General features: G+C 42.4%; 3 protein-coding genes across 3 annotated transcripts in view; 2 read left to right on the top strand and 1 right to left on the bottom strand.

Annotated features, from left to right (window-relative positions):
* The window catches only part of LOC126155062 (uncharacterized), a 1203-nt gene extending 675 nt beyond the window's left edge, over positions 1–528 (top strand). Inside the window, exon 1 of the mRNA XM_049916205.1 lies at positions 1–528. This exon is cut by the window's left edge and continues 675 nt beyond it. Within this exon, the coding sequence (XP_049772162.1) occupies positions 1–528 (528 nt within the window).
* Positions 529–40541: 40013 nt separating this feature from the next.
* On the top strand, positions 40542–58043 carry LOC126155046 (uncharacterized). Its single transcript, XM_049916204.1, has 3 exons — positions 40542–40583; positions 57673–57823; positions 57868–58043. The coding sequence occupies exons 1-3, from the start codon at positions 40542–40544 to the stop codon at positions 58041–58043; spliced, it is 369 nt and encodes a 122-aa protein (XP_049772161.1).
* Positions 58044–67316: 9273 nt separating this feature from the next.
* Positions 67317–68246, bottom strand: LOC126155030 (putative gustatory receptor 28b). The gene has a single exon (XM_049916203.1). It carries the CDS (start codon positions 68244–68246, stop codon positions 67317–67319), a length of 930 nt encoding a protein of 309 aa, XP_049772160.1.
* Positions 68247–72089: the final 3843 nt, after the last annotated feature.

Raw genomic sequence — 72089 nt, 5'->3', positions numbered from 1 at the left:
GTAAGGGGCAATCCAATTCTGGTGCGCACTTTCCTCGCCGCGGGGATGGACCCGAACGTGAGCGACAGCCACGGCAACACGCCACTGCACGTCGCAGCCGCCAGGCGTCCACCGGCTGTCAGTGCCGCCCTCATCGATGCCGGCGCAGGCATCGACGCCGCAGATTCCACTGGCTCCACGGCGCTGCACTACGCCGTGCGCACCGGAAATGTGGATACCGTTCGGCTGCGGCTGAAGTCCGGGGCTCGCCACGACGTGCGCGACAGTGACGGGAGGACGCCGCTGCACCACGCCGTCTCCAGGGGGTCGCTGGAGGCAGTGAATTCGTTGCTGGAGGCTGGAGTTCGCAGGGACAACAAGGACGCTCGCGAGGAGACGCCCTACGACCTCGCACGGAGGTTTGGCTACACTGACATACTGCGAATGTTACGGCTCACGCCGTCTGCGGGAACTCAAATGCCGGCGACGAGTCACAGCTGCTCGGACACAGCGACGTGCTGCCAGTACTGCGCCTCACATTACGACTGAGTGCAGGAGGAAACATTTTGTGCTGAAAGCATATTAGTTAACGGTCATTGAACAACGAGGACACACACAACCCAATTTGTGTTCTTTAAGAGATATGTGGTCCTGGACTGAAGATGTTGTTATCCAAATATATAAGACAATCAGTCATTTGCCAATTAGTAAGGTTTAAAAAAAGTTATCCATTTTTAATAGCAGCCATAGTGGCTATGCTTCAAACTGAGATAGTATAATAAATGTGGATCCCAATAATAAAATCAGTAACCTTTATATATATATATAGATTACAGCATGTCCAGTGTACATTTAGACGTCACAGCTTCATCATAACGGGTTCACTGCAAAGGTAACACCCTAGAATCTACTTTCTTTTGGCCGGCCGGAGTGGCCGAGCGGTTCTAGGCGCTACAGTCTGGAACCGCGCCACCATGCCTCGGGCATGCATATGTGTGATGTCCTTCGGTTAGTTAGGTTTAAGTATTTCTTAGTTCTAGGGGACTGATGACCTCAGAAGTTGAGTCCCATAGTGCTCAGAGCCATGTGAACCATTTTTTCTACTTGCTTTGGGAATTAGTGCGTGTTCTTAATTACAACTGTGTCACGGAAAAGTTGTCAAAATATTCCTAGCCCTAAAAGTTTTTATACATGGTCCACCACAAGTTTATAAATTACATTTAAAAGTACACTTTAGCTCCCACAAAGACGAGTTTACGGCACAGTGACGTCGCAGTGAAAGGCATTATATACACTACTGGCCATTAAAGTTGTTACACCAATAAGAAATGCGGATGATAAACGGGTATTCATTGGACAAATATATTATACTAGAACTGACATGTGATTACATTTTCACGCAATTTGGGTGCATAGATCCTGAGAAATCAGTACCCAGAACAAAAACCTCTGGCCGTAAGAACGGCCTTGATACGCCTGGGCATTGAGTCAAACAGAGCTTGGATGGCGTGTACAGGTACAGCTGCCCATGCAGCTTCAGCACGATACCACAGTTCATCAAGTGAAGTGACTAGCGTATTGTGACGAACGAGTTGCTCGGCCACCATTGACCAGACATTTTCAATTGGTGAGAGATCTGGACAATGTGCTGACCACCGCAGCAGCCGAACATTTTCTGTATCCAGAAAGGCCTGTACAAGACCTGTAACATGCGGTCGTGCATTATCCTGCTGAAATGTAGGGTTTCGCAGGGATCGAATGAAGGGTAGAGCCAGGGGTCGTAACACATTTGAAATGTAACGTTCACTGTTCATAGTGCCGTCAATGCTAACAAGAGGTGACCGAGACGTGTAACCAATGGCACCCAATACCATCACGCCGGGTGATTCACCAGGATGACAATGACGAATACACGCTTCCAATTTGCGTTCACCGCGATGTCGGCAAGCACGAATGCGACCATCATGATGCTGTAAACAGAACCTGGATTCTTCCCAAAAAATGATGTTCTGCCATTCGTGCACCCAGGTTCGTCATTGTGTACACCATCGCACACGCTCCTGTCTGTGATGCAGCGTCAAGGGTAACCGCAGCCATGGTCTCCGAGCTGATAGTCCATGCTGCTGCAAACGTCGTCGAATTGTTCGTGCAGATGGTTGTTGTCTTGCAAACGTCGCCATCTGTTGACTCAGGGATCGAGACGTGGCAGCACGATCCGTTACAGCCATGCGGATAAGATGCCTGTCATCTCGACTGCTAGCGATACGAGGCCGTCTAGATCCATCACGGCGTTCCGTATTGCCCTTCTGAACCCACCTATTTCATATTCTGCTAGCAGTCATTGGATCTCGACCAACGCGAGCAGCAATGCCACGATACGAAAATCGCAAACGCGATAGGCTACAATCCGGCCTTTATCAAAGTCGGAAACGTTATGGTAGGCATTTCTCCTCCTTACACGAGGCATCACAACAACGTTTCACCAGGCAACGCCGGTCAACTGCTGTTTGCTTATGAGAAATCGGTTGGAAACTTTCCTCATGTCAGCTCGTTGTAGGTGTCGCCACCGGCACCAACCTTGTGTGAATGCTCTGAAAAGCTAATCATTTGCAAATCACAGCATCTTCTTCTTGTCGGTTAAATTTCGCGTCTGTAGCACGTCATCTTCGTGGTGTAGCAATTTTAACGGCCAGTAGTGTACAAACTACATCCCTGATGGAGCAGGTGAGACTGGCATGTACAACGGACATAGTAAAGACGCTATGAAAATGCAATAGATGGATTTTATAGTAAGGTATTCTAGGTTGTCCATGTTTTTTTATGTCTAAATACCGAGTCGCATTCAACACACAGAAGTTAGCAAAAAAATAAAATATGCATATTGAAACAGACCACTTGGAATACTTGATGGTCCTCCAGAATTATTGCGTTCCTTTCTGGCACAAGCCATGACAAAACTATTATATCTGATTAGCAAAATACATAAGACTTTCTTCAAGAAGAAAGTAATAATTCGTTTTTCAAGAAGGCAGGTGCTAACAGTGTGAATATTACTGAACCCTCATGGTTTCAAACTATCATCCTGAATTATTTACAGAAGAATGGAAAAGCTGATAGAGACCAATATCAAGGAAGATCAGTCTGAGTTCTGGAGAAATATAAGAACACCTGAAGCTGTACTGACCCTACGACTTGTCTTAGAAGATAGGTCAAAAAAAGGTAACCCTACTTTTATAGCGTTAGTAGATTCATAGGTAGCTTTTGAAAATGTTGACTGGACTGCACTATTTGATATTCTGGAAGTAAGAGAGATAAAAGAAAGGGTTCGGAATGTTATTCACCTATACCCCAGAAATGAGACTACGATTGTAATAGCCGAAGGGTATGAAACGCAGTAGTAGGTGAGAATAGAGTGACACAGGGTTGTAGCGTACCTCCAATGTTACACAATCATCACAGTCATCAAGTAGTACAGGGAATCTAAAAGGAATTTGTTTGAACGAGAAGTAATATTCAGCGAAAATAAGTGAAAATTTGAGGTTGGCTGATGGTATTGCAGTTATATCAAAGGCGGCAAAGAACTTGCAACGACAGTTGAACGGAACGGACACTATCTTTAAAGGTGTTCATCAGATAAACAAAAGCAACACATAGTTGATGGAAAGTAGTCGACTTAAATCAGGTGATGTTTAGCGAATGAGACACTGAAAGTAGTAGAAGAGTTTTGATAAAAGAGCAGCAAAATAAATGACCATCGCAGAGTTATAGGATGAAAAATGCAGACTGGCAATAGGAAGGAAACCGTATCTAGAAAATTAAATGTGCTGAAATCGAATGTAACTTTAAGTGATAGGAAATCTGAGGGTATTTCTCTGGAAGTAGCTTTGTACAAAAATGAAACGTGAAAGATAAACAAGGAAGGAAGGAAGATTAATGTTTAACGGCCCATCGTCAACGACGATAAACAGGTCAGACGAGAAGGGCATTGAGGTTATTGATGTGCGCTGCTGTGGAAGAATATTGAGTATTAGATGGGTAGATCGGATTGCTAATGAGGAGGAAAAAAGAAATTTCTTGAACAACTTGATTAAAAAAAGTGATCGGTTTTTGGAATACATCTAGAGGAGTTAAGGTATATTTAATATTGAAATTGACGGAAGGGTGAAATGTGTGTTGGTGGGGGAGGAGGAGGATGAGGAGGAGGAAGGTGGGAGGGAAGGGGGTAGAAATTGGTTTGACTGAAGTAAGCAGGTTGAAATGGATGTAGGTTTCAGTATGTATACAGACATGATGAGGCTTCCACAGGATAATATACGATGGACAGCTGTGTCAAATCAGTCTTCGGATTGAGGTCTTCAACAAAAACATTATTCAATTGCTTTGCTAGGTGTAACAGGCAGTGGGTTACCGTCAAGTGAAATTTACGGTTTAACCTTGGTTCATTCAGCAACTATTCTATTATTGGCTCGTAGCGTTTGTTGTGCTTAATGGTGTTGTTCTGGTTTTCGTCAATGGGGAATAGCTGATAGGTGTGATGATGATGTGAATACGCAATCAGTGGTTGTCAGACTATATGAGGCATTTACACTGAAGAGCCCAAGAAACTGGTACACCTTCCTAATATCGTGTAGGGCGCCCGTGAGCACGCAGAAGTGCCGCATCACGACGTGGCATGGACTCTACTAATCTCTCAAGCAGTACTGGAGGGACCTGACGCCATGAATCCTGCAAGACTATCCATAAATCCGTAAGAGTACGACGGGGTGGAGATCCCTTTTGAACAGCACATTGCAAGGCATCCCAGATATACTCAGTAATGTTCAAGTCTCGAGAGTTTGGTGGCCAGCGGAAGTGTTTCAACTCAGAAGAATGTTCCTGGAGAAATTATGGACGTGTGGGGTGTACCATTGTCCTGCTGGAATTGCCAGATCCGTCGGAATGCACAATGGACATGAATGGATGCAGGTGATCACGCAGGACGCTTACGTACGTGCCACCTGTGAGAACCGTATCTAGACGTATCGGGAGTCTCATATCACTCCAACTGCACATACCCCACACCATTACAGTGGCTTCATCAGTTTGAACAGTCCCCTGTTGACATGTAGGGTCCCTGGTATGAGATTGTCTTCACGCCATCCGCTCTGAGCAATTTGAAACGAGACTCATCCGACGAGGCAACATGTTTGCGGTTTTCAACAGTCCAATGTCGGTGTTCACTGGCCCAGGCGAGACGTAAAGCTTTGTGTCGTGCAGTCATGAAGGGTACACAAGTGGCCCTTCGGCTTCCATATCGATGAATGGTTCGCACGCTGACACTTGTTGATGGCCCAGCACTGAAATCTGCAGCAGTTTACGAAAGGGTTGCACTTCTGTCACGTTTAACGATTCTCTTCAGTCGTCGTTGGTCCTGTTCTTGTAGGATCTTCTTCAGCGCGCAGCTATGTCGGAGATTTGATGTTTTACCGGATTCCTGATATTCACGGTACACTAGTCAAATGGTCGTACGGGAAAATCCCCACTTCATCGCTACCTCGGAGATGCTGTGTCCCATCGCTGGTGCACCGACTATAACACCATTTTCAAACTCACTAAAATCTTGATAACCTGCCATTATAGTAGGAGTAAGCGATCTAATAACTGAGCCAGACGCTTGCTGTCTTAACATAGGGGTTGCCATGGCAACACCGTATTCTGCCTGTTTACATAGCTCTGTATTTGAATACGCATGCCTGTACCAGTTTCTTCGGCGCTTCAGTGTATATGAAAGCGCGATTTCTGTTGTTTTGCACATGTCTGAAATAATAGACACCACAGTTTAATGTAACTGACCCGCCTCGATGGGCAGAGAATCCACAATTTTCAGTGAGGAGTAAAATTAAGTGAAACTTCCAGCGAGAAGCTAATATTAGAGAGTATGGAGGATATGGGCGGGGACTGCGGATGGGAGGCACTAAGTGAGAGTGTGGGTCGGCCGGGGAGCCTGCCAAGATAGTCCGCGAATTTCCGATGAACACTGTGTCCAGGTGGTGCAGTGGTTAACGCAGGTGCCTAGTAACCAGGAGATCCTGTGTTCAGATTACAGTCCAACACACATTTTCACTCGGTGCCGCTAATTGTACGTAAAGTCCCGATTCAGCTGATTCATTAGTTCCTTCTCTTTCCTCCACCTTCAGTTTACATAATATGTGAGACATGTTCTGTGATTGAAAATAAGATTCCTCAATACTATACAAGCTCGTATACTGCAGCCTGCAACACGTGTAGTCATAGCAGAAACTGAAGGCTGAAATCATGAGAATTGCATCTAATACGGGTGTGCATCGTATTGTTAAGCATATACCAATACGATCTACAGCTTGTAAAAATATCCACCAGCCCAGGCTAGTAAAGCAGGACATTACACCATGTGCTGTTGCAGCTTGAAGACTTAAGTACCAAGGAAAGGTACCGTCACAAATGAGGCGTCAAGCGTCTGTATTACCTAGATATGGATCACAAAAATTGAAGTGTCCTGGAAGCGTCGATAAGCATAAGCCATTCACAAGTCAAGCTGTTCCCTTTAATTACGGGTCGATGGTTTGTGGGTACGGATGGAGCCCGATACTGCCACATATATGTTCCATCAAAGGAATTTGGTGATCAAGGCATAAATGTGAATTCACTACAATGATCCTCAAACCACCGTTGCTCGATTATGGCCTTGTGACACAGACATTTATCCTTATGGAGTATGCCGTTGTAATACTACACACGTCAAAAAAAGTTTTGCGTCACCTCGGTTCCGAGAGTTCCGGATCCTGTACAGAGAATTGGAATAGAGATCAACATAAACATCATTTCCGCCCCTTTTATTGCTCATGAAAACCACGCATTGCATGTTGTACCACCATACAGTGAAACCTTCAGAGGTGGTGGTCCAGGTTTCTGTACACTCCGGTACCTCTAATATCCAGTAACATGTCTTCTTGCACTGGTGCATGCCTGTATTCGTCGTGGCATACTATCCACAAGTTAATCAAGGCATTGTTGGTCCAGATTGTCCCACTCCTCAACGGCGACTCGGCATAGGTCCCTCAGAGTGGTTGGTGGGTTACCTTGTCCATAAACAGCCGTTTTCAATCTATATGAGGCATGTTCGATAGGGTTCATGTCTGGAGAACATGCTGCCCACTCTAGTCGTGCGATGTCGTTATCCTGAAGGAAGTCATTCACAATATGTGCAGGACCGGTACGCGAATTGTCGTCCATGAAGACGAATGCCTTGCCAATATGCTGCCGATATGGTTGCAGTATCGGTCGGAGGATGGCATTCACATATCGTACAGCCGTTATGGCGCCTTCCATGACCAGCAGCAGGGTACGTCGGCCCCACATAATGCCACCCCAAAACAGCAGGGAACCTCCACCTTGCTGTACTCGCTGGACAGTGTGTCTAAGACGTTCAGCCTGACCGGATTGCCTCCAAACACGTCTCCGATGATTGTCTGATTGAAGGCACATGTGACACTCATCGTTGAAGAGAACGTGATGCCAATCCTGAGCAGTCCATTCGGCATGTTGTTGGGCCCATCTGTACGCTTCATGGTGTCGTAGTTGCAAAGATGGACACGCCATGGACGTCGGGAGTAAAGTTGCGTATCATGCAGCCTATTGCGCACAGTTTGAGTCGTAACATGAAGTCCTGGGGCTGGACGAAAAGCATTATCCAACATGGCAGCGTTGCTGTCAGGGTTCCTCCGAGCCATAATCCATAGGTAGCGGTCATCCACTGCAGTAGTAGCCCTTGAGCGGCCTGGGCGAGGCATGATGTCATAGGCAGTTTCTGTCTCTCTGTATCTCCTCCATGTACGAACAACATTACTTTGGTTCACTCAGAGACGCTTGGACACTTCCCTTCCAGGCCCAAAGTTTACAATGCGGACGCGATCGAACGCCGGTATTAACCGTCTAGGCACGGTTGAACTGCAGACAACACGAGCCGTATACCTCCCCGTCTAGTAGGCGCTGCTCATGCATGGTTGTTTACATCTTTGGGCGGGTTTGGTAACATCTCTGAACAAAGGGACTATGTCTGTGATACAATATCCACAGTCAACGTCTGTCTTCAGGAGTTCTGGGAATCGGGGTGATGCAAAACGTTTTTTGGTGTGTGTAACATCAAAGAAGGATGTAAGTGGTCTGCAGTCTCAACGTTGCATTCGATTACCACCATAGGCCGCGTGAAAGCATCGGTCTGTATCCGTGGTGCAGTGCAATTTTCGAGCAGCCGTTCGCCTGTATTGCCGCGTATGCAAACATGACGATCCGCCGGGTGTATTTAAGGGTCATGTGTTACAGAGACCCATATTCACTAACGTACGCTGAGCTGTATGCTGCGAAATACTTGTGCTTGTACCAGTATATCTGCTACAAATCGCCGTCTTTCCTGCCCTATAGAGTGAACAAAAACCTTCGACCTCTACATTTTGCGAGCAGGTGAGACGTTGGTATCATAAGTGTACAACTCACCACAGCCGGCGGTTCCGCACCCTTTCTTTCGCCTCTGAACTGTAGCACAGCTAATGTGGCCGATAGGCATTGTCTGACAAAACAGTGTGGAGTGTGTAGAATCTGGGGCTCGAGTATGAACGTGGGACGCGTGGTACCATTAAAGGTATTACACTGGAAGTAAAACAGTTGGTTGACAAGGGACACATGAAACGACATCGCAAGTGATTTACACTAGTTATTTTATAATTTTATATATATAGTAAAATTACTGCTCTTAAAGAACTTACATACTCGTATACGAGAAATATAACTGTGATTTCTACAGTGTGGATGCAAGAGTTAGGAATCATAGTGACTGATATTTCATAGTAAATTGCGAAACGGTCTTGAAACTTGTGCTGTTATTACTCAATATTTTCCCAGTCCGTTGAATCGGAAAATATACTACGATGTTGACTTTAATTGTACTCGTGTTGATTGCAGTAGGTAGTCATTGTTAGAAGCGAGCAAAACCAGCAGATATGACCTCTACTACCGATTAATAACAGTTTTACCACAGATTCTCACTTCAGAAGTCGCAGAGCCGACCAGCTTCGCTCATTTCCAGGCGCCGGGCCATAACAGCCTGTCCTTTGTCAAAGTCACTCTTGTCAGTGGATTTCCGTATTTGCAACCACTATTGTCGCTGCAATAGTTCCCCATTCGTCTACACTCAGCTAATACTCTTTCCTTACAGTGTCATGTGTCCCCCACGACACCAGCCGGCGTTCAATCTCGCTGTGGGTAAATTTTTGACTCATCAGTAGGTTGCGTGATGGTGGTCAGTCACAAAAGATAGAAAAAAAATGAACTAACACAAATGATAGTAATAAAGTTCCGCTTCTAAATAAATAATACCGCAAATCAAAAACATGAAGCGACACAACTAATAGTAACAATAATAACTGCTGTGATAAATTACTAAGCTAGTAGTTCAAGTTCACTGAAACACAAAGAGAAGAGAAATCATTAACAAAAGAACGTTAGTGATCTGCCAGAAGCAAAGTCGATATACAATGCAAGAAATTAATATCTGTCTCCAACATTAATACTCGCACAAAGCGTCTAACGTCGAGTTTCTACATTTCTAAAGCAACGTTGGATATGGACAGGAAAAACCGTTGGGATCAATTATTCACTGCATGATTTTAAACTTATACACAGCACCAGTGATTGATATACGTGTCATGTACATTCTGCAGGACCGTGGCTGTTGTCCTCTATAAGTCGACGATGGGGGTTGAAGACGGCAGTAGCAGAGTGAGGGGGGAGGCGATAGATTTCTGGTAATGTTGTCGACAGTCCCTGGCGATTCAGCATACCGGGCGACAGGTTCGTCGGTGGAACCAACACACGATAGCATACATAGACCAATTGTCAACCATGCCTGACCGTGGGGAAAGAGAGCCCTACTGTGGCAGCCATGCGTCGGCGGACGTAGCGATGAGCACTAGACATATGCTGAGAGACAGTACAGTAACTCCAGCACCGCGCAGACAGGTGCAGCGCGAACAGTGAGAACTGAAGACTGCTGTCGTCCTGAACGACGATCTCTCCGGACATGACGGTAACTTCTTTCACTGGTACAATTATCAGGCAGGGATACGTCTGCCATTTCAACGCCTGACGATCGAGATCCCATCAGTGCTACAGTGCCGCATGCGTGGCACCTGTGTGGTCCGGCGAGGCAGCAAGCAGCGGAAACGATGAGGAATCTTGTAAAGCACGGGATGGGATTGCTCGGGGATTCTTTTTTACTTCGTGGTGGGCCATTAGTTTTCCTCGTAAAAGGCTTGGTAACTCAGTCATTAGAACACTGGACTCGCATTCGGGAGGACGACTGTTCAAATTCGTGACCAGCCATCCTGATGTACGTTTCCCATGATTTCCCTAAATCGCTCCAGCAAGTGCCGGGAGCTTTCTATGTAGTGGCACAACTGATTTCTCTCTCCATCCTTGAAACAATCCGAGTTTGTTCTCTGTCTCTAATGTCGTAGACATCGACTGGACGTTAAACACTAATCCTCCTCCTGCTCATCCTCCTCGTGGTGTTCATATTAGTATATACGAAAGTAACTAGTAAGAAGTTTTAAAGCAAAAGGGATATCCTACCTTTCGAAATGTTTTCTCTTCCCATTAAAATCCAGTCACTGTAATACCGTATTGGCTAAATGTCGACTGAATATTTACAAGAACTGTAGACGAAAAGTCAGCAGATGTGATGTGCATTTAGAGTCAAACAAATGATTACAATTTCAGAAAAATTGGATAATTTATTTAAGAGAAAGAGCTTCACAAATTGAGCAAATCAGTATCGCTTTGGTCCAGTTTTGGGCCTTATGCAAGCAGTTATTTGGCTTGGCATTCATTGAGAAAGTTGTTGGATGTCCTCCTGGATGGTTTCATGTCAAATTCTGGCCAATTGGCTCGTTAGACCGTCAAACTCCAGAGCTGCTTGGAGGATCCTGCCCATAACGTTCCACATTTTCTTAATTTGGGAGAGATTCACCTACCTTCCTGGCCAAGGTAGGGACTGGCAAACACAAAGACAAGCATCTCGAAGTGTGCGGGAGGGTTGAAATGTAAACTAAGAATGTTTTGCAATGAAGGGCGACAAAATGGTGCCTAGAACACCATGACGTACCGTCGTGCTGTAAGGGTGTCACCGATAAGAGCCAAAGAGATCCTGTTATGAAAAGAAATGGCAGCCCAGACCATTACTCTTGGATGTTGGGCCATGACGCGGGCGATAGTCACGTTGCCACTCCACCGCTGTCTGGGGGATGTTCAGACACGTTTTTTGCCTGGAATCTCATCGCCAGGATTAGAATTCTCTTCACTGAGAGTCCCGCTTCAAATTAAGCCTCTATGACAAGAGAAGACATGTGTGGAGGAGCCGCAGAAAGCGCTGATACGCCTTACGTTCCGACAGCCAGGACTGATGGTCTGGGGTGCCATTTCTTTTGATAGCTGGACCCCTTTGGTTGTCACCCTCGGCCCCTGTGTAGCACAGCGGTACATAGACGATTGTCTGTGCTCCGTTTTGTTGCCCTTCATTGCAAATCGGCCGTGCCCTTTCAAAGGAACCATCCCGGCATTTGCCTGGAGCGATTTAGGGGACTCACGGAAAACCTAAATCAGGATTGCCGGATGCGGGATTGAACCGTCGTCCTCCCGAATGCGAGCCCAGTGTGCACTGCGCCACCTCACTCGGTGGAACATTATGTGAAGGGCCTTTCAACTATCTCGGGATTTTGCCGATCTAACGGGCGAAGCGGACAGAATTTGGCACGATGTCCCTCGGATGCACATACAACAACTCTATCAATACCAAGCCGAATAACTGCTTGCATAAGGACCAGAGGTGACCCAACGTATAACCGACTTGCTGAATTTGTGAAGCTATTGCTCTTGAATAAGTCATCCATTTTTTCTGAGACTTTAATCATTTGTTTGTCTGTCGATGTACATCACGCGTACCGATTTTCGTCCATTCGGATAGTTCCTTCGTGGTGCACCGCTTTTTTTTAATCTTATTTCTACTTCTCCTTGTCTGCACAAAAGGCCACACCGTGAGGATTATCCGAAATTTTTGATAAAAAAAGACGTAATCACGTTTAAAAACAGTTGCGCATTTACATTGGTGCGAAAAGCGATTGTGGAAGAGGAACTCAGGCAGCTAGAGCCGTGTTTTCAGAATCGATACTGGAGTGTTTTCGTGACCAACTAAAACCAAAACCAATGGGAAAACGGTGTACGAAATGTAATGAAAGTATGGACAAATAGCGCGAAAGTATTTCAGAAGAAATATGTTTCGTTATTTTTCACAGAGTAGCAGTTTAGTTTCACTATATCATCAGGAAATTATCTGGAGCACAAACGGTATGTCAAGAACGGACTGCAGCCCTTGTTGGAACATGCTTGTCATTCTGAGGATTAAGCCTCTTTCGAACAACACTCACAAAGACAGTTAAGAATTTAGCGTCTCGTAGTGGATTTGCTCCATATGGATGGACAACTGGCTCGGGTTTGACAATGTAAACAGCCATGGCCTTGTTTCAGAAATCATCCTGTTACCTGTTCGGAATTATTTTGGTAAATTGTGGGAAACGTAAATGAAGACGCAAAACAGTTATTTAGTACCGCTCCTTCCGAATACGACAGCAGTGACCTACAGAACCACTACGATGAATAACACTCGATTAGTTTCACAACACACCACAGTTCTTATTTGCGTCAATTACAGTAAACATATGCCTTATTAGACTGAACAGTATACAAGAAAATTCCATCTGATCGACAATAAACTATGTTGATAGAGAAACATAACGACATAAAGTCGTGGCAGTACTGTGATATTCAACCTATTGCTCTGATAAGATAGTGGTTTGCCAGATACGAATGTGGTAGACGTATGTAAAACCTGTTATTAGGAGCGATTCCACCATGCAAAATTACCAGTCGTCTCTACTGGATAGACATCAGAGATTCCGAAACTTCTTCGTGTGATTAATAATGTTTCCACAAATATCACCTGTATATCAGTATATAAGGTAAAGGCGGGACAGACGCACATTTTTTCAAATTAATTTTTATCAATATATAAAACACTTAAATCGCAATAAGATTAGGCAAGATTGATGGTTTGAACATTGTATTTCATTATAGATACCATCGCATTACAAAAAACTTTATAACAAAGGGACATTCTTATGATGTACAAAGGCTTGTAAACTTCAATTAATTTTTCAGTGGCTGGCAAAATGCCGCAGAAGGGAGGGACAGATGGACAATGGCAAAATACATTGAAAATGACATTCATTTTGATTTTTCTTTTTCAAGTTTGTTTTTAAGTCTTCCACACAAACGACACATGTTCTCATAGAGAGTGCATGATTCATGGGTCACCCTAGAACATCCTACACATTGAACCCAGTCAGAGGTAGACGATTTTTCTTGATAAAGTTCATGGCGCTCTACACATTCGTTTCCTTCGAAATTTAATTCATCGGAGGAACCACCGTGTGGGGAAATATCATCATCATCTTTTTCTGAAACGGAGTCTTCAAACAGACGCCTCTTTGGCGGGTTTTTCCTTCTGGTTTTGGGGATTTGATTTCTTTTAGCCGCTACATTTTTGTGGGCAAGAGCTTTTCCTTTCTTGTTTCTTTCAGTGATTTTCTTTCTTTCCGTTGCTATAAAACCGTCGGATGTTATATTTGTTGCTGATTGCTTTCTTTTGAATTGATTTCTCTGAGGCAGCATAGGAACAGGTGAAATCTTTTCCAGCAATTTTGATAGAGTCTTTCCATGAGGTGTCACTGAGTTGTCACTTACACAGCAGCTGCCTTGATCAGTTGGTCGATGAGTGGCCAAATTTGTGCAAGGTCTGCAGGTAGGAGGGAGTCCTCTTAACACATTTGTTTGAGACCTTGATGTTGAAGGCTCATCTGGAGTCAGATCATTAGAGACATCTGCAGTAGTTGGGAATTCAGTATTATTAATGCCTGAAACAAAGGCATGGTTTGGAATTACTGCTTTGTCAAGCGGGATCATTCCAGGAGCTCTAAATCCGGATACACCAATCTGGACAGTGGCAGCAGGAGTCCATGTTTTGGAGAGCAACTCTCCAAACTGCTGCCTTGTAATTCTTCTGTCTTTGCGTACATTACCTACAATCCATGAATGACAAGCCTCTTTAAAGTAGGATTTCAGTGGCTTGAAAAATGATCGGTCTGGTGGCTGTATAAAGTGTGTCGTATGGCTAGGCTAACAAATTATCGACACTTCATTTTCAACAGCTATATCCAAAAGGGTGACACAATTCATATGAGAGACACGACCATCTAAGAGAAGAAGAGCAGGGTCAGGCGCCTTTCTAGGAAGGAAATGGTTTTTGAACCAATCCATGAAAATATCACTGTTGACATAAGCGGATTCTCTCCTCATAACAACAACTGATCCTGGAGGCACGTTGTCTTCAGCGTCTTGTTTTTTATTCACTGCTTTGTAAATGCAGTAAGGTGGTAAGAAATTTCCCTCACCATTATAGCATGCAATAACTGTTATTGTCTCTCCTCTTTCAGCAGAAGTAATGACATGGGTATCTCTGCTTCCTTTTGCCGCAACAACCTTCCCATGCTCATCGTTTAACTGTAGATCAGTTTTGTCTACGTTGTAGATACTACCTGGTTTATCCAAAAGCCCATTTTCGGTCAACGTGTGTGTTAACATATCAAAGTAAGAATTGACTTCGTCTCTGTTCATTCCAATCGCTCTGGCCACAGAAAGCCCTGCTGCTTAAGCCCTCATTGCGTTCTAAAAATGAGAGAAACCAATCTTTCCTTCAAGTTTCTTTTCCTTGTTGAATTTGTTTTTCAGTCCCAGCTGATCAGCTAAATTGAAAGCCATCTGACGTCTGACGGTTTTGGAGCAAAGCCACATGATTGCAATTTCTTTACATGGGCAACTAATTTCCTTTCTGCATCTTCACCCAAGTATAATGATGGTCCATACAATGCTTTCTTGAAATTGTGCGTAGGAAGTCTTCTTCTTGATGTTCGTTATGGTATATTTTTCATTCGAGCTGCTTTCCTTTTAGCATAACATTCCTCTTCGACTAGTTTTACTGTCTCTAATAGATCTTCTGCAGTCCATTTTCCCCTGTCTGTAGTCCTAATGCGTTTTCTATTCATTTTTTTGCAAAACAAAAACGTATGAACTCCTGTTAGCATTGCAAGCATTGTGGCATCTGTCCGTTTTCGTAGGGACAGATGCCGCACCCCAATTTTCACCAATGATGTTATCAGAAGAAGCCATTACTCGATCGACATAACATACAATGTTTCCACTGCACAATCTAAATACAAGTTATAAGTTACAAGGCGCTTATCTACTAGTACATACTATTAAAAAGGAATCGTGTAAAATTTCCTTGACTCACCTTGGTCTCGTCATGCTATTTACTGAAATTTCTTCTCTATTTTCCGCTCCTGAAGTACAAAAACTTGGGAGTAAACTGATCTCACCAGCTGTTACAACATCAGTGAGCGCCGCGCGCAAAGCAATGTCTGCTGACGAATTTCTTGGAAGTGCGGTGTCTGTCCTCCCTCGTCATCTGTCCCGCTTTTACCTTAGTACAGTGATGTGTCAAATGAAAATGGAAATTTTAAAATATTGAAACCTGATCATTAATTGACTGTCTGCTGCCCCCAAGATTTACTTGCACATACAGAGTCATGTCAGTCAAATGGTTCAAATGGCTCTGAGCTCTATGGGACTTAACATCTGAGGTCGCGCGGTTCCAGACTGAAGCGCCTAGAACCGCTCGGCCACACTTGCCGGCCCATGTCAGTGAAGCGATAGTGGCCTATCCCAGTGTTGTTCAGTATTTATTTTATGGGCTACGTGACCAGTCACTGAACTGATCTTGAATTCATTGTTCATCGTAAACATTTAAACTAAGAACAACAAAACTCCATATTAACAGGAAGATAATGTAATTGCATATTTACTGAGGCCTCAGGCTATCCTGGAGATTAGTTCATCTTTCAGTATGCCTAACAAATACTACGCTTTTGCTTAGCTTGACAGGCGCGAGCGAGCTACAGCTAAGGATGTGTCAAAATCTTCCTTCTAGTTTTTTCATACGTTGGGCTACCAATTACAACAAACTTTTTACTTTTACCCAAACAAATAGTTAATATTTCCGTTATCGTGGTAATTAGAACAGAAAAAAGAATTTACTGAAGTAATAGGATGAAAGCACATACCAAATCACTCACGTTCAAATATGAAAGACAGATATAGCGTTCCAACTGTACAGATGGGTAAAAGGGCGAAAGGGAACTAAAACACGATTACATAATACGGTACAAAACGAATACTGTTTATGACTCGTTGGTTAACAGTGTTGTGCGACGGCCTGTGCTTTGCATTTCGTAGCGACCATCTACAAAGGTATAATTGAGACTGGAGTATAACTAACGCCGAAATGTGTTGCATGATTCAGAACAAAAGTGGAAATCGTTTTGTCTATTGTCTGATTAAAATTACTTGATAGTTGACACTTAACGCGTTGGTGATGGTTTCCCCTAATCAGAACACTCAACGTCACGACCGATCAATTGGCCAGCTCAATTCCAATTTCTCGTCCGGCACTCTTTCTTGATGTGTATGCATCCCGAATCACCGAATCATGGGAGTGGCACTTTTATTTCGTGTTTAATCACAAATGATAACACACACAGAAACAACGATACAAATACACACGTTTCATACACAACACTAACAAAACATTACTCTGCAATTCCGCACAAGAGGCTATTAACCGTCACATATACAGTTTGTATCATTATCAAGATCGGCTTACATCTGATAAGCCTCGCACGAAAGCCGAGTTTTTGAAGGCTGCATGTCATTGTTGCGAATGGGCCATCGTAGTCATAAATGTAACAACTTCTTTCAGTGTTGTAGGGAACAAATATCCTTTTTTTTATTTCTAAAGACTTTGATTAATTGATTGAAATGTATTCTTTTTATTTCTAATTCTTTTCACGTCATCATCGTACTGAGATTTTTGTTTACTCTTATTTTTTTCCTATCATTCTTTTTTCGTCTAGAATCTGCCTGCGTTGCCTGTAATCTGTAATCAAGTGTGAACGAGGACTGCTCATCGGTTGGTAACGCGGCAGCTCGTCTAGCCAGTGTGTCGATGCTTTTAGGTGACCAACGATAGCGAGAAATTACAGTTTGCTCTTAGTGCTAAAACAGTTTTCTCGTAGAGATTAGCTTTAATCGCCGTGAACAAAGCGATCTTGATTTTAGTTCTGTCTCAGGCAGTTAACGGCCTTTTCCTCGGATACATAGACTGTTACGAGGTTGTGTTCGGCTTAAGACACCAGTTTAAAATCGGGGCTACACAACGCGTCGTCCGCCGCTGCTAAGTCAGTCGTTACTTAAAATCAGCTGTTAACAGAGCATCGCGCATTTCCGACATACCTCCCAGCGGCCACTTCCAGTACTGCTTGGCGTTACACGTTAACAGCATTTGTGAAGTGCCCCGCAGTTTTGAGTATCCCCCATAACTGAGCGGTAGCCGGCAGATGACTTGGCAACACTATAGCGGTAAGTGACAGACATGAACAATCTATTAATTTTAAACGGACTATAGTGAAAAATGTTCCTTTGAGATACTTACTCTTACTGATTACATGTTCTTCTTTTCATGTGGTTTTAACCCTTATCGGAGAAGGGTCGGCATCCTAAGAAACTGATTTAGCATTGTTAATTTAAGGGGTGGTCGGATGACTTTCTTGTCTCCATCACATTACCCTCCAGGATGAAATACGGTATGGGTACCCCATCTGTCTCATGTGAAAGTAGGTGCAACTTTTCAAAATATTTACGAATCGTGTAACTGCACCGGGACTTTGGTACCTGCACAGTATTCACCTAGCGGGATGTGCGAAACCGCCTAACAATCACATCCAGGCTGGCTGGTACAACGACCCTCATCATTAACCCACCGGGCGGATTCGACCCAGGGCGAGCGCTTTAACATGCACAGCTGTTCGGGAGGAAGTTACTGATTACATGTTACTGAAATAAAACAGCATTCAACAGTTGCTACTGGTTTGACAGGTAAGGTTTCTAGTGGACCTAAAACGTTGATAGTCCGATATCTATTCACTTTTACCGAATTAGGTATAGGGGGTCCTAGTGCGAAGATAAAAAGTTTCACTGTAGGACTGGAAAATTTGAATGCGATTTAATAAATGGGACAATTATTTATAAAGGAAAAGTGAAAGAATGGGAATGTTGTACAGCATTAAAACATTTAGCTTAGCATGTTTCGGTTTACAACAAACCATCACCGATTGTTATCACCATTTCACAGAAGTGCACTTACGAAAAAGAAGGTCTTTATTTATTTATTTGTCTTTTTGTTTTTGCTTCAGAGTAGAAATTTTTTTTTTATTGGAAGGCTTATTCTTTCATCCCTACTCTAATTGCATCTAGTGTCATACACGTTCATAGATATACAGATGGGACAAAACATTTCTTCCACTTTCTTTCTTTTTTTCAGTAAATAACTGTTTCGTATCAAAAAGTGATGTTTGGCTATTGCATAATTGAATATTTCGTAGCTCATGATTAAGTAACCAATATTTGTGTTTATGTGAGAAGTGTAAAAAAATTATAGCGTCAATCCTGCTAAGCTTCTTACATCAGTGTATGTACCATTTACCGACGTGTTAAGCATATTTTCATGTATTCTTACTTCACTAATTCACTCCACTCTTCACCTAGCAGTTAAACATTGGTTATGATGGAGTTTTACGCCACACATTGTTGAAGTAATTCGTCTTGATTATATTTATTTTATGAAATAATTCCACTAGAGTCCAGAATGTGGAATTAATATAAAATAAAGAGATTGGTAGTGCAAGGAGCAGATATGTAACTACAAATCATTATAGTTGCTTTATTTTCACAAAAGATGTAGATTTGGGACATGACTGACGCTTTACAGAATACCATTGCACATCTCCATTACAAATGATTAATGTCATTTCCATCACTATGATTCATATACAAAAACAATAATATGCTCATTATTTTAAGGCCAGTCTCAGGGTGGTTATCACTATGTTTAACGCATTACTCTGGGACGGATGGAACATTGACATGCAGACTATTACCGAAGTGCTTCAGAGCATATCATCAGGAGGCACTGCATGACGGTGACTTGACAGGGTGAATTCGTTTAAGAGTTTTTCCCAGATACGGTAGCCAAGACAGTAGCATCTGTTGTGGGTACGGCCAGGTAAAATAGAAATGAGCGTTTGGCGTCATTGGCTGGGAGGCCCCTTAACGGACAGGTCCGGCCGCCTTGGTGCAGGTCTTGTTACATTTGACGCCACATTGGGCGACCTGCGCGCCGGATGGGGATCAAATGATGATGAAGACGACACAACCCCCAGTGCCTGAGCGGAGAAAATCCCCGACCCCGCTGGGAATTGAACCCAGGCCTTCTTGGACGGCGGTCGGTCACGTTGACCATTCATCGATTGGGGCGGACATGGCCAGGTAAATGTCATGTAGTATTGACTGCCAGTCATCACTAATGCACACACGCTAGGTCTTGGTCGATTTCCCAGAAAACAGTGAAATTAGACATTGGAGTGCAGTTCTGGCATGAAATCTAGCAATGAAGCATCAAACACTATGAGCATCGCATCCTAGCATTCCAAATAATTTTGTAGGGCCATGCACATGTTTCCGTGAATTGTTCAGAAACTAAGAAATTCAGCCTTCACTTGCAACTAAAGGCTGAATTTCTTAGTTTCATGCACATGTTTGTTTGGCCAGCTCAGATTCATTGTCTCGTCAGTCGAATTACCTGTTCAAAATTTCTCGTTCTGCAAAGCTTTAGATTCCCATGTTGAAATGCACACACAAGACATGCCCATGTCCCAAACACACACATACACACACACACACACACACACACACACACACACACACACACACACACACACACCAAGACAGAACCTCACTGCAGTCATTCCGACATTATCTTAAGATACGTCCAGTTTTGCCCCATCACCAAAACTTTGTGTCCTATTGAACTGTCAATTTGTAAGGTGCTATTAAGATTTTCAACTGTAATACTGTTGTCGACATGGCAATAACAAGTTATGAGGTCATGAGTGGGGTCACTTGAACCTGCTTCTGCAATGGCCTATCGGGAACTGTCAAATTTATTATTATCATGCTAGGTGCCTCGACCTAGGGCAGTATCTTCCGCATTAATTTTGTGACATGTGAGGCCCCCCTCCAACTGATAAATTACACGCTCGTGAAAAAAATCTTCTCCAGCATTCCAAACAGCTACAGCAGTGGAAAGTGCGGGCCGCGACAGACTTGGGTATTCCTGAACGACAGCCCCTGCTTATCGGCAACGTTCGAAACGGCGTGCAAAGATATCAAGAGGTTCAAAAAGACATTTTTGTTTAGCAGGTGGTCATCCAACGAAAGGGGTTGAGGCAACCGACTTTCAGGGTATATAGTACCATCAAAACTAAGAATCTCGAAAATACCAATTATTTATAGAAATTACAATAAAATGTTTGACACAGCGTACTTTTCAGCAGCTTGTGTGAAAGTCTACCCAAGTGAATGGGCCGCCTACAGAGATCCCAATCAAGAAAATACTCCCATTCACAAGGTCACCTCACTTGCTGCAACAACAAATCTGACATGGTTCATGAGTATTGAGGGACAACAAGCAATCAACAGGAGGCTTAGTAAGGCAAGGCAGCAAACAAAAGAGCCTCAGATAAATAAAACTAACAGAAAGACTGACTTTTTGAATATAAGTGGAAATGACATAGACTTTCCACTTCCAACCATTTACAGGCTTTCAAAGCTATACAATTGTTTTGCAATTGTGGTGAAAAGTGAATGATGATAAAAGTGAGTGCAAACTTCGGTTTTATGTTATGGAGATTGTGAAGTTATCAAAGTTGTGACAGTTTGTTACTAACGCAGTTGTTACAGAAATAGGATGAAACAAGTTGTTCTCAGATTTTCAGATGAATAATGTTCAAAAGTTTTATTTCTCTCGATTTCAGTATCTTGCAAGTTATACCAAAGCAATTAACTAAACACCAATTTGCCATTAATGAAATTATTATACTATATCAAAATACTTTATTGTAATTAAAATTTTAATTTGTGTATTTTGATTTTGTATTATTATGATTAATAATATCATATGCATCTGCAGCATGTTTAAACACGTGGTACAAGGAAGTTACAAGAGACGTTCAATAAGTAACGCAACACTTTTTTTCTCATAGGAGGTTGGTTTTATTCAGGATTCCCGTACACCACGCTATTTACCACTCTATTGGCTACAAAACTCTATTTCTCAACATAATCTCCGTTAAATGCGACGGCGTCACGCCACCTTATGGGGACGCCTGTATGCCCGCATGGTACCACTCTACTGGTCGACACTAGAGCCAACGTCTTGCTGCATCAGTAACCACCCGATGATCCACGTACTGCTTCCTCTGGACTGCATCCTTCATTGGGCCAAATGGATAGAAGTCCAAAGGTGCGAGATCCAGACTGTAGGATGGTACAGAAAGAAAAGTCCATTAAAGCGATGACGTTTTGTGAGCTCGTCTCCGGTGTGGAGTCCTATGTGAGGCCTTGTGTTGCCATGGAAAGGGAGAAGTTCGTTTGCATTTTTGTGACGACGAAGACGATAAAGCCGTTGTTTCAGTTTTCTGAGCGTAGGATAAAATATTTCAGAGTTGGTCATTTAACCATGAGTGAGTACATAAAGCGGAATAACTCCTTCAGAGTCTCAGAAGACTGTCGCCCTGACTTTACTGACTGAGAGAGCGGATTTGAACTTCCTCTTCAGGGGAGAGGTGGTGGGGCACCACTCCATGAACTGCCATTTTGTTTCCTGTTCGAGGTGATGAACCTATGTTTCATTGCCTGTGACGATGCTCGACAAAAATTGTCACGATCAGCCTTGTGACCCGCAGCTAACCCTGTACAGATGGTCCTTCGTTGCTGTTTATGGTCTTCTGTTAGGCAGCGGTGAACGCAGTTGGCCACACCTCCGAGTACCTCAACTGGTGGATGAGTGTGTCAGCAGTACCAACAGAGACGTCCAAATGTGCAGCGAGTTGTTTGATTGTGATTCGTCGATCACCTCGAATGAGCGCTCACACTTTCCAACATCGCAGGAATCACAACCTTTTGCACCCAGTCAGCACGCGGGAGATCAGACAGGTTTCCAGCGACCTTGTTGCGCCTCGCCCAACGACGTACAGTGCTTTCGTTCACCACCAGGTATCCTTAGACACTCTGCAAGCACCTATGAATATCTGCAATGCTCTGGTTTTCTGCCAATAGACACTCAATGTCGCGTGTGGAACACACCACAGTTACAGACACAATTTTGAAGGCTACGTATAGTGCCGCAAACTGTCAGGACTTCATGAGACTACAAGAAATGAAGCGGGAATATTCCATGATGTCGCACAACAAATTCCGCATTTCTTTAACCGAAAGTGACCGAGGAAGAAAGTATACTGTGTTACTTATTGAATGCCTCTCATATATTTAGAGTGTAGGGAATACAGTAACAAACTGTGCCCCTAACCCGCTCTCCCTCAGCAGAGGCAAACCATCTATCCCATACTAACTGTTTACGAAATCCGGGCTGCTTTAGAATGACTCGGTATGTGGCAGAGATGACGCCTAGAAGCAGCCTTCTGTCGAGTGAAAAGAGACCAGAAGCTGTGAACTGCAGTCTGGGTTGTCATTCAAAAAGTTGTCTCAGGAACGCCACAGTTTTGATGATGCCTCATGATGGCCGTGGACCCCTCCATCAGCAGCAGCGTGTGACTAGTGTCGTCAACCAGCGACGAGCACGACAGGGTTAGCGCCAATGGGATGACCAGGTGGCACACCTCACCAGCACAACGAGTAGGTTGTGCTTGTGGCTGTCAGCAGCGGTTGTATATTGTCCTCCGGTGCCTCCAACATGACGAGCATCTAGTACCTACTGTAGTGCAGCCGAGCAGGCTGACGGTGACCGAGAGCGAGACGTGCGTCTGCAACAGCTGCGTGGCGCGGTGCAGCAGCAGCTTGGCGTGTCGCAGATGACGCAGTGCGCCACCACCTTCCACTCGGTCCACCCTGCTGTTCCAGCCAGGCCAGGGTCGCCCAGACCAGACAGCAACTCCACCAGTAGCTTGCAGCAAGGCCGAAACTCTAGAAGCAGCGATACCGACTGGAGCATCACAATGACGTCAAGGAGTAGCAAGTACGATGACAGGAGGCAACGAACTCTGGGGAAGGTCTCTGATCTGTTCTTGTCCATTAGAATATATACAACGACACTGTTTTCAGCCTAGTTAGGAGCAAGGCTTCAAAATCCACTAACTGCTGAATGGGATACAGGGCAAGGAGTTCATTAGCGTACTCCTGTACATTCAAGAAGTCAATTGAATTCTGGAGTTTATTGGCAGAGCAGCAGAGTGCTGATCGCTCTGACACTTATCATTAACTTTTCCAATGAGTATGTGAGAACTGTAATCTTTAGAATTCTTAGATAGATACACTGTAATAAAGCCATTGAAGTTTCTGGGGTCACTTCCACTCCACTGTTCTTCACCAACGTGTGATGGATCAACTGGTGCTGCACCTATCAACTGCCACAACATATAAAGGGGACAACTTGTGACACAAAAATGGAGATTAGAAACATGAAAATTAAGTGGAGTAAGGCAAGGCATTCTCACATATGTACCACACTGAAATTCTAGAATATTATTTGTGAATAATTCAGTGTCTTCAATAAAGAGTCTTTTGACATCAGAGCCTGTGTGCGGTAAAGGCACACCTTGCTAATACAGACGCCAACTAAGCCACTAGCCAGCTGTCTATCTGGTGTGTCCAGTAAAAGCAGTTTTTTAAAATTTCATTAACGTAGTGGATGTAGGAGCATAGTGATATTTCCATACGCTGGTGACTCTTTGGACTGCTAAGTATTTAGTTAATGGTATGGTCTTTCTAACTGATGAACTGTGTGTAGCTGCTAAAGTATAAACATGGTGTGGTGTTTAAATCCAGACAAATTTCAATATGAATTTCCTTCCATATTGTAGTTGCGCTGGAAGTCGCGATTGGCATTCGTGAAAGCCAAAGGCATCTAGTAAACAGTTAAAACCTCAAAATGGCCGAGACGTTACGGACAAGTGCTGAGTATAACCGAAGAGCAGCGATTATCGAAAGTCTTCGCCAACTGAAATAGTTCCAATTCTTCCAGTAGCCGGTATCAACTTTCTACGATATTCTGGCCAAGTATAATCCTTTTGAGAAGTCTGGGGAATGTTACGCTAACCTGGCGAGGAAACCTGATTCGTAGAAACGCATGTCATGAACTGCAGCAGTCATCTAAAAGGCTTAAGCGCTGATTTCGGAGAGGAAATAGGCGTCAGTATTGAATGTCAGTGAGCGAACAAAGCGTCGGATAGCAGCGGTGGACCTTATACGAGCCATTTAATCATAAACTGCCTCTTGGATAATGTTGACATGTTCTGGTCAAAGGAGTTCTGGCCCCGAATAGCGCGGATTTCAACTCCCTCAACTACTACGTTTCGAGCATAGTCGAAAGTGTTACCAGTAACTCGAGGCATCCTAATGTCGCATCTTTACGCACCACTATCGAAGCAGCATTCGAGAATATGGACAGCGCAGGTTTAGAGAGTGCGTGCGATCGCTCCTGGACTAGATTAGAGGCTGTTATTGCGGCAGAAGGAGGTTACATTGAGTAATGTAACTCTTGAAATATTTCATTTGTATTTTGTTTTGATAAACTTGCTTTTAAAAAGTTCATTTTTCCGGATTTAAGCTCTGCACCCTGTAGATAGAATGCTTCTTTTGTTTGAATGCTGTTAGCTGGAATTTTTTTTTTTTGTTCGGAATACTTCACTTACTACGACTATAATTTTTACAGCATCGTTGTCGACATTGCTACTAATTTTAATACTTACACATGGGACATCCATAAATATCTTTTGGTTTGGGTATCAACAAAAAATATGGTGGCAACAGTATTTAATTTGCGTCGCTCTGTGGAGATGTAGAACTTTTACTGCCAGTTGTGGGTGCCATTTATCAGAGAGGAATAACAAATATACTGTAAAGGCACATTTGCAGGATGTATTGCAAAAACGTAGATATAAGTGCAGAATATAAATAAATAATTGATTAAGATATTGATTAGTATAAGCGGTTGTATCAATTGTGGTATGCAACCGCTGAAACATTAGGATAATTACGCAGTGCAGTTATCTTGCCGAGAAGGCACCTATTTCTGTTACTGATGCGGTCCAGATAGGATGCATATCTGCCATCGCTGCAGATAAATATTTGTCACACCGCCATTTTTCTACTTTATTGAGACGCAATCTCACCAGGCGTACTCATAGTTACACACAGCATCAGAATTAATGTGTCTATGTACTTTATTTTAGTATAATATTCTGTGAATACAGTGATGTTATTTAATATTGTGTTTCATCTATGTTCCAATTAGACGGCGTCTTGCCAAGGCTACAGATTCCGTGTTACAAATGGTCCAGCACGAACCAAAACTTTGGAATTATTCAATCTACGAAGTCCGATAAAGAAATATTTCAGAAAAATCACCCACGGTCAAACTTACAATGAATGGACAATACGCAAAAAGCCATTGTCAAGCGCCCAAAGTTTGTATTAACATACTCTGATCACATACTATTATCATTACCTACTGTTATTTGTCTGTCCTCTGATATTGTCAAACCAGACAGGAAAAGCTACGATAAATCTACATACCCTGAACAGTAATAACAATTTCTTTCAAATTGTTGGTTACAAAATTTTATTAATTTTCATAACCCAACCAAATACTGTAATCCCCTTTATCTGTATAGACAGATATGATCACTTTACACTTTTTTCGATGAGACATATGGACGCTTGTCGAATATTGGCAAAAAAAAAAAGCACACTGGCAGTTATAGCAAGACACTGTGGTTCCCGCTGAAGGCTGAAGAATTTTTTTGCGTCATATCTATTACTTTTTACTTGATCTGCCTGTATCTTATTATAGAAAATTGGAAAACTTCGCCTACTACATTCATAGTCCCAAACTCTTCTCCATTAGCAGATTAGATCCTTCAGGCCAATTAAGATCTGAAATTGCAACTATAAGCACAGTTTGGGACAATACGTAATATATTTTTCGTCTGCGATTACTGATCACCAAAGTGAAATACAGAAAGCACCACTGCAAGAATGTGTCTTAGGGACATATAGTATCCACAGTATTAAGACTGTTATTAAAGAGGCGTTTCCTTTATGTTGCAAAGTTTTTTCTTTAATATAGCATGTGTTTCTAGTATCTTAGATCAAAAACCTCTAACAGCGTGTAACGTCTGTAAATTGAGGAAGAAAACAAATTTGGGGAATCTGTAGCTCGACTTTAACAAGACTGGAAATAAGCAACGTTTTGTTAAATTTCATGTCATAAACGAAGCAACGCCTGGCAGTGTATCAAGAAGTGGTAGTAGAACATGTGCAAAAAGTATGATAATGTAAATAGAGCTAGTGAACAATTCTTATATACTTTCTGAACATTTATTGGGTGCCAAATATTACCATTTGGAGCTATTATAGGTTGAATGGTTTGATTATTTAACACGCTTCAGAAATATCCCTTCAGAGTCTAGTATGTGAATAGTTTCTCTCTCCAGTACTTTCCAAACGACGTTAAACATACATTTAACTCAGCTGAAGTATATCTGGAAATTTCTCTCCACGTAATTCTTCTGGCCGAAGTCTATACTTATCAGCAGAGTGTGAGCTACGGATTTCTGAGAAAGAAAAGTCGCCACTCTTGAGAGGGACACTGGAGATGTGAGAGGTACAGGACATGAACCTCATTTTTTACAGTGCTGTCCTGCTGAAATGTCGGCATATGCATGACTGGCCAGTAACATTGCACCAATTAGGAGGACATCAAATATAGAAACTTTACTTATTGTACGTGTAACGTACAGTAGCAGAAATATACGATTAAATTTGTAGGTGATTTGGGGTACATTGCTGGGAATACCACCTTTGACAGCAACAATGGCACTAACCTAGCTGTAAATCTAGTCGAACTAAGCCCAGACGGGTGATGTGAGTATGTCATTCCATACTCTTTCACCTCAGTGCCAGTGCTCATGAATCACAGTGGCTAGCCAGTCACGGTATGCTAGTGTCTCAGCAACCCAAGACTCCATGATTACAGTCGATGGGAGATCTGAAGAAGATGCTGGTACGGCAACAGTCAGACACTCTCTGTAAAGAATTGGTCAGGACTGCATGAGCAACACATGGTCTTGCGTTGTATTGTTGAAAGGTAACGTCACAACCTCTAAGAAGTGACACTCCAACCAGCCTCAAAACCTCAGAGATATAACCAATCGCATCATCACAATGGGTTCTGGGCCGACATACCGATTGCGAATGCAGTCTAGCAACAACTTTCGTCTGCCTCGGAGCTTTCGCTAACAGATATCACCTACATGAAGCAGAAACGAGGCTCTTCTGAAAATGCCATGTAGTAAAAACCCCTGTCAGAGTGTCTTTCTCTTACCCTCTGTAAAGGAGGTGTTAATAATCGAAGGACATTGATTATGATCCTCTTAAACCAATCGATTCCATATTGGCATTGTAAGTAGGCTGTTTAGGTTCTTATATTGGTAACGCCACCGCCACGTAGCGCTCTGTATGAAAATCAGTGGTTGTGCTGTGTGCAGTCTGTGGCTGGTTGGCATTGTTGGAATTTGCTATTGTAGTGTTGGGTTGTTGGCTGTTAACAGCGCGTAGCGTTGCGCAGTTGGAGGTGAGCCGCCAGCAGTGGTGGATTTGGGGAGAGAGATGGCGGAATTTTGAGAGCGGACGATTTGGCCATGTGTCATTAAGAAAGAGTAAATTTGTAAAATTGGATATCATGAACTGATATATATATATATAAAATGACTTTTGAACACTATTACGGTAAATACATTGTTTGTTTTCTATCAAAATCTTTATTTTGCTAACTATGCGCCGGCCGAAGTGGCCGTGCGGTTCTAGGCGCTGCAGACTGGAACCGCGAGACCGCTATGGTCGCAGGATCGAATCCTGCCTCGGGCATGGATGTGTGTGATGTCCTTAGGTTAGTTAGGTTTAACTAGTTCTAAGTTCTACGGGACTAATGACCTCAGAAGTTGTGTTCAGAGCCATTTGTACCATTTTGCTAACTATGCCTATCAGTAGTTAGTGCCTTCAGTAGATGGAATCTTTTATTTAGCGGGCAGTAGTGGCGTTCGCTGTAATTGAGTAGTTCGAGTAACAAAGATTTTTGTAAAGTAAGTGATTTGTGGAACTTATAGGTTAATTTAGTCAGGGCCATTCTCTCGTAGGGATTATTGAAAGTCAGACTGCGTTGCGCTAAAAAATATTGTGTGTCAGTTTAAGCACAGTCATGTTTATTTTTCTAAGGGGACGTTTCATATGTCGACCCTTCGCCGAGGATACCTCACTGGAATCTTCTAATTTTTTCTTATACACCCCTGGAAATGGAAAAAAGAACACATTGACAACGGTGTGTCAGACCCACCATACTTGCTCCGGACACTGCGAGAGGGCTGTACAAGCAATGATCACACGCACGGCACAGCGGACACACCAGGAACCGCGGTGTTGGCCGTCGAATGGCGCTAGCTGCGCAGCATTTGTGCACCGCCGCCGTCAGTGTCAGCCAGTTTGCCGTGGCATACGGAGCTCCATCGCAGTCTTTAACACTGGTAGCATGCCGCGACAGCGTGGACGTGAACCGTATGTGCAGTTGACGGACTTTGAGCGAGGGCGTATAGTGGCCATGCGGGAGGCCGGGTGGACGTACCGCCGAATTGCTCAACACGTGGGGCGTGAGGTCTCCACAGTACATCGATGTTGTCGCCAGTGGTCGGCGGAAGGTGCACGTGCCCGTCGACCTGGGACCGGACCGCAGTGACGCACGGATGCACGCCAAAACCGTAGGATCCTACGCAGTGCCGTAGGGGACCGCACCGCCACTTCCCAGCAAATTAGGGACACTGTTGCTCCTGGGGTATCGGCGAGGACCATTCGCAACCGTCTCCATGAAGCTGGGCTACGGTCCCGCACACCGTTAGGCCGTCTTCCGCTCACACCCCAACATCGTGCAGCCCGCCTCCAGTGGTGTCGCGACAGGCGTGAATGGAGGGACGAATGGAGACGTGTCGTCTTCAGCGATGAGAGTCGCTTCTGCCTTGGTGCCAATGATGGTCGTATGCGTGCAGGTGAGCGCCACAATCAGGACTGCATACGACCGAGGCACACAGGGCCAACACCCGGCATCATGGTGTGGGGAGCGATCTCCTACACTGGCCGTACACCACTGGTGATCGTCGAGGGGACACTGAATAGTGCACGGTACATCCAAACCGTCATCGAACCCATCGTTCTACCATTCCTAGACCGGCAAGGGAACTTGCTGTTCCAACAGGACAATGCACGTCCGCATGTATCCCGTGCCACCCAACGTGCTCTAGAAGGTGTAAGTCAACTACCCTGGCCAGCAAGATCTCCGGATCTGTCCCCCATTGAGCATGTTTGGGACTGGATGAAGCGTCGTCTCACGCGGTCTGCACGTCCAGCACGAACGCTGGTCCAACTGAGGCGCCAGGTGGAAATGGCATGGCAAGCCGTTCCACAGGACTACATCCAGCATCTCTACGATCGTCTCCATGGGAGAACAGCAGCCTGCATTGCTGCGAAAGGTGGATATACACTGTACTAGTGCCGACATTGTGCATGCTGTGTTGCCTGTGTCTATGCGCCTGTGGTTCTGTCAGTGTGATCATGTGATGTATCTGACCCGAGGAATGTGTCAATAAAGTTTCCCCTTCCTGGGTCAATGAATTCACGGTGTTCTAATTTCAATTTCCAGGAGTGTAGTTTGTATAATTAGTGTAGCTATTGTTTATTGCTAGCGCGTAATTGTAGAGAGAATCTTCTTTGCAGTTGTAGAGTTTCATTGTTGTACAGTAAAACAGTTGTGGCATGCACGTAGATTTGCACCAAGTATTTCGCAGCTGCGCTTGCAATTAACTAGATATTATTTTCAGTGCTGTGCTAATGTTTTTTCTTATTTTGCTCTTCAAATTGTGCTTTTCCGTGTTATCGTGTGAAATATTGTGACAATAATGGCGTGTGAAGAACGTAACACTAGGCTCCAAAGTAAACTGAGAAATAATAGTGACGACGAGCGTAGCTTATCAGCACCACTGTGTAATGAATTAACTGACATTAAAAGTAGTAATTTGGTAACTCTGCATAGGGAAATGGAGCGGGAGGCAAATAATAGTGTAAACAGTGAAACAATTAGTGAACAGGGAAGCATTTTCGATCGATCGGTTGGCAACAGTTCGCCTCAGGAATCCGAAATAACAGGACACGATCTTGCAAATACTGTAGATTTAGGTTTTGCGTCCTCACCGTTTTCTCAAATAAGTCAAGACACATTTTCTGCTTTTCAAAATGCGAATATTGCCGGTTCAAATGCACTGCCGAATAGCACTGAGGAACATGTTTCAGACACCAGTGCATTGTTATTACAGTTAATGCAACAAATGGGACAAAGGCTACAAAAGTTAGACACAACACTTGAACCAAATCAGAAACAAATGGGACAAAATCTTCAAAAGTTAGACACGATGGAAGAAAATCAGAGACAATCACAGCAACAGCTTCAAAAGTTAGACTTATTGGAACAAACGCTTGAACAAACACTTGAAGGTTTAACTGCTGACTTACTTAAAATCGAATCGAAATGTCAAAAAGTCTGTAATGACGTAAAAACACAAACTGGTGAGCATTTTCAACCTATTTTTTCACGTCATGAAAATGCATTACAGAATCACGAAGCAGCCATAAAACAACTGCAAACTATTGTTCATGAAAATCACGACACCTTGCAAGCTAAAATTAACTCAGTTGCATCTACCGATTGGGTTACGCAACTTGCAAAAACTCAGGAAAACTTAAAGGACACAGTAGATTCGATTTCAACACAAATGGACACTCTGAAACTTGGTTTAGAAAAACACTGAGGAAATGTGTTCACTATTGGAGAAAGTAGCCGAACTTTCGGATCAGGTCACTAACTTATCTAGAAAGGTAGATGATGATCTGAATGGCACAAGACCCATAGCCTTCAATGATACAGAAGGGTACGAACAAATTAGGAAATTCAAACAAAATCAGTATCAAATTAATACGCAGCACCAAAGAGAAATCCGGGAAGTACAATATCAGTTGACACAGATAATACAAGAATTACGTATTTCACTAGACACTCGCGCTCCAATACGGGAAGAGGGATATAGAAATACGGAACAGCCACAAAATAATAACACGAGGCACTTCGGAAATTATGAAAGAAATTGGCAAGGTACACCGAATTTTGAGATGGAACCGCCGAAACGAAGTAACAATGACCGATATGCGACTTGCCGACATGATGATTTTGACTATAAGCTGTTTATTACTACACGTAAATTCAAAACATTTAAGAATTCTGGCAACGACATTCATCCACAAGCGTGGTTTCATCAATTCTCTCATTGTTTTCCTCCCAACTGGTCATTGGAGCACAGATTAGAATTTATGTGTGGCTACTTAGAGAATGAACCAGCTGTAAGAATGCGATCGGTCATTCACGATTGTCACAGTGAAGGAGAATTATATCATGCCTTCCTCTCAGCATATTGGTCTCAAGCTACACAAGACCGAGTAAAACATAGCATCATAATGATGAAACCTTTCCAACAATCTGCATTTTCCAGTCTTGTGAAATATTTTGAAGACATGTTGCACAAAAATCAGTACCTGTCAAACCCATACAGCCCCTCAGAACTCATCCGCATTTGCTTAATCAAATTGCCTGAACATTTACGACATATTATTTTGGCAGGACGTTGCAAAGACGACATTGAAGCGTTTCAGGGACTCTTAAAGAATTGGAAATTGACATTGACAATCGCGGGACGCGAAAACAGGAACACAACAATTACAGGTCACATCCGTCACAATTCCGCGATGAAAGAAATAATAACTGGACACGACAAGGCTATTCTTACAACGCAAATCGTGACCAAAACAGACACCACCCGAATGACAACCGTTGGTAGAGTAATAGTTACAGGAAAGATCGCATTTCCATGGTAATGAATATGACAGAGACAATCATAGAAACAGACAATATGGAAAACAGAACTATTATTATCACGGGAGACAGAATAACTTAAGACGCAACGGTCCACCGTGCAGTGATAATTCAGGGAGAAATTCTCCATCACTTAACCGACAAGAAAGAAACTACAGGAACTACCGACATGACGACAGACGATATAATCATAACGACAGACCTGAATTTCATCAGAACTGGCGGGATTCAAACAGGGCTGGGCCCTCTCGGCAAGGTGAATTTGTAGAAGTTAGGTCTCTTAATACCAATAACGATGCACGCCAACAAAGAGATAGCAGACAATGACTCGCACCGCAGGCAGCCACGTGCGCCGTCTGAGAAAAAAATAACATAGACGCTAACCTTGAGAAAAATTTTAGCACAGTTTAATGCTACAGTACACGTATTTGAGTGATTAATTTTGTACTTAAAACATTTATTTTTAAAGATTTTTGAATTACAATGATACAAATGTTTTCCATGATACATTTCATTCCATTGCTGTAATCTGTAACACCTGAGGTTATCATTACATTAATCCTCAGGGGGGTAAACGCTTACTTTGTGTACCATGTGTTTGGCAAGCACAAGGAGCCCTAGCTAATATGGTATTTGCTTATACAACTTTACACATCGGTACCATATTTCTCTAACACATAATTACACAGCTATCTGATTATTTAACTGAGAGAGACAAACATTTTTTTTTACTATGTCATTGACACATGTTTATGTAATTACACTATTGGATAATTTCACACTTATGAAATTGTATTTTGTCTGCACTGTGTGAACTGTTCATATTTTTCGGAACCATTGTGATACTATGAGAGCTTTGAATGATGTATTTGGTATGGGATCATGATTTTTAAAGTACATTTAAGGTAGATGACACTATTGAAATGAGCAGAGAAATTTTTTTAGGTTTTGACATTATTGCAGGAAGCTACGACGTTTTTGAGATTTGACTGAGGTGGTATGATGTTATTTTTACGACGACAATATGTATAATGCTGTTGAGGTATGTTTATGGTCAATAAGCTGATGCTATATGAGGAATTTGATTATGCTACATATTTATAATGATGAAATATTGAAGAATGTCGACGAATATGTATATGTGTAATAAGGTAAGGAGCAATGAGTAGTTGTTAGGGATGCCGATTTGTGAAAAAGGATGTTGGAAACCAAGAATAGTACTTTAAGAGTTATGAAATGTGTGTAAATGCGTGAATGTATTACAATGCCGACGAAAGTTTTCTGGACACTGTTATATTTATAGGATTTTGTTTCTACACATTTGTAACGCAAATTCTCGACCTGTGAAATTTTTTATATGAGGCTGTCACTGTAGTGCAAACTGCTGTCGTAAATATTTCGGTAACAAAGCCAAGTGACCTTTACGTAATGCATTGTGAGTGGCCAGCTGTGCCAGCTGCCTGAAAAAAAAGCCATTAGGTGGAGAAAAAAGAGGCCATTAACTTTGCTATTGACATTCCTTTGTAGAAAGCATCGCAAATATGACATGCTATTACTTGGAAACATACGATTATACTGTGGAGTACATACTTTGTGCTACTTGCTGATATGCTTATGAGTTGAAGGGAAATATTCTTACATCTGCACACCTGATTATGACAAGTGTCTTTCTATGAGACTTGAGAGAATTTCTACTGACTTATGAAATGCCAAATGGCTATTGAATGATGTTTTTAAACTTTGCTTTATGTAGTTGCTTATTTCATTTGATATCTGGTTTCCAGCTGTGTTGCAGCATTGGTTATATAAAATAAAATTAAATGCATTTGCTAATGTGAACACTTTCTGTCAACAGATCTATTAAATAATAATTTTATGATCCATGTTCTTCGAAAAAGGAGCACTTGGAAAGGAAAGAACAACAAGAAGGGACTAATAACAGTAACTGCATATATAATTTTCTTTTCAAGTACTTGGTAATTTTTTGTAGAATAAGTTTTTTTGGTGCACCACTTTAATTACATAGACATTAAGATTTGAATAGAGGTTTCCCTTATCTGCATTGTTGTCTTTAGTGTAATATTTTTTCTGCTTGAGATTTGTCATGTTTAGATATAAGTTATAGCATTTGCTGCTGTTGTTTGCCAGGCATAGTTGTACTGAATTTTACATTGTATTAAGCCAGATTTACTACTGATTTATTTTTCTTGTTTGCTGCACAGTGCCGTATATTAGTTGTAATGTTGCAATTGGTTTGCTAATTTAGATATACTGCTGCTTGATTTGCCAATTTCCATTTTTTTTGTCATTGCTGTTTGTGTTAATTGTTTTGGGCTGCTGCATTGCCTCAACCCTTAGTTTAGCATCTGAGCTCAGTAGATTTAAGTTAGCTTAAGACGGGGTAGGCTATATAAGAGAACGAGTTGTGATGAATTGAAAGAAATGCATTGAGAAGCTATAAGAAAATGGTTTGGCCAAAAAAGTATTTTGAAAGAGGATATGAACATAAAAGTAGGGGTTAGGGACAGCAGGTTTAGGTAGGATTTTCTTGGAAATAAATGATGAGGTAAGATAATGGAAAGTAAATAATGAGGTAAGAAATATGTGAACATATAAATACAGAAAGCATGCTTGGATAGGATTTTTTTGGTGGAAACAAATGTTGAAATAAGCTGAAAGGTCTATGGAATGAAGTTTTGGGTTGGACTGCAGTACCATATGTTACACTGAAAACAAACCCTGTCCTTTCCTCCTTGCTATGTGTTTGTGTACTCTTGTGTATTTGTGTTTATCCTGTCTTTATGTGATTAGCTAATACGATTTATGTTGTAGAATTTTTCTAGTACTAAGATACATTCACTATGATGAGGAATATTGTTATCCTCAAATATAATTTGCATTAATAAGATGTTATTTTCTTTGTAAAGATATTTATAGACATTATTAATTCTGTTCTGTTTCAATGCTCATGTGTGAAATTAATGTTTCGAAAACTATTCTCATTATTTTATGTATTTACTTATGTCATAATTTCTGTAACACTTTTGTATATGTTTATTTCTATTCTTTTGTAAAGCCTATATTATTACAAATGTTATCTGTATTATGTTTTTAATGATGTTTTCTATACCTTTGTGATTGCATTCTCATGTTATAAAATTGTAATTGACACCAGTTCTTCAAATTAAGTATCATTTCACTGCACACGTTTCTGTTGGTCATAATATATGCACAATATGTGAGAGGTTGGGACTGTTAGTGATTGCACGTGTGTTAATAATTCAGCAAGGGACTGGTTAACAGCACTGCTGGTTCTAAGGACAATTCCAAAAACTTTGTGAGTGCACAAGTGGTGGTTTATTGGCTTGCGATATTGTCTGCAAGACTCTTCGATGGTGATTATGCACCTGCACAGTCGCAACAGATGGCTGCTGGCCTTCTCTACAAAGACTGCAGTGGGTCTGCATCTTTGATGGCCCACCAATACCGTTATCTCTACAAGGACTACAGTGGGTCCGCACCTCTGGTGGCCCACCAATACCGTAATCTCTACCAGGACTACAGTGGGTCTGCTCTGTGATGACCTACCTACCAATATTCCTCTCAACTTCGACTGACTCTGCTGTGGGTTTGCTCTGTTGTGGCCTATTACCTGTCTGCATGTCAAGAGTCAGCACTGTCTTTCCGTTGGAAGGACAACACTACTTCTTCAAGGCTGCATGGAAATCCACTACTTCCGTGTGCATTTTCTTTTACTGCTCAGACTTTGAGAGAAAAAAAAAAAACACTGCAATTTTACTGTGATGGATGATCAGGACTGTCTTTATGGACTGTGACAAAATTTTTACTTTTGACCAACAATGTATCAATAAGTGTGTGCATTTGATATCTTTGTTATTGTAATTATGACAAAATTTTTCAAATCTGTATTGGCCATGGCCCAAAACTATTTGCAAAATTTTTTGTGGGGAGCATGGGGGCTTTGTAAGTAGGCTGTATAGGTTCTTATATTGGTAATGCCACTGCCACGTAGCGCTCTGTATGAAAATCAGTGGCTGTGCTGTGTGCAGTCTGTGGCTGGGTGGCATTGTTGGAATTTGCTATTGTAGTGTTGGGCTGTTGGCTGTTAACAGCACGTAGCATTGCGCAGTTGGAGGTGATCCGCCAGCAGTGCTGGATGTGGGGTGAGAGATGGCGGAATTTTGAGAGCGGACGATCTGGCCGTGTGTCATTAAGAAAGAGTAAATTTGTAATATTGGATATCATGAACTCATATATATATATATATATATATATATATATATATATATATATATATATATATGTGTGTGTGTGTGTGTGTGTGTGTGTGTGTGTGTGTGTGTGTGTGTTTGTGTGTGTGTGTGTGTGCCTATCAGTAGTTAATACCTTCAGTAGTTTTAATCTTTTATTTAGCTGGCAGTAGTGGCGCTCGCTGTATTGAGTAGTTCGAGTAACGAAGATTTTTGTGAGGTAAGTGATTTGTGAAACGTATAGGTTAATTTAGTCAGGGCCATTCCCTTGTAGGGATTATTGAAAGTCAGATTGCATTGCGCTAAGAATATTGTGTGTCACTTTAGTGAATGTCTGAGTTCGTTCAGTTTTGCTCAGCTGTTTGAAAATCAAATAACGTAAGATGTTTATCAGCACAGTAATTCATTAATTTTTCTAAGGGGACATTGCAGCATGACAGGTATGGAATCCCGACCAATGCTAGCAGCAATATTGCGGAACAGTAAATCGCTTTATCGATACACCATGAACGACGGTGTAGAACAGCCACTCGTGCTGGCTGACATTTCTCCTTCTTACACCTCGAATAATACAATCATCTGACAGCCAACCATCACGCAGAAGCGATATCTGAATAAGACTCCAGCTGTCTAAGGTTTCCTTGTATACAGAATGTAGACTGCGTTACTTCTGTGTTGGCCAGCTGCAGCGAAATTCTAGGAAATGCAAACCACTATCACATCGTTGCAGCTGGCCAAAAGAGAAGTATCGCAGAGTACATTCTGTATATAAGGTGACTTTAGACAGCTTGTGTCTCATTCAGATATCGTGTCTGCATGTTGGTTGGTTGTCAGATCATCGTATTATGCGACGTGTAAGAAGGAGAAATGTCAAGCAGAATTAGTGGCAGTTTGACGTTTTTTGCATGCTGCTTTCATAGAGTTGCAGTTTTAATGATGAGCGGTGTATATCTATCGTTTGCAATTAGGTAGCTAGCAATAAGGTATTAACTACCAATAAACGTGCAAGTTAAACAATGCTCAGAATTTTTAATTTTGCAGTAAATAGTGATGCATTGTAAAAAGTAAATTTGGTTAACTATAGCCAGTACTATGGTAGATGGAGCAACCAGCTTTCTCTCCTACATCTACACTCACATTTACACTGTACTCTCTGTATCCCACCTTAGATTTTACGATGGCCACATTTCAAACCAAACGTAATCAGTGGAATCGAAAAGCTGGGAAAATCTTGCACACTGAATTTAACGCATCATCAAATCAAATATATTTTCTTAAAATGATTAAATATGTTAAAGGTAGATGAAACAGAAACTCAATATGAAAGAGGCAGGCAATAAGTCAAATATGTATAAAATGTTGGGAGATACATTAACTTCGTAGTGAAACCGGTTACTTCATTAATCAAAATCACAAAAATAAACCAACGAGTAGTTTGACAGGACGTCCGTTTGTCAACAGTGGTGTGTGAAAAATCAATATATATTCTCATCTTGTCAACATTGCAATATATTTTGAGGAAAGGACGCGTTATTATTAGAACATCCAACTTATCAGATTTGACACCCTCTGACTTGCCTGTATTCCCAGCCTGAGGAAGGGGCCAATGAAACAATTGTGGCAGCCTTTGCGAAGTTTAGCTAATCAGATCCCGTTTCACAAGATCAAAATTACTCACTGGAAAAACGATGGATTATGTTGAATCGATTGAAAATGCGCCGACATCGATAAACGAGTGTATTTTGACACAAAGACACAGACTTTACCTACCAGTTTGATAACATTCCACTTTGGTTTTCAGTTACCCTTTCCTGTGTGAGTATGATCCTACGAAAGGCAGCTCAAACGCCTTGCTTTTTATCATCATCTTCCTTTCCATTTCGTCTTTATCATGTAGATCTGTACACATTCGCTACCCATATACCTTTCTCCAATCAGTAGAAAGTAATTGTAACAAGCTCCAGTTAGAGCGCAACCACGAATTCAATTCGTATTAATATACTTGTAATATGTTGTCTGTTCTATCTTAATAACTATTACATAAACACTTAAGGCAGTAGTTTAGGTCTCTACTTATAACTACCACTACAGCATAGATTCATGTCTTGAGGCGCCGTGTGTAGTACTCCGGGCAAACAGCGTCCATGGGCTGTGTTTCAGGACGATTGCGTGGTCACCTTAGCAGCCTCCACAAGCGGTGTCCTGAAGTAGAACACATTATGTCATTTTCCCTGACGTCACAGCAGCATCGAAAGGGTAGCTTTCCCTCTTTATTGACGTAGGTCATTAGAGTATTATGTGAGGCTTACAGGCTACATGCTTACGTTATACATATTTTAGTTGTTTTCAGTGCCAAATATCTAAATGACTGGTTTTCATATTTTATATTTGGAACTTAAGTTTTGATAATTTATTTAGTACAAAAACACTAAATTTAATAATTTCATGCAAGGATTAGCGCAGGTGAGAGATGAAGGAGCAGTATATCTACAAGGAATCCGCCACAAGCAAAGGACAACATTGTATGTCAGAACTAGGAATGCGGTAAACAGGTCTGGGAGTGCGTTTGTGGAAGTTAAAGGGTGAGAAGAGTGGAAGCAAGTAACTTGAATCCATTGTAAGTGTATATACAGAGCCTCAGTAAGATAGGTACATGACTACTATCGACTACAGTCATAATTGCATCCAGCTTTACCATAGATATTGGGGATGAGGCATATCCTAATAATAGAGAACGTCACTAGTAACAGTCAAATGGAAAATACTTAATTTATAACTGTTAACCATGGGCATGTACATGTATACAAGAAATTAGAGTAGTTAATAGAAGGAGGCATTTGAGTATTAGTGCATCTAAAGGACATGTTTATCAATGACAGCCATACCCAAGTGTTGACTGAAGACCAAGCTGTCCCAGCACGATCAGGTACGTCGCTGTTGCGGAGACGGTAGTCACCAACAATTTCCGGTCGATGTGCAGCAAACCGGAAGCAGAGAAAGAAGGATGAAGCCCTCGCTCCACTTGTCTCAGGAAGTCCTTCACCTCAGGTGAGGCCTCTGTGATTCCAGCAGCCCTCCTCAGTAAGTCGGCCATCTTTACAGCCTCCTCTTCCAGAGCAGAACACGCAATCGCCATCGTTGCCAGATCAAAGACGTGCCTAAACAGCCAGCAGATGGAATAACTTACAGATGTTATGGCTATTACACTATCTACTGCCTGGGGCACCACCAGCATGACGAGCAATTCGTAGCTGCTGTAGATGCAGCCCAGCATGCTGTACATAACGTGGAAGGTGAGTGTGGGAGACACGTGAGCCTGCAGCAGCTCAGCAGCACGTTGCAGCAGCAGGTGGGCCTGCTGTAGCCTTCGCAGTCTGCCACTGAGTTCCACATGTGGAAGTTTCTGGCGCCAGCCCAGCAGCAGCTGAGACAGTCTGGGGTCTCCCAGTGGCGACAGTGACTCCAATAGGACAGCCTTCAGTGTCCTGAACCGAGTCCACAGTTCCATCACAGACAGAAGAAACTGCTGCTTGAGAGATAAATCCGAGAGCAGAACATAAATGCTTATGAACAGTTCAACAGTCGTAAGTTCACCGAAAGTCTTTCCAAAGGTCAGAAATGAGGAGAGAATTAGGATCGCCGCCATAAATGTATCAGTTATAACAATCATATAGCCAAATTTTATCACTTCATCTGTAATGCTTGGAGCCAGTAATTCATCAATATGATCCAAGGCATCAAGAAAACCATTGTAGTATTTTAGTTTATTGAGCGAACATGTGAAAAAGCCTGAAATCAGTCTAAGAGGCATGACTACTTTCGATAGCGCATCTGTGAACATCGTGATTTTTGGAATCTTGGGATATAATTTGTAACAGGCTATGCAAAAATCCAAAATGATTATTGTGATACTCAAGACAAGCCATATTGATGAAGTTGTAAGGTATCTTCCAAGGCGTTTATTAATACGCCAATGGGATTTCTCTTGCCTTCTGGTTTTTGGAGCTATGCCCATAAGCTGCCACAGCCTGTAGCACGTTGCAGGGGTTATGTAGAAAGGTACGTCACCCATTGGCGTAACGACTGTTTTCGCGCACAAGCAAACAGTTCTATTCGGCCCGAGAGATTTTGTAACGAATTATTTTCTAACACCTTCCTGTCCTCTTAGGGAGACCACAAAACGCCCAGTATGTTTAAATCATCCCTCATTGAAACACTCTCCCCGATAACAGCAAGTTTTTCAGCCTTAAAATTTCCTCGTTAACGATATGACGTTCCATAGCAACTGCCCTGGCGTTAAAACAAACACTGCCAACGATTTTCAGTAATCTGATGGATATCGCTGTATGGCATAGGCCGAATAAAATGCAGTAAGCTACGTTTAATAACGGTGAAGTAACACTCCGTCCAAAAGATCTCATCTTTATCATGCAATTAATTTAGCCCTAGATAACAATTGCTTATGAATATCAAATTTATCTTCCATTTTCTTCCACAAGAGTGGAAGTATAATAGCGCATACATCCATTTACTATTGAGAAAAGGAAGAATATGAAATTATCAAACTTGCCAAGCTGTTAATATAATAGATGTTAATTCCAGTTTACGGTACAGTACAGAGAACTGAGCAAGCAAACGTTATTTTCACGTTCATTCAGAACCGATCTTTTGTTTTACAATAAGTAGTTCGTTAGTGTAAACATCGATAGCTGCAAAAACATATAAAAAGTGGGAGATAGTATCGCTAAAGGAATCTGAATGCATTGTGGAACGCCAGTTGGCAAGGAATTGTGTCAATCGAAGCATTTGTAATCCAAATTTACTTCCCGTATGATAACTTTTCTTACATAAATCAGGTCAAAATATTACTATTAACGAATATCTAACTTCATTTTCTTCTCAATATTATTAGTGTTTAGAATTACCATTACGAGAGGAGAATGTCAAGCTAATGAGTGAGAATACATTTAGCAGCATATGTGGATACCGCCAGCGAATTATATTACAAACAGAGTTAGTAGCAAAGAGGTAATATTCAACGTTATGCATAATGCTACGGTTTTTCACGCATCTCATTGTTTATGACATCACATCTCCTGAACTATTTGTAGGAAAATTACACATATAATTTTGCATACTGTATGTAAAATGTGTCGAATATAGTTAGTAGTAAAGAAGTAATAAATTGTAACGCCATACCTTATGTGGTACTTTTACTGCACGGACAGGAGATATGGGCAGTGGTGTTGCGAATTTGGTGGCAAGTATTTTTGTATATGTGTTGGAATATAGGTTATAAGTCAACAAGTTAAAGTCAAAGTCATCTTTACAGACAGTATATAGACGATGTTGTTCTGTTAGACGATAATAATACTGCTTCAAATAAGATGTCACAATTGATGGCCGACATGCCTTCAAAAACAGATTTCACTACATAACTGGAGCAAGGAAGTTTTTTAACTGTTTGGTTCGTATTGCTACAAATGTGGAGAACGGGCATAAATTCACAGAAACAAGAAGCATAAATGTACGGATGCCACCACTAATGCACATTGTTGCCATCTATCGATACAAAAAATGGCTTTTTTATTTAAATGATTTATCGAGTAATTTTTCTACCTTTAGCAGTCGAGGAAAGACGTGACGAATTGGATAACTTAAAACATATAGCAATAGCTAATAGCTACGCCGAAAGAGGTTTGGTGGGTCCTTACAATAAAATTAATAATAAAGACAGGGGCGAATTTCGTTATAGTCAGCAAATGGCGGAAAGAATATCGCTAAAATCAGAGCTGCCCCTCTGATATTTCAGGGTAAAGTATCACAAAAAATCGAGAAGTACCCTGACAAGGTGTAACGTCAGATATGACTTGGATGTAAATGACTAAAAGTAGATACAGTTATTCCGGAAGGAAATACCAGTTGTAGGTTGCGTATCTAACTGCTGCTACAGGCAACAATAATTTGATTTTCCACATTTTGCATAGTTACTGAGCGAATTTAAATATTTAACATGTTGTTGTAATCCACTCTTTAACAGGTATAATCTTATCTGTAAGTCTTACATAATAAGACAAACATTATAGTCACAATCTGAGTGTTTGTTTTGAGGCAGTGTAACCCATGGCACGAAAATACGCAGGCTAGTCATCCAGATTTTGAGAATGAGAGCACTTTGCGATGCCCAACAAACTTCCAGCGTAATTCCAAAGGTTTCTTCACCTTCTTGTCACTTTTCACGCTTATCGTCATGTATTTAACACATTAAGTCATTTGTGAAATAATCAGACATATGAAACTTTTTTATACATGAGGTTTCCATTCCTTAAAGAATTAGTTGTTCACTGGTTAGGCACAATAACAGTAGGAAAAAAAGGATTATAGGGAATTGACTGCGGCCAAAGTGACTGACAGGCCATTTGATGCGAGATTTAGAGATCATTTGCTACCAAAAACTGGATGACTACGTGTACGGTCTGAGAGCGGGCATATATTTGATAGCATAGAGACAACTGTACTCTTTCTTCACAGCTCAGCAAAGGAGCGAAACCTCGATCTCCTGGATGCTTTGGAGAAACGTAAGAAAAGTCAGCCCGATAGTGTTTAATGAGCAAATTAATTATTCGCTAATTGCATATTTCTGCTTCTTTTATAATTTTCTGTAAAAACCCCATGCTTTAGCTAGGAAGCCGTACCGAATGTAAAGTGAATCTTAGATTGTATTGCCTGGCGGGGTAACAGCGTGGTCTCAGACGCCTTGTCACGGTTCAAGTGGCTCCCCCTGTCCCAGGTTCGTGTCCTACCTCGGGCATGGGTGTGTATGTTGTTCTTAGCGTAAGTTAGTTTCAGTTACATTAATTAGTGTGTAAGCCTACAGACGGATGATCTCAGCACTTCGGTCCCGTAGAACCTTACCACAAATTTCCAAATTTAGATTGTACTAGATTCCCTAATGGTCGGCTTGTTCTCTTAGGTTTTCATGGTTTGATGATTCCTTTCTCTCTGTCTAGCTAGTCCCTATATTTTTTGAATTGGAATATATCTAATGTCGCACAGAGTAAAATACACTGTCCAATCACATTAATGCGACTACCTGTCAAAATCATGAACAATCTCCTTTAGTAGTGCACACAACTGCTAGACATGTAGGAAGAGGGTCAATGAGGATCTGGAAGGTACCAACAGGGATCTGGAGCCATGCCGACTTCAGTGTCGTGGTTAGCTGCACTAGGTTTTACAGCTCAAGATCGGTAGCGCGAACATTCCGAATGAGGTGGTCCCACAGATTCTCGATTGGGTTTAAATCCGTGTAGTTTAGTAGACAGTGGAGTATAGTACACCCATCCTGCTGCTGTTCGCATGGGCGTTATGAGCTATGTGACACGTTGCTTTGTCCTACAGAGGAAAAACAAACTGTATCAAGGGGTGGACATGGTCCCCAAGGACAAATGAATACTTGTGTTGATCCACTGTGCCTTCCAAAAAGACAAGATCATCCAGGGAATGTCCTCCGGCCTGGACCCTTTCAATGATTGTTGCAGGGTATTTGATTTCACACTTTTCAAGCCTCGCACGCCAGTGATCGTCAGTACGATGGAAGATAAAACGTGATACATCTGAAAAAAGTCCACCTGTCGCCACTCAGCGGATTACGAGTTGCGGTCCTGGTGTGCATATTCCAACGTTCGTCGCTCATGAACAGCAGTCAGCATCTGTGCAGGACCAGGAACCCGCTGCGGAGGCCTATGAGCTTAAACTTTCGCCGAACAGTAGTTGAGGCGACATTGTTGGTAGTCCCTTGGTTTATCTGGGGGTCAGCTGCTCTACAGTTGCTCATCTATTCAGTCGTACACATCTCCACTGCCATCGTTCACCCCTATCTTCATGTCCTGTGGCACGCTACACCTGCGTCGGTGCCGGTTTTGGATGGTGCTATTTTGCCATGCACGGTATACATTATCTAAGGCGGCAAGTAAACTGTTTGCGAACTTAGCTACTTCCGAAATGCTTCCACCCCTGGCCTGAAATCCACGGGTCATGGCCAGCTGGACGTCAGATAATTCGTTCCATTTCTACATTATGACAACGACAGCATTGAATTCCGTGTTCCCCAACAGGTTTCATATACACTCCACTGGCAGGGCTGCCACCTGCGGTCTGGTTATTACGCGTTGGCGTCGAACATCTGCAGTGTTCATATTAATGTGACTGGACCGTGTATAAGTAAACCAGCTTCAATTCTCTCCCAGTTAGCGACGCTGAGACATTTATAGAATAAGTTTAACAGTGGCTTACGTCGACTACAGCTATCTTATTTGCTTTTAGCTCTTGTGTTGTATGGTGTTTTATATTTTAAACATGCTTGCAAAATGCAGATCAATACATTTTTATTTACTCTTTTTATCATTTGTTGCCTACATACCGGGTGATCAAAAAGTCAGTACAAATTTGAAAACTTAATAAACCACGGAATAATGTAGATAGAGAGGTAAAAATTGACACACATGCTTGGAATGACATGGGGTTTTGTTAGAACCGAAAAAACGAAGTTCACAAATTGTCCGACAGATGGAGCTGGACAGCAAAACGTCAGTGACTGTGCTTGACAATCGTGTATAAAAGGAGCTGTAATGAGAGAGAGAATCGGATGCGGTAGCAGTCGCAGCATGTTGACGTTACCTGAAAAGGCGCTTTTAGTGTAGCTGTATTATCAGAATGGGGAATGTGCTAGTTCAGCGTTACGATCCTATCGCCATAGGAAGGGGATTCGAACGGGTAAAGGTCCGTTGACAAATGCAGCTGTGTGAGAATGATTTCGAAGTTGTTTAGACGATAGACCCCGTAGCGGTCGACCGAGCACAAGGCGTAATGCTGCTGAGATAGTTCAAGAAGAAATGGAGACTGCAGCGGGTTCGTCTATGCACGGGGAAGTCAGTGCTCGTGCAGTCGCACGTCACACCGGCATTCCATACACTAATGTTTCGTTGGCACTTAGACGTACCCTTCGATGCTACCCGTACAAAATCCATCGGCATCTTGAACTGTTACCTGGCGATTTTGTGAAGCGGAGGGCATTTGCGGTGTGGGCGTTTCGAAAGATGGCGGAAGATGACGATTGGTTGAGTAAAGTATTGTGGACCAACGAAGATTATTTCACGCTCCGAGGGTCTGTCAACGCCCACAACTGCAGAATTTGGGCTACCGACAATCCTAGAACTGTCCTCCATTGCACGACAAGAAAGTCACGGTATAGGTTGGATTTACCACATCTACCGATTACCGGGCCTTTTTTCTTCGAGGAAATGGATGATTCTGGTTTTGTAACTGCTACCGTGACGGGTGAGAGGTGCGCCGATACGTTACAGAATCGCATCATCCCCAGCCTGGCTGATGAACACCTGCTGGAACGTACGATGTTTATGCAGGATGGCGCTCCACCCCATATTGCTAGACGCGTGAAAGAGCTCTTGCGCGCGTCGTTTGGTGATGATCGTGTGCTCAGCCGCCACTTTCGTCATGTTTGGCCTCCCAGGTCCCCAGACCTCAGTCCGTGCGATTTTAGGCTTTGGGGTTACCTGAAGTCGCAAGTGTATCGTGATCGACCGACATCTCTAGGGATGCTGAAAGACAACATCCGACGCCAATGCCTCACCATAACTCCGGACCTGCTTTACAGTGCTGTTCACAACATTAATCCTCGACTACTGCTATTGTTGAGGAATGATGGTGGACATATTGAGTATTTCCTGTAAAGAACGTCATCTTTGCTTTGTCTTACTTTGTTATCCTAATTATTGCTATTCTGATCAGATGAAGCGCCATCTGTCGGACATTTATTGAACTTTTGTATTTTTTGGTTCTAATAAAACCCCATGTCAATCCAAGCATGTGTGTCAATTTGTACACCTCTATCTACATTATTCCGTGATTTAATCAGTTTTCAAATTTATACTGACTTTTTGATCACCTGGTACTTAATGTGAGCCTTGAGTTGCCACAGTTTGTTCATTTTTATGTTATTAGGTTTTGATCGTGGTATTTAAACGGTATTTGCGTGTGTATTAGCTCCTTTTCCACAGCTCTTCCGACCTACAGAGTACAAACATACTGATGTTTTGACAGATCCTTAATGGAGCAGGTTCTGCGCGCTCATATTAGATACATTCCGTAGACGTAGTCTACAGATTTCGAGTTCACCTGTCGCTCATATGAATACATATGTGTGACAACAGAATGATTATGTTCGGTGACATTTGTTTTCCAATTCTTTGCACTGTGAAACGTTGTTTTTGCTCTCGATTGGCACTTGGATTATGCGGTTGTAGCATTTGCGCTTAATTTTTCTTCTAATGTATTTGTTTGTCAGCCTGTGGCTTTTGCTTTAATTGCCAACTGCATTGTAGAATGGCATTACCCCGATCAGCCAGAACATTATGATCACCGACCTGCCAGCGACATAAACCCCTCCAGGCGATAGCAGCGTCACCTGGCGAGAAATGACACGCACAGTGCATGTGGTAGCGGTGAGTGCGCTGTCCGTGTGTAGAATGGGGAAGGCGCACAAATCTATCTGAGTTTGACAGACGGCTGATTGTGATGGCCCGGAGGTTCGGCAAGAGCATTTCGGAAACAGCACGATTCGTCAGGTGCTCGAGGAGTGCTGTGATGAATGTCTTCAATACCTGGCGAAAGCAAGATGAAACCATCTCCAGACGTCGTGCGCTTGGGCGGCAACCCGTCGTTACGGATGATGGACGTCGTAGTCTGGACGGACTGGTAAAATAGGACAGGGGCCGAACTGTAGCGGAACAACATTCTTTAATGCTAGGCAGAGTACAAATGTGTCTGGACACACAAAGCACTGAACACTCCTAATGATGAGCTTCCGCTACCGACGATGCACGCATGTGCCAATGTTAACACAACAACATCGCAACTACGAGTGAAATGGGCACGTGACCATCGACAATGGATGTTAGCGCAGTGGCAAAGAGTTGCATGGTCTGATGAATCCCGATACATTCTTCATCGTGCCGATGAGGGGGCGTGAAATTGTCATCTTCCAGGGGAACAGCTCCTTGATGCATGTACTGCGGGATGGAGATGGTTCAAATGCCTCTGAGCACTATGGGACGTAACATCTGAGGTCATCAGTCCCCTAGAACATAGAGATACTTAAACCTAATTAACCTAAGGACATCACACACATCCATGCCAGAGCCAAGATTCGAACTTGCGACCGTAGCAGTCATGCGGTTGCAGGCTGAAGGGCCTAGAATCGCTCGGCCACAACGGCCGGCGCGGGATGGAGAAAAACTGACAGCGGCTCCATTATGCTCTGGGGAACATTCACGAAGGGATCCGCGGGTCCTGTGGAGCTCATGCAAGGCACCACGACGGTCAAGGAGTATTGTATTGGTTGCAGATCACATACACCCCTTCATGATGGACATGATTCCCGATGACAGTGGCATTTTTCGACAAGATAATGCGATATGTCACAAGGCCACGAGTGTGGTGGAATGCTTCCAGGAACACAGTGACGAGTTCCAATTGATGTGCTCGAACCCCAACTTGCCAGATCTGAGTCAGATCGAACACATCTGGGATGCAATTGAATGTGGGATCAGAGCTCATAGCTCTCCTCCCCAGAAATTACGGGAATTAGGCGACTTGTGTGCCAGCTACCTCCAGCGACCTAGCAAGGCCTCATTGCTTTCATGCCACGACGCGTCGATGTGACGCCCTCTTCTACCTGGCATTCAAAGGCACCACTCAGTAACTACTGCGACGCACCGTGGATCCATGAAACTGCTTGCTCATAAAGGGGAGTAGCATTCTGTAATCCTCGTTATGATTTGTTTCATTGTCTACCTGCACTCCTTATTATTTTCTGGTTTGTACCTAACCCGAGGAGTTTTACTCGGTCGGCTCTTTGGGCATAAATATAGGCAGTAGTATTGTATTAAGACACTAGTTTTAGTTTGAAAATTTGCCCGCTATTATATTCCCTTTGCTTTATGGTTGGTACCCGATCATTAATGTTCTATTAATCAGCTCTTAGTAGTAAATACAGCCGGAAGAATTGTACTAAGGCACTGGTTGCCTTTAAACAAAAGAGGGACCTTCTGGTTAGATTTAATTTTTAACCGGTTCAGTTCTTCGACTGTAATTGCATTTCTCAGTCATTCGCTTTAATCTAAGCAACTTGTTGAACTAAACTGAATATTGAATTATTGGTGTGACCTGTGCAACTTTTCAGTCTTAGGGTACGGATCTTTCGTCAAGCGAACGGTTGTATGTGATTGTTAAGTATGGAGCTAATGCATCAGCATCCTCCGAAAGGAACCTAATTGGTATACAGTCTGGATCAGAAGACTTGTTTTTATTAAGTGATTTAAGTTGCATCACTACTCCGAGGATATTTACTTCTACGTTACTCATGTTGGCAGCTGTTCTTGATTCGACTTCTGGAATATTTACTTCGTCTTCTTTTGTCAAGGCATTTCGGAAGACTGTGTTTAGTAACTCTGCTTTGGCAGCACTGTCTTCGATAGTAACTCCATTGCTATCGCGCAGAGAAGGCATTGATTGTTTCTTGCCGCTAAATACTTCACATACGACCAGAATTTCTTTGGATTTTCTGCCAGGTTTCCAGACAACGTTTCGTTGTGGAAACTTTTATAGGCATCTCGCACTGAAGTCCGCACTAAATTTCGAGCTTCTGTAAAAGATAGCCAATATTGGGGATTTTGCGTCTGTTTAAATTTGGCATGTTTGTTTCATTGTTCCTGGGACAGTGTTCTGACCAGTATTGTGTACCAAGGAGGATCAGCTCCGTCGTTTGTTAATTTATTTGGTATAAGTCTCTCAATTGCTGCTGATACTATTTCTTTGAATTTAAACCACATCTGGTCTATACTTATACACTCCTGGAAATGGAAAAAAGAACACATTGACACCGGTGTGTCAGACCCACCATACTTGCTCCGGACACTGCGAGAGGGCTGTACAAGCAATGATCACACGCACTGCACAGCGGACACACCAGGAACCGCGGTGTTGGCCGTCGAATGGCGCTAGCTGCGCATCATTTGTGCATCGCCGCCGTCAGTGTCAGCCAGTTTGCCCTGGCATACGGAGCTCCATCGCAGTCTTTAACATTGGCAGCATGCCGCGACAGCGTGGACGTGAACCGTATGTGCAGTTGACGTACTTTGAGCGAGGGCGTATAGTGGGCATGCGGGAGGCCGGGTGGACGTACCGCCGAATTGCTCAACACGTGGGGCGTGAGGTCTCCACAGTACATCGATGTTGTCGCCAGTGGTCGGCGGAAGGTGCACGTGCCCGTCGACCTGGGACCGGACCGCAGCGACGCACGGATCCACGCCAAGACCGTAGGATCCTACGCAGTGCCGTAGGGGACCGCACCGCCACTTCCCAGCAAATTAGGGACACTGTTGCTCCTGGGGTATCGGCGAGGACCATTCGCAACCGTCTCCATGAAGCTGGGCTACGGTCCCGCACACCGTTAGCCCGTCTTCCGCTCATGCCCCAACATCGTGCAGCCCGCCTCCAGTGGTGTCGCGACAGGCGTGAATGGAGGGACGAATGGAGACGTGCCGTCTTCAGCGATGAGAGTCGCTTCTGCCTTGGTGCCAATGATGGTCGTATGCGTGTTTGGCGCCGTGCAGGTGAGCGCCACAATCAGGACTGTATACGACCGAGGCACACAGGGCCAACACCCGGCATCATGGTGTGGGGAGCGACCTCCTACACTGGCCGTACACCACTGGTGATCGTCGAGGGGACACTGAATAGTGCACGGTACATCCAAACCGTCATCGAACCCATCGTTCTACCATTCCTAGACCGGCAAGGGAACTTGCTGTTCCAACAGGACAATGCACGTCCGCATGTATCCCGTGCCACCCAACGTGCTCTAGAAGGTGTAAGTCAACTACCCTGGCCAGCAAGATCTCCGGATCTGTCCCCCATTGAGCATGTTTGGGACTGGATGAAGCGTCGTCTCACGCGGTCTGCACGTCCAGCACGAACGCTGGTCCAACTGAGGCGCCAGGTGGAAATGGCATGGCAAGCCGTTCCACAGGACTACATCCAGCATCTCTACGATCGTCACCATGGGCGAATAGCAGCCTGCATTGCTGCGAAAGGTGGATATACACTGTACTAGTGCCGACATTGTGCATGCTCTGTTGCCTGTGTCTATGTGCCTGTGGTTCTGTCAGTGTGATCATGTGATGTATCTGACCCCAGGAATGTGTCAATAAAGTTTCCCCTTCCTGGGACAATGAATTCACGGTGGTCTTATTTCAATTTCCAGGAGTGTATTATTAATTTGGAATGAATGGAGATTGGCTCTCAAGAAGGTGTCAAGTGAACTTTTATCTAACTGCTTGAAATAATTTTCAGAGATTGCGTTTAGCACAATTTCGGATGATATTTTATGCGTACCTCCGGAATTAAATATGTTTTTCCGTCAACATATCAAGGGTAAATTAAAGTCACCACCAACTATTATTGTATGAGTCGGGTACGTGTTTGAAATCAAACTCAAGTTTTCTTTAAAGCTTTCAACAACTAAAATTACCAAATAAGCAGCAACCAGTCGCAACTGGTTGCTGCTTATTTGGTAATTTTTTGGTCTACGGTCGCTGCACAACTTGGGAACCATATAGAGCCTACCATTCAGAACTTTCAGCAACTGTATCATCTGAATTGTGAGGTCGGTAAAAGGATCCAATTATTATTTTATTCGAATGCCAACAATGACATCTGCCCATACTAACTCACAGGAAGTATTTACTTCAATTTCGCGACAAGTTAAACTACTACTGACAGCAACAAACACGCCACCGCCAACCGTGTTTAGCCTATCCTTTCGGAACACCGTTAGGTTCTCAGCAAAACTTTCGGCTTTCAGTGCCTATAGCGATTTCAGCATCAATGCTATCTATTAGCGCGTGGAGCTCTGGTACTTTCCCAACACAGCTACAACAACATTACAACTGTTATTCCAATGGTTCATGTATCTACGTTCTTCCTGTGTTCAGCCTGCTCCTTTTGTGACTGAAGCCCTTCTTGTGTTTTCCCGAGACCCTCTAACCTAAAAAACCACCCAGTCCACGCCACACAGCCCGTGCTACCAGTATAGCCACCTCCTGCTTGTAGTACACACCTGACCTATTCAGCGGAACCTGAAACCCAACCCCCCCCCTCTCCCCCTTGGCGCAAGTCGAGGAATCTGTAGCCTACACGGTCGCAGAACCATCTGAGCCTCTGATTCAAACCCTCCACTTGGCTCTGTACCAGAGGTCCGCAATCAGTCCTGCCGACTATGCTACAAATGGTCAGCTCTGCTTTCATCTTGCAAGCAAGACTGGCAGCCTTTACCACTTCTGTTAGCCGTTCGAAACCAGAGAGAATCTCTTCAGATCCAAAGTGACACACATCACTGGTACCGACGTGAGCAACCACCTGCAGTTGGCTGCACCCTGTGCTCTTCATGTCATCCGGGAGGACCCTTTCCACATCTGGAATGGTTCCACCCGATATGCACATGGAGTGCATATTGGTTTTCTTACCCTTCTTGTCAGCAAGTCCCTAAGGGGCCACATAATGCGCCTAACGTTGGAGCTCCCAACTAATAATAATCCCACCCTCTGCGATTGCCCAGATCTTGCAGGCTGAGTGGTTTCCTCTGAAACAGGACAGGCGACAGCATCTGGCTCAGTGACAGTGTCAGCCTCAGGCAGCACCTGGAACATGTTTGTCAGACAAACCGGCCAGGCCTTACATGTGGCCGCCTGGGAAGTCTTTCGCCGCCTGCTTCGCCCTGGGGCGACCTCCCATTCGACCACAGGTGTGGGGTCAGCCTCAGTGCGAGCAGTAGCAGGGTTGGCCACCGGTGAGGACCGATCGGAGGACTCTGACGCGCTGGACGTCCATTCGATGCCCATGGCCGGCCCACAAGTGGTGCCCATCCACTGCAGCCTCAACCTGCGTAACCGAATTCATCACAGCCTGAAGCTGAGAGCAAAGTGTCATCAACTTGGCTCACATCTGCACACAACAATCGCAGTCCCTATCCGTACTAAAGACCGTGGAAAACAAAACTATTTAGATAAACGGACTATCGGCATGTACTGCGTAACTTGTAACACCATAGCTCTAATTCTCTACTGATTTATTTTGCTTTTGTTTTATTTAATGTTACATCGTGGAGCTTCTGCAAATGTTGTTTAATTGAATCGATAACACAAAATTGTATACTCCTTTCTTTGTTAAAACTTTGATGTCATGATTTGATTCTATGCAATGTAGTGTATCTGTCATTTAAATTTTTTGTCCCAATTGGAGGGAGACAAAACTTACTGTATATATTTGGAATTTGTTTAAATAATATTTTTATAGAAATGTCAATATGTGCAAAGATTCTGTTTTGTTTAAAATATTTGTTTGCTGTTATATAAACTGCTGACATTCACTTAGAGATCTTAATTATGTCATATGTAAAAGGTGTTGTCGTTCCCCTCGTGAACGGAACTGTGTAGTGAGCGCAAATTGTGGTTGGCTAGGTAGAAAAGGTGGAACCAAGAGTCAGTCAGGGACGAGCTACCAAAATGTTCAAATAGTTCAAATGGCTCTGAGCACTATGGGACTTAACTTCTGACGTCATCAGTTCCCTAGAACTTAGAACTACTTAAACCTAACTAATCTAAGGACATCACACACAGCCATACCCGAGGCAGGATTCGAATTTGCGACCGTAGCGACCAAACTGTGCACTGCCCATGTAAAAGTTGTATATTGTGCTGGTTCCGAGACAGGCTTTTCCTGCCGCTTTCCAATGCCTCGGGTGGATGGATAAAGAGCTGGAACTATTCTGAAATTCGTATCTATCATCGCCACCAAGAAATGACAGAGGCCAGCAATTCTACCTGCAATTCCACCTACCAACAAGCAATCGCCACCACATTGCGCAATCACTGTAATGGAGCACTATAGTAATGTACAATGAAGGATCAGCTCATTGGATGTTTTAGTGTGCACAAACATAAGGTAACTTATAACTGAATTTACGTACCTACCTTGATTTTTTCCCTATCTCAACACCTCTCAGGTTCCTCTCCATTTGAACTATGATTACCAAGTGTCCTAGTTTGTGGAAAAAATGAAAGCCTCAAAGCCAAATAGTTAATTAAATAATGTTGTTTGATCTTTGGTAAGAAGGGAGTATTCAGATTGACTGCGGATTTAGTGAAATTAGTTTTGTGAAAGCCTCCCAGTGATGGAAACGGTCCAGTTTAAAAGTTTTGTTGAGTTCAAAGGCACCTATTTAATCATTTACTTGAAAGCAGAAGACTGTGGTAATAAAGACAATTTGCTGTTTCTTTTAGAGATTAAAAGTTCTTAAAACTGAGGTTTATAAAGTTTTGCTTAGTTAATGATCATAGTGCTGCCTGTAGTAAATTTTAAAAGGTGAGTCAGTTTCTTGCAAATTTATCAACATTGTGTCTTATTGTAGTGAAAGTAGAAAACTGCAATAGTGGAAAGTTATATACTCATGCTTGCTAAGTACTTGTTTCTTTTGTGTAATGAAAGTGCATATTAATAGTGTAATAGGATCTACAGGTTATCCTTTATGCTCATAATAAATAACAATTAAATAGAAAGACCACCATTAATGAAAACAATAAATTTTTTATTCAAGAGACAGTGAGAAGTAACCTGTTAGTGAATTCCAATTAACTTTCATTCTAAATAAAATAGTATTTAGCTAAGAGAGACTTAACCTGTGATCAGTTCATAATTTTGCAGTGAACTACATTTACGATTTTATGTCAGCTAGAAAAATGTGTGAAAAGTAATAGTGTGTAATGTTATGTGTTATATTTATGCAAATAGTCTGTTCTGCTCTGTCAGCTTCCAATCTTAACAGTGAACATATGCAGGTGTCAGAGTTCATTGCACTCGTGTGTGGCAAAATATAGGCTGTGTTTGTCCGTTGAAGTTACTCATACCTATTTTCTTAAACAAGAATGTTAATCATTCTCTTGCCTAATTAGGCTGGCGACCATTTTCTTTATTCTTTAAACAGTGTAGATAAACAAAAATATTGTTTATTACTCTTTGAATATTTACGTAATTCTGACTTTTATTTCCGATAAGCCACCTCCGTTAGGTACAACAAGGTCAACATAACAAAATTCCTGTCAGAGGGTAACACTGCTCTGTTGCTTTATACCATAATTACTCTAACAAAATAGTTCCATTTTACAAAATGCCTCCAGCTTTGAGGTTATGGTATAGCAGAAGCGGACAGGAGTGTTATACGTGGCATTTCAGTGACGGGACTATTTGTTCTGTTGGGGCATAGTACGTAATAAGCCAAACTTGGTATTTGATTATATAAGCTACGTAAATCCAGTTTCAGTGTTATAAACTCTACTGTAGACCCTGACGAAAACGCACGAACTGTGTCTAGTAATACGCAGATATTCAAAAACCTATCTACCGAAGCACTCAGGTGAAACTAAATAATTTGCCCCTGATAAGGAATTCGTAATATGTCACAAAATCGGTTTACTTTCTGACGCAAACGAAAACGCGAGAACTGTGGCTATTACATTTTAAATTTACATGCAGAAACTCAAGAAACTAAACTATTAAAGCACACAGATATAATAAAATTCGCTCCTGGTTAGGAACTCGTAAATGTCACAAAAGCGGTTTACTTATCTGTTGCTGCGTCTGTCTCGGTCGGCTGCTACTGCCTGACGATGAAGACTTTGTTTCTTAAGACTGAGCAGCCTCAGAACATTATTCCATATGACATTACTGAAGAAAAGTATGCAAAATATGTCGCCTTAACGATTTGTCTCTTTCCAAGTTTTGAAATGATTCCAAGTACAAATATGGCAGAATTAAAGTGTTTTAGGCGTCTTTAAAACAAGTTTTTCCGGTGTAATCTCTCATCAATATTCACATTTCAGAAATTTAAAGTTTCCAGACTGTTTATTACTTCCTCACCTTGTGCTACATCTGTCATTGATGTAAACCCCTAGATGTGCAGAGTTGAATATGTTGTGCCCTTTTAAAACTGAGGCTCTGACTATTCGTACAAAACCAGTCAATAACACATTTAAGAACAATTTTTGGCTTTTCTTCTTTTTCTGTAAGTATGCTTGGATTGATTATGTTAGCAGTATCATCTGCAAAAAGAACTAATTCTTCTTATTGTAACGTTATGTCAGACGGAATATCGTTTACATACATGAGGAACAATAAGATTGCGCTTTAGGGAACCCCATACAAGATTCCCCACAGTCAGATTAAAGTCCCTGGACAACATTGGTTGAATTGCTAAGTACATATTTCTGCATGTTTTTGGCTAGATATGACGTCAGTCGCATAAATCTTCAAGTTATGTTGGAGAATACTATAATTCACACAGTCAAATGCCTTGGATAGATCGCAGAAAATACCAACCAGCGTTATTTATTATTTAACGATTGTAAAATTTGGCGAGTGAACATGTAAGTGGCATTTTCAGTAGACCAAGTCTTCTGAATTTAAAACAGTGCTATACTGAGCATATTAACGTTGCTTAGGTGACTCTTCATGCGACAGTCGAATGCGCCAGTGTGCACGGAAAGTTGCGTATTGTAAATCGCACATTTATTGTACTTCCATAACGCCACCATAGAGCTGAAATATCTCCAGAGCGAGACTTCAGTTGCTCAGAACAGATTTTGTGTTATCAACATACATTGCCACCCTTTTTACGTGATCTTCGGACGGCGTGTGTTTGTCCGTAAGGCACCCTGTAAATTCAGAATGCTTACTACAGTGCTAGTAGACACAGATACCCTTGGCAGGTGGCGCTGATTTGGTATAGGTGTATCGTATATTTGATGAAAATTCGGATTTGATACCTGCAAAAAACTAGGCTCCTAGCTCTGAAGAGCAAAATGAAGTGCAAATTCATTTCTTTACAAGTGTCACGGCTTAATACGTACCTAATTTTGGATCTCTGTGATAGTGACCGATATTTTTCCGTTTTAAGTGACATTTTCATCGTATTGCCGAGTCTTTTTTTTAGTAAATTATTGCTTTGATGTCGTTGCAGAACGACGTGTCAGCAACACACTGCCGTTGATAGGGTTTCGAAAACCGCCGAATTTGCCGAATATTAGCGACTCTAACACCCGCTTCTTCACTACTTATTTGCATTTATTTTTTTTCTATTTTCAGGCTACCCCGTAATTTTCCTTTCTGTTAACACTTACAGGTATTTTTTGTGCAGTTCAGCTACAAGCTCCCACATCATTGCCAAATAAGTGATAAGTGAAAACAGCTATATTAATGTTTACAAAGTATTAAAAAAAAGAGAGAGACTGCGTTTACTAAAACTTATACTACAGCTGCAGACAGTTATCCTGTTCAGGCGTGCTACTCTCAGTTACAAACATATTTTCGAGTGGAAGTGTCATTCTGGGTGCCTCTGCCAGAACTTTTTGATACAATGCTAACCATTATTTGCTATGTTTAGTCAACTTCCGAGCCCGAAGCATTCAATTTATTCTGGTAAATTCATTAGAATTAGTAATGTATCCTTTAAAGTGACGTCCTTAACAATTTTCAAGAAATTTTTCTGGGAAAGGGTATATGTCTGACCCACTCCTGAGCTACATCTGTGCATGGGCATAATCACATATTTTTATAGTTTCGCAATTATTCAAAATATAGTCCTTCATTGTAGAAGTTTATATTAAAAACTGAACTTTACAACTGATAGGCCCAAACTGTTTCTCCCCTACCTGATATACCTGATATGTTTTTATTTAAAAAAAGCTGTGCATTTCATAATTCATCCTTTCACTTGTTATGGGTAAATGTGTCTAATACACAGTGATTCCAGAGTTCAAGAACATGCTTATTTTGCAGTCGAAGTGTATATGAAAGTCCGAGTGACATATTTATATTAGATTTTCTATTTTTCAGACGCCATTAACTGAAAGTGAAGGTAAACATATATCAAAACAGTTGCAGGATATATGGAACTTCTCAAGCTGTCTTGGATCTTTAGATGGGAAGCTTGTGGAATTCCGACCACAGAGACGTATGACATCATGCTACCATTATTATGAAGGAGGTAAAAGCATTATGTTACTGGCAGATTTACATTTGTGGGTACAGGCTATAATGGAAGGGTCTGTGATGGTGGAGTGTTCCAGAAGAGTGTGTTCTGTGAATTTCTTACTGGTGCTGAATATTTAATGAACATACCTCCACCAGCAATATCCAGAACTCAGACTGCAGTGCCATACATTATTGTAGCTGATGGTGCTTCCCGTTATCAAAGCAGTGAATGAAGCCATATAAGGGAAATCTTACTCAGCAACAAATAATACTTAATACCTTTTGGAGCTGGGCAAGAAGAATTTCTCAAACTGCGTTTGGAATACTGAGAAAATTGATTCAGGATCATCCTTAAGGAAAAGGAGCTGCAAGTTTAAACAGCAGAGAAAAATAAATCTCTCAACTTTGGTGCTACGTTACGTGGCCACAGCCCTTTGAGTACCTCAACTAGTGGACGAGTTTGTCGGCAGTACCAACAAAGATGTACAAATGTGCAGCGAGTTCTTTGATTGTGATCCGTCGATCGTCTCGAATGAGAGCGTTCACACTCTCTAACGTTGCAGGAGTCACAACCTTGTGCAGCCAGCCAGCACATGGGAGATCAGACAGGTTTGCACGACCTTGTTACGCCCCGCCCAACGACTTCAGTGCTTTTGTTCACCACCTGATATCCTTAGAAACTCTGCAAACACCTATGAATATCTGTGATGCTCTGGTTTTCTGTCAAAAATGACTGTCTCAATGACACCTCTGAGTGGAACACACCTCAGTTACAGACGCAATTTTGAAAGCTACGTACAGCACCGCCACCTGGCAGGACTTCATGAAACTACAAGTAATGAAGCGGGAATATTTCACAGTGTCACGCAACAAATTTTGCATTTTTTCAACCGAAAGTGACCGGGGAAGAGAGTATGCTGTATTAGTTACTGAAGGCCTCTCGTATATTTAGAGTATAGGGAAGACAATAACAAATTGTGCCCCTCCCTCCCAATCCGTTCTCCCCCAGCAGAGGAAAACCATGGATACCTGGCTGACTGTTAACGAAATCCGGGCTGTCTTAGAATGACTCGGTAAGTGACAGACGACACCTAGAAGCCGCCTCCTGTAGAGTGAAAGGAGACTAGAAGCTATGAACCGCAGTCTGCACTCTCGTTCCACTTGTCTGAGGATCGCCGCCAGTTTTGGCGATGCTTCATGATGGCCTTTGACCCCTGCATCAGCAACAGCGTGCGACTAGGGTCGTCAATCAGCGACCAGCACGACAGGGTTAGTGACAGCTTGATGACCAGGTGGTACACCTCGCCAACACAGCGAGCAGGTTGTGCTCTTGGCTGTCAGCAGGTGTTATATGGTGTCGTCCGGTGCCTCCAACATGACGAGCATCTAGTGCCTACTGTAGATGCAGGTGAGCAGGCTGTAGATGACTTGACGGTGACTGAGAGCGAGACGTGCGCCTGGAGCAGCTGCGCGGCGCGACGCAGCAGCAGATGGCCGTGTTGAAGATGACGCGGCGCGCCACCACCTGTCTCTCGGTGCGCCTCGCTGTCGCAGTCGAGCAGCAGCCGTGACAGGCCAGGGTCGCCCAGACCAGTCAGCAACTCCACCAGCAGCTTGAAGCAAGGCCGAAGCTTGAGCAACAGCACGACGGACTGGTGCATCACGATGACGTCAAGGAGTAGCAAGTACGCTGGCAGGAGGACACGAACGTTGGGGACGGTCTCAGATCTGTTCGTGCCTGGCAGAACATATAGAACGACACTATTTGCAGCCAGTGCTAATCTACTAGTTAAGAGCAAGGTGTCAAAATTCACTGGCTGGTGAATGGGACATGGGGTTCATTACCATACTCCAGTACATTCAAGAAGTCAATAAAATTCTGGAGTTTATTGGCGGAGCAGCAGAGCGCCCATCACTCTGACATTTATCATTAATTTTTCCAATGAATATGTGAGGACTATAATCTTTAGAATTCTTAAATAAATACACAGTAAGTTTCTGAAACCACTTCCACTCCGCAGTTCTTCACCAACATGTGGTTGAGCAACTGGTGCTGCACCTGTGAATTGCCACAACATATGAACGGGACGACTTGTGACACAGAAACGGACATAAGAAATATGAGAATTAAGAGGAGTAAGGCAAGGCATTCTCACATATACCACACTGAAATTCTAGAATATCATATGTGACTGATAAATTACCTTCAATAAAGAGTCTTTCGACATCAGAGCCTGTGTGCGGTACAAGCACACCTCGCTAATGCAGACGTCAACTAAGGTATTGACCAGCTGTCCATCTGGTGTAATAATAACAGCTTTTTTAAATTTCATTAACTTAGTGAAAGTAGGAGCATATTGATGTTTCTATATGCTGGCGACTCTCTGAAATGCTAAGTGTTTAGTTAGTGGTTTGATCTTTCTAACTGACGAGCTGTGTGTAGTCGCTAAAGTATATACGAGGTGTGGCGCTTAAATCCAGACAAATTTCAATTAGAATTTCATGCCATATCGTAGTTCAGCCAGAGGTCGCGATTGGCGTTCGTGAATGCCAAAGGCATCTAGCAAACAGATAGAATTTCAAAATGGTTCAGAAGTTACGGACAAGCGGGTAGTACAACTGAAATAGTTCTACTCTTCTGCTACCCGATATCAACTGTTTACGATATTGTGGTCAAGTATAATGCTTCAGAGAAGTCTGGGGAATGTTCCGCTAGCCTGGCGAGGAAGCCTCATTCGTAGAAACGTATGTCATGAACTGCGGCAGTCACCTAAAAGGCTCAGGTGCTGATTTTGGAGGACCTGGGGCAATCGCTGAGGAAATAGGCGTCACTATTGAATGTCAGAGAGCAAACAATGCGTCGGATGGCAGAGGAGGACCTTATACGAGCTATTTAATTCAAAACTGGCTCTCAGATAGTGTTGACATGTTCTGGTCAAAGGAGTTCTGGCCCCTGAATGGCCCCAATTTCAACCCCCTCGATCACTATGTTTGGAGCGTAGTCAAAAGAGCAGAGGTTGAAAATACCGCTTCAGTTGAAAATTACTTTATTTTCACACGACCGGTTTCGAACTCTTATAAGTCCGTCCTCAGATGTCGTAGCTGAGGATGGGTTTATAACAGTCCGAAACCGGGCGTGTGAAAATAAAGTAATTTACAACTGAAGCGATATTTTCAACCTCTGCTATAATGCTCAGTTGCGGATGTCCTTCCAACAGGATTGTTTGTAGTCAAAAGAGGTACTAAGAAGTCGAGGCACCCTAATGTGTAATCTCTACGCACCGCTATCGAAGCAGCATTTGCCATAATGGACAGCGCTGTTTCAAAGAGTGCATGCAATCGCTTCAGGACAAGATTGGAGGCTGTGATTTCGGTTGAATGCTACTCTCGAAAGATATCACTACTTATACGTAAAAGGATTTTCGTTTTCATTTGTTTTAATAAATTTGCTTTTAAAAAAGTTCCATTTTTCCGGACTTAAGCGGCGCACCCTGTAGATTGAATGCGTCTTTTGTTTGAATGCTGTCAGTTGGGATTTTTTTTTGCTCAGAATACTTTTATTACGTACCACAACTATACTTTTTACAGTATCATTGTCTACATTGCTACTAATTTTAATACTTACCCCTATGTCACACATAAATAAATTTTGGTATGAATATCGATAAAAAAAGCGTGGTGGTAAAAGTATTTCATTTGCTTCCCTCTTTGGAGATGCAGAACGTTTACTGCCAGTTGTGGGTGCCATTTACCAGAAAGGAATCACTAAGATACTCTGAACAGTAATAACAACTTATTTCAAAGTGTTGGTAACATAAATCTATTAATTTCCATAAGACAACCAAATACTTTAATCCCGTTATCTGTATAAACAAATATCAATTTAGGCTTTTTTTCGATGAGACATATGGACGCTTGTCGAATATTTACAAAAAAAAGTACGCTGGTACCTATACAAAGACATGTATTTTCCGCTGAAGGCTGAAGAATTATTTTTTTGTGCAACATCTGTTACTTTTTACGTGATCTGACTATATGTTATTAAAGAAAATCCAAAAACTTCGCCTACTACATTTATTGTACTAAACTCTTCTCCATTAGCTGATTAGATCCTTTAGGTCAATTAGAATCTGAAATTGCAACTTAAGTACAGTTTTGGATAACACGTAATGTATTTCATCTGCGATTACTGGTTCAACATTGTGAAATACAGAAATGTCCACTAAATAAATGTATCTTAGGGACATACAGCATTCTCAGTATTATGATGGTTATTAAGGGAATGTTTCCTTTATGTTGTGATGTTGTTTCGTTAACACAGCGTTATTTCTTAGATCAAAAGGCAATAAGAGAATGTGGTATCTGTAGGTTGAGAAAGGAAACACATTTGGGGAATCTGTAGCTCGATTTCAACAAGACTGAAAATAAGTAACTTTATGTTACTTTTCATCTCATAAACGAATGAACGCCTGTCTGTGTAACAAGAAGCAGTGCTAGAATATGCACAAAGAGTTTTATAATGTGGATAGCCTTAGTGAACAATACTAATGTACTTTCTGAGCATTTATTGAACGCCAAATATTACCATTGAAACGATTATAGCCCGAGTGGTCTGACATTTATTTAACGTGCTTCACAAATACCCCTTCTGAGTCTAGTATGTGAATAGTTTATCTCTCCAGTACTTTCCAAACGACGTGAAACATATACTGGGTGATCAGAAAGTTAGTATAAATTTGAAAACTGAATAAATCACGGAATAATGTAGATAGAGAGGTACAAATTGACACACATGCTTGGAATGAGATGGGGTTTCATTAGAACCAAAAAATACAAAAGTTCAATAAATGTCCGAGAGATGGTGCTTCATCTGATCAGAATAGCAATAATTAGCATAACACAGTAAGACAAAGCAAAGATGATGTTCATTACAGGAAATGCTCAATATGTCAACCATCATTCCTCAACAATAGCTGTAGTCGAGGAATAATGTTGTGAACAGCACTGTTAAGCATCTCCGGAGTTATGGTGAGACATTGGCGTCTGATGTTTTCTTTCAGCATCCCTAGAGATGTCGGTCGATCACGATACACTTGCGACTTCAGGTAACCTCAAAGCCAATAATCGGACGGACTGAGGTCTGGGGACCTGGGAGGTCAAGCATGACGAAAGTGGCGGCTGAGCACACGATCATCACCAAAAAACCCCATGTCATTCCATGCATGTGTGTCAATTTTTACCTCTCTATCTACGTTATTCTGTGGTTTATTAAGGTTTCAAATTTATACCGACTTTTTGATCACCCGGTATTTAACTCAGCAGAAGTATATCTGAAAATTTCTCTCCTAGAAATTCTTCCGATCAAGTCTATACCCGTCAGTAGAGTGTGCGCTACAGTTTTCTGAGAAAGAAATATCGCGGCTCTTGAGAAGGACGCTGGAGATGTGAGAAGCACAGGACATAAACATAATTTCTTCAACAAAGAGGACATCAAATATCGAAACTTTACTTACTGTACGTGTACAGTACAGTAGCAAAAACACACGATTAAATTTGTAGGTGATTTGGCTGTATATTGCTGGGAGTACCACCTTTGGCAGCAACAATGGCTCTAGTTTGGCTCGCACTCTATTCGAACTAAGCCTGGGCGATTGATGTGGGTACGTCGTTCCATTCTCCTTCACCTCAGTGCTGGTGTTCATCAATCATAGTGGCTAGCCAGTGCTGGTGTGCTAGTCTCTCGGCAATCCAAGGCTGTACATTCACAGTGGATGGGAATTCTGAAGAAGATGCTGGCCCGGGCAACACCCTCTGCATTTATGAAGATCACAATAGAAAGGGCTACATGTGGTCTAGCGTTGTATCGTTGAAAAATAACGTCACAATCTATAAGATACGGTACTCCAACAGGCCTCAAAACCTCAGGGATATACCCAGTGACACACCACATCACCACGCCGGGTCCTCGGCCGACATACCGATGGCGAATGCAGTCTAGCAACGACATTCGTCTGCCTCGAAGCTTTCGCTTACAGTTATGACCTACATGAAGCAGAAACGAGATTCTTCTGAAAATACCATGTGGTAAAAACCACTGTCAGAGAGTCTTTCTATTACTCTGTGTCAAGGTCAGCGCAACAATAGTTGCCGTGCTAATAGTCTAAGGACATCGACTATGACCCTGTTAAACTAATCGATTCCATATTCGCATAACAGATACGGGGTCCCGACCAATGCAAGTAGCAATATTTCTGGAATGGTAAATCGCATTATCGACAGGCTGCGCTCCTGCCGGTATCGAACTTCAACACGTGTTGGTTAATATTTCTCCTTCCCACACGTGGCGTAATACGATCATCCGAAAACCAACTAACATTCAGATGCGATATTTGAATGATACACCCACTGTCTAAGATTTCCTTGTATACAGAATGTATATTGCTTTACTTCTATTGTGGCTAGTTGCAACTAAACGCTGCCAGTGCTGTGGCAGACAGAGCATTCAGCTTTCTCTCCTACAACTACATTCACATTTACATCTACATCTGTACTCTCTACATCTCACCTAAGGTCGTGCGTTGCGTCGTTTCAAACTAAATGTAATTGCTGGAATCGAAAAGCGGGAAAATCTTGTGCACTGAATCATTAAATCACATTAATTTTCTTGAAAGAATTAAATATGTCAAAGCTAGATGAAGCAGGAACTAAATATGAAAAAAGCAGGCAATAAACCAAATACATCTACACTGGAGCTCCAAATGAACTGGTATAGACATGCGTATTCAAATACATAGCTATAGGCAGAATACGGCGCTGCGGTCCGTAACGCCTATATAAGACAACAAATGTCTGGCGCAGTTGTTAGATCGGTTACTGCTACTGCAATGTCAGGTTATCAAGATTTAAGTGTGCTTGAACGTGGTGTTGTAGTCGGCGCACAAGCGATGGGACACAGCATCTCTGAGGTAGGGATGAAGTGGAGATTTTCCCGTACGACCATTTCACGAGGGACCTACGCGAATATTAGGAATCCGGTAAAAAATCAAATCTCCGACATCGCTGAAGAGAATCGACGACTGAAGAGAATCGTTCAACGTGACGGAAGTGCAACCCTTCCACAAATTGCTGCACATTTCAATGCTGGACCATCAACAAGTGTAAGCGTGCGAACCATTCAACGAAACATCATCGATATGGGCTTTCGGAGTCGAAGGCTCGCTCTTGTACCCTAGATGACTGCACAACTCAAGGCTTTACGCCTCGCGTGGTCCCATCGACACCGACTTCGGACTGTTGATAACTGGAAACTTGTTGCCTGGTCGGACGAGTCTTGTTTCAAGTTGTATCTAGCGGATGGACGTGTACAGGTATGGAGACAACCTCATGAATCCATGGACCATGCATGTCAGCAGAGTACTATTCAAGCTGGTGGAGGCTCTGTATTGGTGTGGGGAGTGTGCAGTTGGAGCGATATGGGACCCCTGATACTCTAGATACGACTCTAACAGGTGACACGTACGTAAGCATCCTGTCTTATCACCTGCATCCATCCTTGTTCATTGTGCATTGTGCATTGGGCAATTCCAGCAGGACAATACGACAACCCATACGTCCAGAATTGCTATAGAGTGGATCCAGAATCATCTTCTGAGATTAAACACTTCCGCTGATCTCCAAAATATCCAGACATGAACATTATTGAGCATTTCTGGGATGCGTTACAACCTACTGTTCAGGAGAGATCTCCACCCCTCGTACTCTTACGGAATTATGGGCAGCCCTGCAGGATTCATGATGTCAGTTCCCTCCAGCACTACTTCAGGCATTAGTCGAGTCCTTCCCACGTCGTGTAGCGACACTTCTAAGTGCTCGCGGGAGCCGGAACGATATTAAGCTCGTGTACAATGTCTTTGGCTCTTCAGTGTAAAACAGTGGGAGATAGCATTCCCTCAGTAGTAAAACTGGTTACTTTATTAATCAAAATCACATTAACAGACCAACGAGTAGTTCGACACGACGTCCGTTTGTCAACAATTGTGTATGAAAAATCAAAATATGTTCTTATCTTGTCAACATTACAATATATTTCGAGAAAAGGATGCGTTATTGTTAGAAAATGCAACTCATTCATAAGATTTGTCACTCTCTGACTAGCCTGTATACCCACACGTGAGGGAAGATCCAATCAAAAAATTATGGCAGCCTTTGCGAAGTTTAGCTACTGAGAAATTTCATTTCATGAGATGGAAATTACTCACTGGAAAAACGTTGGACTATACTGAATCGACTGAAAATGCACTACATCTAGAAATCAGAGCATTTTGCCACAAAGACACAGTCTTTACCTACCAGGTGATAACGTTAGACATTGTTTTTGGATTACTCTTTGCTGTGTCAGCATGACACTACTACAAGCAGCTCAAACGCCTTGCTTTTGGTCATCAAGTCTACTTCTCTTTCTTTCCATTTCGCCTTTATGCATGTAGATCTCTACATATCCGTAACACAAATACCTTTCTCGAATCAGTGAAATTTATATTTATCAAGCCCCTGTAAGAGCGCAACCACTAATTTAATTTGTATTAATGTCTTTGTAATATGTTGTCAGTTCTACCTTGGTAACTATTACATAAACATTTCAAACAATAGTTCACGTCTCTACTTACAGCTACCACTAGAACATAGATTTCACGTCTAGAGGTGCCGAGTGTAACACACTGGGCTAACAGCGTCCATGGGCTGTGTGTCAGGACCATTGCGTGCCCGTCTTAGGAGTCTACGCATGCGGTGTCCAGAAGTAGAACACATTGCGTCACTTTCCCTGACGCCACAGCAGCTTCGAATCAGTAGCTTTCACCATTTATTGACATAGCGCCTTAGAGTATTATCTAAGGCTTACAGGCTACATGCTTACGTTATACATATTTGTTTTCAGTGCAACGTATCTAAATGACTTAGGTTTTCATATTTTCTATTTGGAACTTATGTTCTGATTATTCATTTAGCACAAAAACATTAAATTTAATAATTTCGTGCAACGTCTAGTGCAAGATTGAGACGAAGGAGTAGTATCTTTACAAGGAATCCACCTTAAGCAAAAGAAAACATTGTATGTCAGAGCTAGGGAAGGAGATAAAGAGGCCTGCGCTTGCGTCGGTGGAAGTTAAAGGATGATAAGAGTGGAAGCAAGTAATATGAATCCATTGTAAGTGTATACATGGAGCTCAAATGTACATGCATGTGGACTGCAGTAAGGTAGTTACATGACTACTGTAGTCTACAGTCATAATTGCATCCAGCTTTGCCACAGATATTGAGGATGAGGCTGGTTCTAATAATAGAAAACAACACCACTGACAGCCAAATCGAAAATACTTACGTTAAACAGGTAACCATGGATATGTACACGCATACAAGAAATTAGAATAGTTTATAGTATGTAGAGAATACTGAAGGAGGCATTTGTGCATCGGTGCATGTAAAGGACATGTTTATCAATAACAGACCTACCCAAATGTTGACTGAAGACCAATCTGACCCAGCACAATAAGGTATGTGGTTGTTGCAGAGACGGTAGTCACCAGCAATTTCCTGTCGATGTGCAGCAAACCAGATGCAGAGAACGCAGGGCGAAGCCCTCGCTCCACTTGTCTCAGGAAGTCCTTCACCTCAGGGGAGGTTTCTGTGATTCCAGCAGCCCTCCTCAATAACTCGGCCATCTTTACCGCCTCCTCTTCCAGCGCAGAACACGCAATCGCCATCGTTGCCACATTAAACACGTGCCTGAGCAGCCAGCAGATGGTAAAACTTACAGATGTTACGGCCAGTACACTATCTACTGCCTGGGGCACCACCAGCACGACGAGCAATTCGTAGCTGCTGTAGATGCAGCCCAGCATGCTGTACATAACGTGGAAGGTGAGTGTGGGAGACACGTGAGCCTGCAGGAGCTCAGCAGCACGTTGCAGCAGCAGGTGGGCCTGCTGTAGCCTTCGCAGTCTGCCACTGAGTTCCACATGTGGAAGTTTCTGGCGCCAGCCCAGCAGCAGCTGAGACAGTCTGGGGTCTCCCAGTGGCGACAGTGACTCCACTAGGACAGCCTTCAGTGTTCTGAACCGAGTCCACAGTTCCAGCACAGACAGAAGAAACTGCTGCTTGAGAAATAAATCAGAGATTATAACCCAACTGTTTATGAACACCTGAACAATCGTAAGTTGACCGAAACTCTTTCCAAGGGTCAGAAATGAGGAGAGAATTAAGATCACGGCCATAAATACATCACTTATAACAGTCATATAGCCAAATTTTATCACTTCATTTGTAATGCTTGGAGCCAGTAATTCGTCAATATGATCCAAGGCATCAAGAAAACCCTTGTAGTATTTTAGTTTGTTGAGCGAACAGGTGAAAAAGCCTGAAATCAGTCTAAGATGCATGACTACTTTCGACAGAACATCTGTAAACATTGTGATTTTCGGAATATTGGGGTATATTTTATAATAAGCTATACAAAAATCCAAAATGCTTGCTGTGATACTCAAGATCAGCGATGGTGATGAAGTCGTAAGGTAACTGCCGAGGCATTTACTAACACACCAGCGGGGTTCCTCTTGCATTCTGGTTTTTGGAGCGATGCCCACGAGTTGCCACAGCCTGTAGCACGTTGCTGGGGTTATGCAGAAAGGTACGTCATCCATTGGCATAACGATTGTTTTCGTACACAAGCAAACACTTCTAATCACCCTGACAGATTTTGTAACGAATTATTCTCTAATATCTTCCTGTCATCTTAGGGAGACCACGAAACGGTCAGTAGGTTCAAGTCATCCCTCGTGGATACAGTGTGTCCCGCTAACAAGTTTTCAGCCATATAGTTTCCTCGCTGACGATACGACGTTGCTTAGCAACTGCCCTGGCCTTAAAACAAACGCTACCAACGATTTTCATTAATCTGATATCGCTGTATGGCACAGATCGAATAACAAGCATCAGGCTACGTTTAATAACGGTGAAATAGCACTCCGCTGTTATGACCTCATCTTTATCGTGAAATGAACTTAACACAATATAATAACTGCTTCTCAATATCAAATTTCTCTTTAATTTTCTTCCACGAGATTGGAAGTGTAATACTGCATATATCCATTTACTACTGAGAAAAGGAAGAATGTGAAATTCTCCACCTTGCCCAGCTGTTAATGTAATTGCTCTTGATTCCTTTGTACGGTTCAATACAGAGAATTGTGCCAGCAAACGTTATTTTCTCTTTCATTCAAAACCGATCTTGCTACACAATAAGCAGTTCCTTAGGGCAAACATCGATAGCTGCAAAAACATACAAATTTGGGAGATAGTATCGCTAAAGAAATCTGAATGCATTGTTGAACACCTCTCGGCTAGGAATTGTGTCAATCGAAATGTTTGTAATCCAGATTAACTTCCCGTAGGATAGATATTCCTACGTAAATCAGGAGAAAATATTAATATTAACGAATATCTAACTACATTTTTTATTAATATTAATAGTGTTCAACATTACCGCTACAAGAGCAAAATGTCAAGCTAATCAATGTGACTCACTGAAAGCAAAAAGATCGTTACACAAGCAAACGAAAACGCAGATTATACCTGTGCGTCAAAGCTCATACCAAGCAGCGTCTGGTCTTTTGATTAATATTCATGAGGTCATATGTTCTGTACTGTGTCGCACGATGATATAACGTTGTAGGTACATTTAGCAGTGCGTGCGAAATGTATCACGAACAGAATTAGTGGCAAAGAAGTAATATTCAACGTCATGCACAATGCTGCGGTTTTTCACGCACCTCACTCTTTATGACGTCATATATCCTGAACCCTTTGTAGGTAAATGATATTCATAATTTTTCATCTACACTCATTGGTATATGTGCATAATGTCTGTAAAATGTGTCGAATACCATTACTAGCAAAGAAGTAATAAATTGCAACATCATGCCTCGGGAGGTACTTTTACTGCACGGATAGCAGAAAAGTAGCAGCGGGTAAACATTCTTTCGTTCATCAGTTTGTAGGTGTTCTAGGCGAGAAAAAACGTTTGAAATTACGTGTAAAATTTGTTGCAAGTTGCTAAGTACTCTCATTCTCAAACAGTGGATCACTAAAGTCTGGGAATTAATGTGTCACGGGCTACGTCTCTTTTTCACCGCCATTCCTGTAAAGCCCGGTCCACACGCAACGATCCGTCTGCGCAGACATTGGCGCAGATGTCTGTACATGCAAAAGATCGCTGCTAATGTGGTGTGTTCACACGACACAAACCCCAATCTACTACTCGCCCGCCATCTGTCGGTGTAGAAAAGAAATATCAGTGGCAAGCGACTACGCTCCCGGTAAACGTCAAAAACATAATTCAGTTATTTTGAAATATAGAAATGGAGGAAGTTCTGTTGTGGTCTGTGTTCGCAGCTTGTGTTGCAAAAAACATTCAGACCAACCGCAGGAAACAGAGAAGGCGGTCAAAATGGTGTAGACACTGGCTGCTAAAGCGAAAGCAGTTTTCTCACGTACATTTACTGCGAGAGTTGCAGGGCGAACCTGTTTTGTTTTACATTACCTCGTGTTCCATTTTCTCGCACACTGACACTCCAATTCCATCTTCAGTTGTACTCCTGCTTGGTCTTGGCGTTTCTTGATCACTAAGAAAGCCAAGCAGATCAAAATACCATAACGTTGGCTGGTATACTTGGTCTACTCTTACACCAGATCTTCTAGATTTCTGAACTTTGGATAACTCTTTTCGGTAAACAGTTTGCTGACAGACTTAATTTACTTGACTTGCCTTCATGAACTCATTCTTCAGGACAGCGTAAATAGCTTCACATGTGTTGGGTATTATTTTACTCAACGCTTGTTTCGATATTGAAGTTGAAAATTCCAAATCCTTGTAGCTCCTTCCTGTTGCTAGGAATCTTGATGTTACGCCAGCCGTTTATGAGGAGAAATAGCCCTTCTCATACAAGTATTTTTTTCTCATAATATGAGGGGTTACAAGCTTTAAGAGATAATTATAAGTTTCGACATCCATCTGCAAATAATTTCGCCAGTTCGCAACGAATTTTTTTTATTACCGTTCCTCTGTTTGCCGAGGCGTCAACTGCCCGCAATTTTTCAATTAGAGCATTGTATGCTGCTGTCTTTTTGTCTTGGGCACTATATTCTTTACTTTTAATCTTCCACAAACATGGGTAGTTTCTATATATTTCAATGAATTCACTTACAAACTCTTTAGAACACTGACGAGTATCAGTCATTTTAGTGCCCTATGCGCACAAATACAAACACTAGACTGAGCAAACAGCTGTTTCGTGCCAGATTTGCGGCGATCTGCTGTCCACACGCTCCAACTTGTCTGCGCAGATGTGGTTGGAACCCACAGATTTGAGAGGTTTCGCTCAAACCTCCAACTCCAACTTCCAGGTTTGCACACACCTCAGGTTGGTGCAAATCTTCTGTCCACACACGCAACGATCTGTCTGCGCAGATGTGATGTGCGCAGACATTTGCGCAGACAGATCGTTGCGTGTGGACGGGCCTTAATAGATCTATAGATGTAGACAAATTCGAGCATTTACTTTGTGGACGTTTCTTGTACTACACAGACATGTTTTCCACTCCCCCATCACACATTTGGAATTTATATGCAAACCGGACGTACTCCCCTCCCCCTGGCCACCCGTACCTCCGGTCTACTGAAATCGCACTAGAAAATGTAATACGGTCGAAGATTGGTGCAGAAGAGAGGCTGTTCTAGTTTCTAAAGGTATGCCATACAACGCTGAAGCTCCTCATTTCCTTTTGAAATTAAACCGCAATTTGCTTATAAATTATATGTTCGAATTTCCTAACATGTAACATAAATTCAGCAAATCCATCGCTTCCAGTATTGCTGTACCTACGATTCGCTAAAAGTATTGTCAGAAAGTGATAGTAATTTCATGACAGTTTCACAACTAGAATTAGTGATTATATTACTGTACTCTTTCGTAAAACGCTAGACAATTTTATTTCACAGTATTCTTAGACACAGGTTTTCAGTAAGTTAAATAATGCATTTGAGAAAGAGAAAGTTGCAGTTATAAAGGCCCATAAGGGTAACACAGCTGTAGCAATAAACAATGTAGATTACATTAAGAAAACAGAGCAATTATTTGAAGAGAACGACATAAAAAATACAAAAAGATCCTGCTCATGAATTTCAGGAGGTCTTACGTAAGAAAACTAATAATATGAGAAAGAAA

Source organism: Schistocerca cancellata, chromosome 2 (assembly GCF_023864275.1).
Source record: "Schistocerca cancellata isolate TAMUIC-IGC-003103 chromosome 2, iqSchCanc2.1, whole genome shotgun sequence".
Classification (NCBI taxonomy): Eukaryota; Metazoa; Arthropoda; class Insecta; order Orthoptera; family Acrididae; genus Schistocerca; species Schistocerca cancellata.
Note: the sequence above shows the minus strand (reverse complement) of the source record. Positions and strands in the feature narration are given on the sequence as shown.

Excerpts from the sequence above, each read along its gene's own strand:
- LOC126155046 (XM_049916204.1), top strand. The coding sequence starts at position 40,542 with ATGATTATTGTGATACTCAAGACAAGCCATATTGATGAAGTT. Across the intron at positions 40,584-57,672 it reads CAAGCCATATTGATGAAGTT|ACGCCATTAACTGAAAGTGA; the intron begins GTAAGGTATCTT and ends TCTATTTTTCAG. Across the intron at positions 57,824-57,867 it reads CTACCATTATTATGAAGGAG|GCTATAATGGAAGGGTCTGT; the intron begins GTAAAAGCATTA and ends TTGTGGGTACAG.
- LOC126155030 (XM_049916203.1), bottom strand. The coding sequence starts at position 68,246 with ATGCATCTTAGACTGATTTCAGGCTTTTTCACCTGTTCGCTCAACAAA.